This window comes from Garra rufa, chromosome 8 (genome assembly GCF_049309525.1).
Source record: "Garra rufa chromosome 8, GarRuf1.0, whole genome shotgun sequence".
In the NCBI taxonomy this organism is placed as follows: domain Eukaryota; kingdom Metazoa; phylum Chordata; class Actinopteri; order Cypriniformes; family Cyprinidae; genus Garra; species Garra rufa.
The window spans coordinates 515802-587890 of NC_133368.1; the positions used below are offsets into that span (position 1 = coordinate 515802).

The 72089-nt window shown below is 40.4% G+C and overlaps 4 protein-coding genes across 5 annotated transcripts; all 4 read left to right on the top strand.

The window, feature by feature from the left end:
- The first annotated feature begins 16417 nt into the window (after positions 1-16417).
- Positions 16418-19084, top strand: LOC141340377 (H-2 class II histocompatibility antigen, A-U alpha chain-like). The gene is made up of 4 exons (XM_073845325.1): positions 16418-16496; positions 17706-17951; positions 18213-18497; positions 18577-19084. The coding sequence occupies exons 1-4, from the start codon at positions 16439-16441 to the stop codon at positions 18777-18779; spliced, it is 792 nt and encodes a 263-aa protein (XP_073701426.1). The 5' UTR covers positions 16418-16438; the 3' UTR covers positions 18780-19084.
- Positions 19085-25414: 6330 nt separating this feature from the next.
- LOC141340381 (H-2 class II histocompatibility antigen, E-S beta chain-like) lies at positions 25415-43664 on the top strand. 2 transcript variants are annotated; one of them, XM_073845328.1, is made up of 6 exons: positions 25415-25494; positions 26957-27232; positions 27386-27667; positions 27778-27900; positions 28007-28034; positions 42391-43664. In XM_073845328.1, exons 1-4 carry the CDS (start codon positions 25431-25433, stop codon positions 27894-27896), a joined length of 741 nt encoding a protein of 246 aa, XP_073701429.1. In that variant the 5' UTR covers positions 25415-25430; the 3' UTR covers positions 27897-27900; positions 28007-28034; positions 42391-43664. The 2 variants fall into 2 exon arrangements, with proteins under 2 accessions (XP_073701429.1, XP_073701430.1); XM_073845329.1 differs by lacking the exon at positions 42391-43664 and adding an exon at positions 28156-29288.
- Positions 35256-37560, top strand: LOC141340378 (H-2 class II histocompatibility antigen, A-U alpha chain-like). The gene is made up of 4 exons (XM_073845326.1): positions 35256-35313; positions 36230-36475; positions 36696-36980; positions 37060-37560. The coding sequence occupies exons 1-4, from the start codon at positions 35256-35258 to the stop codon at positions 37260-37262; spliced, it is 792 nt and encodes a 263-aa protein (XP_073701427.1). The 3' UTR covers positions 37263-37560.
- LOC141340379 (H-2 class II histocompatibility antigen, E-S beta chain-like) lies at positions 40878-43664 on the top strand. The gene is made up of 6 exons (XM_073845327.1): positions 40878-40956; positions 41234-41509; positions 41617-41898; positions 42009-42131; positions 42238-42265; positions 42391-43664. Exons 1-4 carry the CDS (start codon positions 40893-40895, stop codon positions 42125-42127), a joined length of 741 nt encoding a protein of 246 aa, XP_073701428.1. The 5' UTR covers positions 40878-40892; the 3' UTR covers positions 42128-42131; positions 42238-42265; positions 42391-43664.
- Positions 43665-72089: the final 28425 nt, after the last annotated feature.

A 72089-nucleotide genomic window follows, 5' to 3' on the forward strand; every position in this document is an offset into this window, starting at 1 on the left:
TATAACAGTGTCCAGCTAGTCAGCAGCACACTTGAGTGTATAGACCATCTACGATGTGATGCAGAGTTTGAAAACCTGTGGACTCGGAGTGAATGTGAATCCCGGGTAAGCACTCACGACACACCAACATCCGAAAGAAGAAGAGTCATGAACAAAACCATGGAGGAGTTTGTGGTTAAAAGCACAGTAGGTCGCCGAGAAGCAAAAAAAAAAAAGAATGCAAACGAATGTTCTATTGTACTTTGGATGTTGTGCTGGGGGAGCTGCGTTCACGATTCAACGAAAGAAATAGCCAACTGATAAAGGCTTTGTGTGCCTCGGATGCAGACAGCCCTTTTTTCCTGGATGTCAACCAAATCAAGCCACTGTTGCAATTAACAAAAACCGAAGCCTCCGAATCAGAGTGGATCGTTGTGCGTAATTTCTTCCTGAAAGAAAAATAAAATAAAGCCAGTGACAAAAGGTGTATCCCTTTTGTTTTATATTTTTAGTGTTAAGATGATTTTGAACAACTGATTTGGACATTTGCAGTTTAGGTTTGATCTAATTTATTGTTCAGAAACAATGAAATGTTGGGTACATCTGTCACAGTTTCTGGCTGCACTCAAATTGCATACTTCCATACTATTTAGTAGGCAAAAAGCAGTAGGTGAAAGAAAAGTATGCATGAAATCTCAAAATCCACAAAAGAGTACGCAAGATTTACCTGAACGGAGCACTATTTCTCGCAAGATTTAGGCATACTTATACTTAAGTATCGTTCAAATATGCTCACTTACTTGGGGGTAATGGGTACGTGAGAAGAGTAGTATGTCCGAAACCCACATTATTCATAAAAGAGTAGCCGAGGGATACTTTTCTATCCCATAATGCTACGGGAGAGGATACGTGAACCAAGAAGAAGAGAGGATTGTGTATAGTTTGCCGCGAACGGCCGAAATAAAAAGAAGTGAATACGTCATAATCAAACATGGCGGAGAAGACTCAGGATGTTTTCAAATGTGAGTAATAACAAAAAACAGGGTTTCTTGTGTTAAAATTGTAATTTTGTAAAAACGTGCATCATGTTGTAAGAATGGTTGATGGTCTACAAAGTGGATTGCTGCATTCACTCGCCATTGTAAATGTAATTATTCCCACTTCTAAAATCATGATTCCAAGCTCATTAATGTGCAGTTGTAACTAGGAAATTTACGTATGTTAATTCAAATGGCTTGTGACTTTAGCACTTTATGGGCCGGTTTCACAGACAGGTTTTAGGTTAAACCAGGATTAGGCCAACCGGGGGTATATGTTCTAAATCGTATACACAGTTAAAAACATTTAAATGTTTATCTAATATCTGACAGAAACAACTCTGACAAATTCGCTTGAGAACATCACAACATAAAACAGACCTCAGTGATGTGTGTGTGCTATTACCTATGTAGTAGAATTCACTGTTGTCAACACTGCTAATATAAATATTTCTGTTATCAATAAGCTATCAAATGTATGATTGTACTGTTAATAAATTGAGTAGCAAATGTTATTGGATAAAACACCTCAGCAACTGCCTGAACATTTAAATGTGCAAGTGGTTCGCTGGCTTGTAATCATAGGAGAACCATTTTAGTGCAATATAGCACCTCAACCAACCCAAAAAAAACACAGAAAGACTTTTTTCCTGTGTGTAGTGTTGAAAACATAAGTCACAGAACTTGTAACAATCTTGTTTGTATGTTAAAGGAACAGATGCACACAGACGTGCTTATTCAGTGGAGAGTGGCAAATGAGGCCCTCTTCACCGGAAAACGAAATGCAGCCATCAAAGGCTCTGAGTGAGTATACTGCAGAAACCAATAAAAACAGCATATGACATGAGTTAACTAATGTAATTTTTAAACACACACAAAACAGCACTTTCTGATTCTTGATTTGTGTGCAGAGCTTTTGTCATGGAGCAGGGGCTGCAAGACAGGGTGACAGTGGCCTAAGATCGTGTTGTTTTTTTAATTCAAAACATTGTGCTGTTAAAATGACTGCTTTTGTTTGTGCATTTTTGTAGGATCTCAAATGTCCGGCAACAGGTGTGAGCACTGAGGATGGTTCCCACAGCAGCATCTTGGAAATGGTACAGTGCCATGGATGAGGCAATTGGGGGCAGACCCTCCATCACTCCACCTGCCCTTATTGCCTTATCTGGCCTGGATGTTGCTGTGGCCTCTACATCCTCAGTGAGTCCGGAAACTTCAAGAAAGTGAACCTGCAAATCTTTGGAGGATGTAATCAAGGAGATGGAGGAGAGGGAATCTGCAAGAGAGCAGGAAGCAGTGGAAAGGGAGGAGAAGAGATGGAGAGAAAAGGAGGAGAAGGAGGAGAGACGAGAAAAAGACAGACAAGAGCGGGAGGAGAGACGGCACGCCGAGGACCGAGAAAAAGAAGAAAGGTGGCGCCGGGAAGCAAGATTGCTTAACCTGCTTGAGTTAATTGCGAAAAAATAAGTCAAATAAATGTGTATATATGTATTTAAACATTTGGATTTTTGTAAACAACAAAATTTTATTTTAAATGAGAATGTAACTGCACACACACACAACCACTTTAAGTTTGGCAGTAACTACACATAGTAACAGTGATTTAAGTTCACCCAAACATGCACTATAAACTCAGTCATTATATATAACTTCATGGTGTTCGATGCCTCTAGTTTTATTTCTGAACATACAGTGGGTAAAAGAAGTTCTATCATTTATTAGAAAGCAATCCTAACCTTGTTAGTGCAAATTAATATTAGCTGTTTCTGTCCCAACACCTACAGTACCAGGATGAGGAAGATGAAACAAGGGTGGACATTTCAGCAAGACCGTGATTCCAAACACAGTCAAATAAACTCTTAACTTTTTTTTTAGGAAAAGTAAATTAAGCTGCTAGAATGCTGCCCTCCAAAGGCAAAGTGCAGTAACTACGCCAACACTGAAACTGAGAAAATGCCTTTAAAGTTATTACGCCAGCTAGTCAAACATGTTGACACTCATTTCTCTGGGGCAAAACTGAACCAGGAGACTTTGCCACAAGACAAAACAGTTGTCTCAAAGTCCATTTTAAGCCTTAACTCAATTTTGACCAAATGTATAGTTACTGCACTTTGTCTTTGGAGGGCAGAATGGCCCAGCCAATCTCCTGACTTGAATCTAATAGAAAACAAAAACTAAAGATCAAAAGGCCCATAGAACCTTCAAGATTTGAAGACTCTTGTGGAAGGATGGGCCAAAATCCCACCTGAGCAATGCATGCAACTAGTTTCTCCATACAGGAGGCCTCCTGAAGTCGTCATTCCCAACACAGGCTTCAGTATTCAGTAGTTCAACACTTTTACCTCATGTCATTCCATTTTATTACACAACTTAATTTCTGAAATTATTTGTTTTATTTCTATGTATGGATTGCTTGGGTTGTTAATGACATATGGAGAAAAGCACCTTTACAGATATATTTACTGGGAAAAATAAAACTAAAACGTATTTTACCCATGAAAGGTGATTTTGGACTCGTATATTCTGCTGGTTTCTGATCATACAATATTGGCCAATAAAGCCTGACTTTTAGAAGCCGCAAAGGCATCAACAAATAGTGTAATGAACAAGAACAGAGAGATCAAATAACATGAAAGTGAGTAAATAATGACTGATTTTATGTTTAAGTGAACTAACCTCTCATATAAAAATTGTATACGCTGTATATACATTTATATACCCCTGTAGTAGTAGCCTACCCTGAAAAAAATCAACTAAGATAACAGAGACACTTTCAAAAAACATTATTTTTTAATCTTTCACAGGTAGTCTTGCTCATGGAGAGCAGGCACACAAATTACTGGAGCGGACACAGCAGGAGCCAGATTGATCCACACATGTTCTCCCCCTTTTGGTTCAAGGTTGTGGGGTTCAGGGAGGCCGTCATCATGGTCTTCCTCCACTGGGTCAACGATGCACAGCGCAGCATGCAACCACCTCAGGCACGAAGACAGGACTCACCTCCAAGGCCTTAAAAGAAAAGGGAGCGCCAGCGTGCTTTCATCATGCAAAAGGCACGCTCTACTATTCTTCGTGCCCGGGAGTGCTTGCTGTTAAAACGAGCCTGCACAGGATTCTGCATAGGCTCTCAGTAAGGGGTGATGAGGCAGATCGGTGAACTCAGGCAAGGATAGCCACCATCCAGAGGATGCACTTCCCTGGTGGTGGGTACAGGCTGCCGGCATACACAGGGCTGTTCCTCAACACCCTAGAATCGTGCACAGACCCCGGATATCCCACAAAGACATCAAGGAATTTCCTGTGGTATTCAGTGAGGGCCTGGAGTTGGATTGAATGAAACGGTTTCCTGTTGTAATAACAGTGGGAGTTATTTGCTGGAGGTTTCAATCGGATATGACACCCGTCTATTGCACCAACTGCTCGACTGAAAGCTGGTGACCCAGCCAGGTGTGCAAATCCTGCTCCTACTGCTCCCAGGTCATCACCGGTTGGAAAGAAAAATCACCCTCCTCAAAATTCCTATGACTGCCTTGCTCACTTTGTGCACAATCCCATGCACAGAGGATATGGGCATATCAAAGGCCTGTGACACGACCCTGTAGGACTCAGCATGTGCAAGCCAGTGGAAGAACAAAAGGACCTCAATGTCCTTGTCCCATCCATGCTCAGATTCCAATCTGACTGCTGCAATGAGGGACCTGATGGATGGTAAAGACAGGTGAAGGTGGGCACGGTGGGTCCAAATAAAACCGCAGAATCGGTACAGCTGTGTTGACCCAGCAGTAGGATGTGGGGTTCACCGTCTGTAAATGTTTAAGTTTATTAGAACATTAAATTCAACATTTAATTCAAATAAAGCTTTGTTTCATGTGGTGTTGACTTGTATATGTATATGTAAATGTGATTCATTAATTCTGTTTTATTCTGTTTCTTAATGTTAGTAAATAAAGCAATTGTGTCATTACTTCATGCTTTAGTTCATTCCTTGATTGAAAATTAATGCTTTTGTCACAGGGAGTCAGACTGAGACGTGCGGATCCATTTGCAGCATTTATTGAGAATCGTCAACATGCAGGAATAATCACCAGAAAACAGGAACAACGTAGGTAATCCGGGAAACAGTTCAATAGACAGGCAATGGTCGCAATGGCAGGTAGCAGGAATCGTCAACGGGGTACACAGTCCAGAGTCATACACAGAGAATCCAACACAGAGATAAACGCTTAGAATTACGACCATAGGAACAATAAGACTTCGCCAGGAAGTGTGTGTGTGTTTGTGGCTTAAATGCATGTGGGTAAATGTGAAACAGGTGTGTGCAGCAATCAGTTCAGTGGGAAACGAGGAGCAGCTGTGTGCAGTGATTGGTGCAGTGGCTTATGGGGATTGCAGTCCAGAATGTGTGTGCAAGAGTTCATGATGAGATAGACCAGATACGTGACAGCTTTCATATCAGTTTTATGTGTTTTCATACATGTCATATGAAAACAATGAAATTAGGCTTTTTAAAATGAGATTATACAAATTTCAGTAAGAAAATATGTAGTACAATTAAGCATGGGTCTGCATCTGTTATTATCATTGTGTTGGGTTAGCAATGCATATCATTCTGCACATCATAATTAATCCTAATTTTTAAGCAGTGACACTTACTTTTTTGGAGTATAAAATGAACAATCGTTTCCTAAGGCGAGATCTGCCCGACGTCTCCTTTGAAATTCCATTGCAAGCACTGAAAACTCTGAGAAAAACCAGACTATGCAGGGTAATCAATTTACTTTTGTGATCAGGTGGTAGTGCACACCTGTCACCTTAAGTGATTATTGAACTTGTTATAACGTCAGAGGTGACGTTAATATCAACATTATGGGACCACAATCTGACCACCCATGGATTCAGCGAATGCACCGACACTTCAGGATATTTTATCCTCCAACAACGCTCGTATGGTTCGTCAGGATGAACAGATGTTAGCTACGGGACGAGCCGTGCAAGCCCTGGTAGCGCAGGTGTCCGAGCTCACTAACCAACTGCAACAGCTGAGATACCCGCTGAGCCACCCCCGCCATCGCCCCGCTCCGCTTTAGTAAACATCGGAACTCAACACGAGCAGCATAAACCTACTCCGGAAGTTAACGCTGGTGAGCCAAACTAAATACTCTATGTTCTTTTCTCTGCAGCCAATCTCCTTTGCTACACAGTGGCAGTGGTATTGACTTTGCTGTCTGGATGCGAGCGGGGAACTCTAGGCTCAGTGGGGAACAGCAGTGTGGGAAAATCAACATCCTTGCTGTGCCTCGTTCCAACTACTCTGAGGAGATGAGACAGGTTTTTCGATCGGCCATAGTAGTTCGCGAGGCAGCCAGCATGTTGGCCGATCTATGGCAGGGGAACCGAACAGTTTCGGACTACTCCATCGAATTCCGGACTTTGGCTGCTAAGTGTAAATGGAACGAGGTAGCGCAGTGTCAAGGCGTTTTATGCTCAGTCTGTTCCGTTTTTGGGGTACATCGTCTAGTCAGAGAGAGTGCGCATGGATCCCAATAAGGTTAAGGTTGTGGTGGATTGGCCAACCCCTGATTCCTGCAAGGCCCTGCAGGATTTGTATTTTATATTACATATTCCAAATTTCATTTTCCAACAGGACTTGGCACCTGCACACAGTGCCAAAGCTACCAGTACCTGGTTTAAGGACCATGGTATCCATGTTCTTAATTGGCCAGCAAACTCGCCATAGAAAATCTATGGGGTATTGTGAAGAGGAAGATGCGATATGCCAGACCCAACAATGCAGAAGAGCTGAAGGCCACTATCAGAGCAACCTGGGCTCTCATAACACCTGAGCAGTGCCACAGACTGATCCACTCCATGCCACGCCGCATTGCTGCAGTAATTCAGGATAAAGGAGCCCCAACTAAGTATTGAGTGCTGGACATGCTCATACTTTTCAGTTGGCCAAGATTTCTAAAAATCCTTTCTTTGTATTGGTCTTAAGTAATATTCTAATTTTCTGAGATACTGAATTGGGTTTTCATTAGTTGTCAGTTATAATCATCAAAATTAAAAGAAACAAACACTTAAAATATATCAGTCTGTGTGGAATGATTGTATACATTATACAAGTTTCACTTCTCAATGGAATTAGTGAAATAAATCAACTTTTTGAAGATATTCTAATTAAATGACCAGCACCTGTATAATGGCTGTGTCAAGTGGAATTGCCACTTTTAATTATTAATTTTAACTTATATTGTTTCCCCCCTTCTTTGTAGGAGTCCTGTAAAACAGTTTAGTGTCATTTTAAGCCCCTCTGTTCAAAACAATGGAAGAGATGATGTAATTGTCAACCGTTACAGCAAAGTTTCTATTATTAAAAAACTGACCTTTGCCTTTGACGATGGTCTGAAGGCCAGTAGACACCAGAGCACTGATGGACATTAGCACAGATGTCAGGGAATATCAGAGGGTTAGTGTTTTGTTTTCATGCTAACAGGTTTAAAGTTTGCAGATGTTACTGCAAAAGTAGGGATATGAGGTTTATCCCTAAAATTAGTGAGATCTGTGTTATTGATGAATGAGCATTTAAATTTTATTTTATTTGTCACAGGTGACTGTCCAGGTCAAAGTGATGAGCCATTTGTTTGAGAAGGTGTCTGTGACTCGCAGCCATCAGAGAGTAAAAAGGAAAACCTTTTACACTGTTGACAAGACCTCCAACATGGCCTTAACATTGTGGGATGATGGCCATCTTGAAACTGGAAAGTGGTATCAGCTTTGCAATGTTTCTTGAGGCAGTTTAATGGAAAGCCATGCCTGTCTACGACTTTGCAGACAGAGATTGAAGTGTTGGACGATTGTGGTAGTTGTGTTGAGGTCATTCAGGATGATATTGTAATTGCACAAGGTGAAATTATTAACACTGAACTAAAGGTCAATTATTTGTGTCCAAAATTCCGTTCCATGGACAAGGTAAACCGTGAGACCTTAATGAATCGCTGCAGCCAATCTGATGCTTTCTGTAAAACGGCCAAAATAAATGCAGTGTTACATGGCCACATAACAATTGAAGTTAACTCTGTACATCCAAAAATTATGATGGATGATGGCCTTTTCCGTGAGCTTTTAGGTATGTCACCAAATTTCAATGAAGACACTGACGTTCTTGCATCCCGAATTTTATCCAGGGATTGCCTCAGAGTTCAAATGATGGACAAAATCGTTCTAAAGGCTGAGTTTGTTGAAGCCACTGTACCTAGTGGTGCAGAAGTGTCTGGTTGTAGCAGTGCAACCATGGCAGAAGAATCCATGGCTGAATATGAAGGGGTTGCCTTCCTTTTTTTCAGGGGAAGAGGAGGAAGCATTTTAAGTGATCTATTTTTGACTTGGTGCAATGTGATGTGTGTGTGCTTAAGGGGGCTTTTTAGTTTTTGCACGTTTTGTGCTTTTTTTTCTTTCTTTTTTGCCCTCCTAACCACACATTTGTGTTTAAGGAATTTATATGACCAGATTTTGGACAAAATTGGGAACAATTTCCAGAAGTAGTAGGGTTTTTCATTTTCTCTATTATGGCGGACAAACACACTGTTTGAAAATGACAAATGAGACATCGTCAGAATTGGCATAACCCAGGGAATAAAATGCCTGGGAATCAAGGCGTCAGTCCGAAGACACAGAGGATGAATAGTGTTCCAGTTATGTTGCCAAAATGACTTGCATAGAGCCTACATTAAAAGGTCAGATAGTTTTATTTTTTACACCGAGAGTCACCAAGAGTCACCACTACCTCTGGTGATACACTGTGCACATCAGCGTGCAAAGTATTACTTTGTATTATACTATGAGTCTGGAGATCCTTCTACTGTTCCTTTCTACTTCTACTTCTACGTTCCTTTCTACTGTTTCAACTGAATTGTATTAATATTGATAGTGTTTGGATGCTTTCAATGAATTCTGCATTAGCAAAACTAAAAATAATAGTAGTCCATTGAAGTAGTTCATATGAAATTCCAAAACTTGAAGTGAATAATGAATCAGAAACAACAACCAGTCAAGATGCCCTCAAAATTAAGGGGATACAAAAACCCTCTGGACAAAACAACAAATAATACAACATGACGTTCAGCAAACAAAATACATTTTCCACTATAAACCTCTGATAACATTACAGAAACAATAAAACAACTCACACTGAGATGTAGAAAACAAAAGTTTGTCAAACAGGGGTTTGAGAAAGCATGGAGAGAGCAAACACTCCCAGCTCACCATTATTCTTACTTTCTTTCTTTCTTTTGTTGACGGCTGTCATGATCTGGGCTGTGGGGCTTCCCTCAGCCACCTGAGGTCGCTGTTTTCCCTTCCCTGCACTACACTTTCCTAAGTATTCACTCATGTCTTGTCATTAGCACTGATTACACTCACTCCTGCTCACAATTATCTTGTCTATAAGAACTCTCATTTCCCACTACTCTTTCTGGCTGCATTGTCTTTTGTCCTCTGTGTATTTTGTATTCTAGATTCCGGCTCTTTACCTTGTTCTTGTTTTGTTCAGTTTATGTTTCAGTTTATGTTTAGTTTGCCGTGTTGGCCTTTTTGTTAATGTTTATTTGTGTTTTGTTTAATTAAAACTATTTTCCCTGCATCTGGACCCAGACCTCCTCTCTCACACGTGACAAGGGCGGATTGCAACCAGCTTAAAGGTGCATACCGCCACCTACTGTACAGAAGTGTGTAACATCATGTCTTTGTGCCTTAAATTCTACTTATTAATCCGGTATTTTTAAGTAATGTAAATAATGCCACTCCAGTGTTCCTTATCCCTTCTCTCTATCCTTCTGTTCCCAGTATCTCCATCAAATCCCACTCCCTTCCTGCCTCCTGAACCCTATCCTGGAGCACCCGCCTTTCCAACTTGTGCAATGCACAGTGCAAAATAACATGTTCTGTGTTTTCTGTACCATTATCCTTACTCACACCTCCCACTCCTCTTATTCTCTCATCTAGAGAAACGTCACTAATAAGAATGCTACGGAACATGTTACCTGTTTCTGATGCAGAAAAGTGAGTTCATGCATTCATGACGTCTAGACTGGACTATTGTAATGCACTACTAGGTGGTTGTCCTGCTTCTTCAATAAATAAGCTACAGGTAGTCCAAAATGCAGCTGCTAGAGTCCTTACCAGATCAAGAAAATATGATCATATTACCCCAATTTTACAGTCTCTGCACTGGCTACCTATTAGGTTCCGTATCACTTACAAAATATTACTTCTTACCTATAAGGCCCTTAATTGTTTAGCTCCTGCATACCTAACTAGTCTCCTACTACGCTACAATCCCTCACGCTCCCTAAGGTCGCAAAACTCTGGACTTTTGGTAGTACCTAGGATAGCAAAGTCCACTAAAGGAGGGAGAGCCTTTTCTCATTTGGCTCCCAAACTCTGGAATAGCCTTCCTGATAACGTTCGGGGTTCAGACACACTCTCTATGTTTAAATCTAGATTAAAGACTCATCTCTTTAGCCAAGCATTCACATAATGTATCTCATAACGTTGTAATTTCAGTTACATCTGATCAAATGCACATTAATATTCTTCAGCTTGGGCTAAACCATCATTTTTGTTTGGTCGGAAGTTGGAACAGCAGCTACGCTAATTATTTCTTTGTTTCTCTGTAGGGTTTACACAAGATTCAGCCCGGATTCAGATGAAGAGATGATGCCAACCCCTCAGAGGACCGCAGATGATGCCAGCCTTGAAACAACATACAGCACTACATAATTTTTCTACAAGTTGATTACAGCACATAACCATTGCAATTAGTGTTCATCATCTGTTTGATTACACAGTTACTGATTTTAATATTTATATCATATGTACATCGACTCAACATACAGTATTCACCACTAATAAGCTACTAAATATATTGTAGTAGCCTAAAACTTTTGTACAGCTGCTCTGCAACAATTTGTATTGTGAAAAGCGCTATACAAATAAACTTGAATTGAATTGAATTGAAGAATCTCACTTGTGCCCTCTCATGATGGGGAGTAAAACTACAACTTTAAACAAAAAATAAGTAACAACTTACTGGATCTGTTACATCTTTACTGGTGCAGCGCCATTAAATAATAAATTATCTGCTAATGGGGTAAGAAAAATAATCTAGTTGTCTGCTTGAAATAAGATAATTTTTCTTACCCCATTGGCAAATTATTTTGCTAGTTTTAAGCAAAAACTCACCTAATTCTGACTTGTTTTTACTAAAAACAAGACAATTTTTACTCGTCTAGAAAATCCTTCCTGATTCAAGAATTTTGAGCTATTTTGGCTGGAAACAAGACAAAAAATCTGAGTAAGAAATAGCAGTTTTTGCAGTGTAGGGATAATCAACTTGGGAGGAAATTTTGTCTTCTGAAAGTACATTTTTATAGTACAATTAACTTTTATCATAAAAGTCACGAAATTAAAAACTAAACTAAAATTAACTTATTCTGGTACATACATTTGAACCTAATTCTAACTTAGTTTGAAGTAATAAACTGAAGTAAATATTGATAGACTATTTTGATTTGAACATTTACATAATGTTTATTTACTGCTCCTTTATAAATGTGTAATTTTTTTAAGTGAATAAAAGTGTCACTTGGTATTTTTGAAGGAAAACAAGGCCAAGTTTTTTTGTTGTTGCCTAAAATCAGTCAGCCTTAGAACAGAACCGGTTTAACGCGTGTGGAAAACTCATTGCTTGGTCACTGATTCATGGAGGCCCTTTATATTTGTTGATGTGTGGACTGGAAGCGCAGTTGGATAGGTTTGAGTTTCATGATTTGCCAGATAATGAAGTGCAGTTAAAGTTGCAACAGGTCCCATATTATTACCAATATGTTTAACCTAATGAATAATTAAACAGCAATCTAATATTGTCTAAAACTGGTCTTTTTAGATCCAGCAGTGGGAACGTGTGGGAGACCTAATTTCACTGAAAGCCTCTCTTGGTACCCTGGATCTATGCTGTCCTTCCTGAGGTGCCCAGAGTTTACAGTCTAGTCATGAAACACTTCATTTATCTTAGGTAAAAGAACATCTCAGGTTACGTATGTAACCATGCTTCCTTGAAAAGGGGAACGAGACACTTCGTCCTATAGAAGACATTAGGGAATCATTTTTTTTATTCAGAAAAATCACAATTAATGTTTTTATCACAATTCTTTTTTTTATGTATTAAAGTTAAGCCAAAAGCAGTAGTTTTATTAACATTGAAGGGATAGTTCCCCCCAATAAATGAAAATTCTATAATAATTTTCTCACCGTAACAGTTGCTGGTACCCAATGACTTCCATAGTAGCGGAACAAATTTGTTGAAGTCAATGAGGACCAGCTACTGTTTGGTTACCCACATTCTTCAGAAATGATGACAGAATTATTGGGTGAACAATGCTTTTAAGGACAAGCGGAAGCATGTTTATTTTTATCTGACTTTTGTGCATATCCGATTGAAATAAATAGTAATAATTTCCCTTTTTCACGTTTTTGAACAGGATTGAACAATATGCATACCTTGCTCTGCTCAGACCTTTTGCGCACTGAAGCAAGAGCAGCGCGCCAATGACGTCACAACGGCAACATGCGCGGAACTCATCAAGAAATAAAATACTTTTTTTCCCTTTTCTTTTCTCACGTATATGTATACATTAATTACCAACAGAAAAACATAGATTGAGTGAATTAATAATAAAAAACTTAGAGAAAACACACACTAATAAAAGGCTTCTCCGTATTTTACATTAATATACAATATCACCTCTTTTCTTAGTCTTCTGTCAACACATTTCCAACTCCACCATATTTAAAAACAATTTGAAATGTCCCTAAACTCCATCGACATAATAGTTACCATTTCTTCCAGCCAGCATGCTATATATGGTGCACATATACTTTTACAATTTAAAGAAATTAGCCGTTTCGCTTGAAGAATACATATATATTTATAAACATATATTCTGTCTTTCTTAACATGACCTCCTGGGTATAAATAAAAAATTGCCTGTGATCTTTGAGTTCTGAGAGCGGTGGAGAAACGGCAGCACAGAATAAATCCACATATTCCAGCTTCCTAAATTCCTGCTTTTGCCTTATGAGGCATAATATAATCCAGTGTTCATGTAGCCACTACTCTGCACAATGCCTTTTTTTCTTGTTCGATAAGCCGTTTCACTCAGAATGTCGCAATGTAACAGACCTTCATTTGCAACTTTCATTTCATGCCAACATTAAGGGTGACAGCCATTTCTCACACAAACCAGTTTAATAAAAATCCTTATCTTAGGCAAGGAAAAGAAAGACACTAATAGTGTGAGTGATGTGTTAAACTTCTGTTCATCCTCCTCCCTCCCATCATCTTCATCTTTAAAAAAAAAAAAAAACAGGTCGAGATCTGCATTCTCCAGTGCCAAAGTATGACATAAAACCAAGAGCATTTCATTTTGTGAATTATTCGTGATGAAGATGACTTCACCATATGTTTTGAATCATTTGTAGTGCATTAACAAACTGTTAACTTATTTTTAAATTCAACAGCCTGCAGTGGCCTGACTGGAGTTGTGGCTGAGATTTAAATTATTGACCCAGAATTTTAGCATTCAAATCCTCAGTTCCAATTTTTTTTTATTTTACTCAGATACCTTGACAAAAGCCTTAGTTAACTCAGCAAAGAGTGGGGAAAAGTATTTGGGGTATTTTGTGCATTTTATTCAGTTTCCTTTATTAAAATAAACAAAGACAATTGTTCAAACATAAGAAACAAAAAGTAGATTAATTATGTTGTTAATGTTTCAGAAATAGATTGTTCCTGTTTATGTAAAATTAATAAAAAAGATTAATAAAAATGTTTTTGTCAGGATTACGTGCTGGACTGACGAGATGAGATAACAAACAAACGGTATATTTAATATAATCTTCAGATTGGAACATCTAGCAACAATATAAAGACCGACAGGGAACTTCTTCTTCTTCTTCTTTTAAGTTTTATGGCGGATTGCATTCATGACACATCAGGTGCATACCGCCACCTACTGTATCGGAGTATGTAGCATGAATTATATCTTTCCACTTTATACAGACAAAAAAAAAAAATATTTAATCCGTGACCAAATATTATTTCCTATATCCTATAATATACCCCTGTATCCTTCAGATATTCCAAAACAGCATCCTGTACATCTTTAACCCTTTCTCCTGTTGTTCCCAAAATACCCTCAAGGTTCCAGTTTCTTCCTGTCTGATTAATCTTTTGCTTTAATCTAATCCTCTCTTCCCTATACTTCCCACAGTGCAACAGTATATGTTCTACATCTTCTGTAATTTTACATTCCATACATTCATTTGATTTACTTTTACCTAACAAAAACAAATGTTTTATTTAACCCAGTGTGGTCAAATCTCATCCTGGTTAAAACTGACTCCTCCCTTCTATTCCTTCCATTCACACCCTGTGCATTGATAGATTTCTGTATACTATAATATTTCCTTCCACTCTTATCTGTGTCCCACCTCTCTTGCCATTTCTTCTTCATTTCTTTTTTAATTATTGTCTTAACTTCTCCTTTACCAAAAGGAATATTTATAGTATCGCTCATCTTGGTTGATTTCTTTGCTATTTTGTCTGCCTTCTCATTTCCTTTTACATTTACATGAGCAGGTACCCAGCAGAATCTCACATCTATCTGTAGGCTCCATAATCTAAATACATTTTGATGGATCTCTAGCATCAAGTCTTCTCTGCTAGACTTCATATTTTGAATACTATATATAGCTGCTATAGAATCCACACAAAATACCACTCTATCTGGTTTTACTTCCTCCACCCACTGCAACCCTACAATAATCGCCATCATCTCTGCCGTATAAACTGATAATTGATCGGGTAGTCTTTTCCCAATACTTACATTCAGTGTTGGTATATGTATTCCTATGCCTACTCTATTTTCTTCATCTTTGGATCCATCTGTATAAATATCTAGATAACTGTAAAATGTATTTTTAATGTATTGACTTGCCATATATCCTTTCTCACTCTCTTCCCATTTATTCTTTAGTTCCATTATATTTAAATCTACATTAGTTTTAGGAAACAACCAAATAGGGATATTACTAATAGGAGTAGGATTGTTAAACCAAATACTGTCTAGTCTATATTCATCTGATTTAGCCTTTATTGCCCATCCAAAGCCGTTACCTTGAAAAGAGTTATACTCCCAACATTCTTTAATAACACTATTGGTGGGATTTTTATCACCACAACCACGTAAACGACACCAGTATGTAAGCATGAGTTTGTCTCTTCTTAAATCTAAGGGCATTTCTCCTAACTCTACCTGGATTGCCTTAGTTGGTGTTGATCTCATCGTACCAGAACAAATCCTCAAAGCTTTATTAATAACTCTATCCATTTTCATTAAATGTGTTTTAGCTGCTGCTCCATAAACAAAACATCCATAATCTATTGTTGATCTCATTAGAGCCCTATACACATACATTAATGATTGTTTATCTGCTCCCCAATTTTTTCCAGCTAACGCTCTCATTAAGTTTATAACTTTCCTACATTTTCCGACAGGGAACTGAAGACAGAGACTGACTTATAAAGGCTAAATGATGATTAAACACAGCTGATGGGGATAACAGGATGATGAGGGAAAAACCAATGATGACTGAATGACAGGGGAAGACAATGGGAGAAACCAACTAGAAAGTCCAGGGGTGTGACAGTTTCATTGTCAGTTCCTGTTACTTAATGCATTAACTAACGTTATCAAATGAAACCTTATTGCCCTCTTGCTGAATAGATGGTATTTGCAAGTTGTTGTTTAGGAGATCACGTGAGGTGCAAACAAAATAAATCAAATTTCCTGAGTAGCTGTAATGTGCTAAACATAAAGACCTGATCTACTTTTGTGTATTCTGCAAACACTTGTTGCATCCATAGCTATTAACCATTAAATGGTATGAATAATAAGTATCCATCCTGACACTCATATTTAAGTTAGGCATAAACAATAATGCTTTACACCTGTAAAAACACACATTTGCATCAAACAAACAAACAAACAAACAAAAATCACAGAGACTGTTACAACTAAAGTTATGTTATTGCAATTACGGTGTGTTTATAACTACAGGTATTTTGAATGGAAGTACAACATAAGAACATGAAGGTACAACATAGTCATGTGTCATATAAGGCTGCCTAGTAAAAATGGGGAACAACAGGACAGTAGCCTATTGTTTTTTGATTTCCCCGTCCCTCTTAGATACAGCAGTGTCACAGTGAGGGCCAGACTCTGAGTGGAGGATGTGTTTATGAAACTAAAACTAAGCTCCTTATTTAAAGTTTGTTCCTGTTTGTTCCTCTGTCATCGACAAACATGGAGCTGTATCTGGTCGTTCTTATCCTCAGTGTCTTTCTCTCAGCTAACGCTCAATGTAAGTTCATGCTTCAAATATTAAACTATTACCCTTACAAAAATTAACCATGGTTTTATTATAGTAAAAGTGTAGCAAGTGTATAGCAATAGTTTTACTACAGATGCATTGGTTAAACTATGGTTAATCTAGCGAGATCATTAGTTAATTTGCTGTTACCATTGCATTTAGTAGTCATGGTTTTATCCGTACTGAAACCATGGTTAATATTTCCAACACAGAGTTTTAACGTGAAAAGCCTAAACAAGGATGTATCATACAGGGTGCTAATTCCTTCAGTTAAGCCATAATACACTACCATTCAAACGTATGGCATCAATACAATTTTCTATGCTTTTGCGTCAAGGCTGCATTTATTGATGTGAATATATTGTAAAATGTAATTGACTGTAGTGAGCAAAGCTGAATTTTCAGCATCATTACTCCAGTCTTCAGTGTCACATGATCCTTCAGAAATCATTCTAATATACTTTATTCTTCGAAGCGGAAATAAGTCTATGAGTGAGAATAACAGGAACAATAACAACTTGCAAGCAGTAAAGGGTAGCAATGCAAACCAGTGTGTTCGTAATTAAGATAATACATTAAAATAACAGAGTAAGAGACACCAGTTTGATAAATCAAACAGCAAAACAAGCTTTTTTGTACAGATAAAAAAGCTGGATGTGATGAGACTGGAAGCTACACCCATAAAATGTACAAATGGCCGTGCAAGGTGGATATGCTGATTTATTATTAATGTTGGAAACAGTTGTGCTGCTTACTATTTTAATAGAATCTGTCATACTTTTTTTCAGGATTTCTGATGAATAAAATGTTCAAAAGCATATATTCAAAATAGAAATTTTTTGAATGGTGGTGTATATAGTTACAAAATATTTTTTAATCCTCCTCTTGATAATACTTTATTTTAATGTGTCTTTATTACACATGTCTTACATGTACTTATAATTATAATAACAATCAATTTTGCATAATTACACGCAAGTAACCTTAAGCCAAACCCTAATCCTTACCCTAACCATATAGTAAGTACATGTAGTTATTTAGCACGTTTATTTAGAATATCTTCACATTTAGAACCTACTAGTGCTTTAAATAATTGACAAAAAAAGGTTTTGTGTTACACATTAGTTATATCTGATATGCAGTTAGTTTGTCTGGGACTGTGTGTTTCTAACTTATCTTTTGATGTTTCTTCCATTTTAGTAGAGCACAATGATTTCTCAATTACTGGATGTTCTGATACAGAAAAAGAGTCTATGTATGGATCTGACGGAGAGGAGGTGTGGTATGCTGATTTTGATCGAAAGACAGGAGTAGTTGCATTACCTGATTTCGCAGATCCTATGAGCTTTCCAGGATATTATGAAGGAAGTATTGTGAATCAAGAAGTGTGCAAACAAAACCTGGCCGTACTCATTAAAGCGTACGAGAGCCCACCAGAGGAAATGGGTATGACATGAAATTGCACTGATAATCTTTTTTCAAGTAGAATGAAATTGCATTGAAGTTGAAGTTGTACAGTAATACATTTCTTTAAAAGAAATTAAATGAGCTGTATGTTATGCATTCAGTGTTTTCTTTATTTTGGTTAACCTTGAGTTTTGGCTTGCAGTTTATTAAGTGTGCATGTATAGTGTTAGTGCTCTTTATCTGAATGAATGAGGTCAGATTTACTACTGCAGAGTTCAACACATTTATCTGTGTTCACAGAACCCCCAGAGACGTTCATCTATCCAAGAAACAATGTTCAGCTGACTGTTGAAAACACCCTCATCTGTCACATAACTGGCTTCTTTCCTCCTGCTGTCAATGTCTCATGGGCTAAGAACAATGTGATTGAGACAGAAGGAGTGAGTCTGAGTCAGTACCGACCGAGGAGCGATGGATCCTTCCATGTGTTCTCCTCTCTGAAGATCACTCCTGAAGATGGAGACGTTTACAGCTGCACAGTCAACCACAGAGCCCTCCAGGGCCAACCGCAGACTAAAATATGGAGTAAGACACATGTTCAATGAGAATTAGATGTTTGTTCTATGAGCTGTTCTAACACTCTACACCTTAATCTCATCTCCAGGTGTCCCGGAGGCGTCTGTGGTTCTGCCCAGTGTGGGTCCGGCGGTCTTCTGTGGAGTGGGATTGACTCTGGGGCTGCTGGGAGTCACTACTGGACTCTTCTTCCTCATTAAAGCAACTACAACTGACAGACCAGACATGGCCAAAAACATCAAACATTTAATGCAGTGGACCCAATCAAAGACAGCTTCTCCAAGATTCTGAAGACAATTATAAAGTACATCTGTGTGTGGTTTTACATTGCTGGTGTTGAAGATTGATAGATACATAAATGCAAATCTGGTTTAACCTTGGAAGTAGAAACTTGGAAATGCTTGCTATGTTGGACTAATCATACTTGTCTCTAAAGGGGCTTTTTGCTTAAACATCACATTTGCAGTTCATCAAAAGACACATTTGTTACCTTCTTGCTAAATGTAGTTGATTTTGTCATGGACTGAACTGTTTATTTTTTTGTGCTTAAAATTATTCCAATAAAAATGATCACTTTGTGACATACCAAATAACAATTATAATGTCTTGCCAAAGACAGAACTGCTTGGAGTTTTAATTGATGGTCAATAGAGATTGATAAAACTGCCTACAGCTTTGCTTTATTCAACATCAGGAAGATCAGGCCCTTTCTTTTGGAACTCATTGTTCAATCTCTTGTTCAGAGGGACGAGGGAGCCCCGTGGAGCTGGTGGGCCGACCGGAGACAGTGTTTGTGTACTCTATCACAGATGAAGTGAATAAAATACATAGATGTTTCAGAAACGCTTTCACGAGCAACAGAAAAACTTTTTAAATACTCCTTAATACAGCGCCATCTGTTCAAAAATAAAGTTCAACAAAATCATATACTATTTAAATACTAATAAAGTGGGGTATATGTATATATTTATATATATATATATGCTTTTATCCGTGTTTTTAGAATAAAAGTGGGTCACTATAACATTGTGACTACAGTAAAAATGCCTTTACTGTTCTAAAAACACAGATTTGTTTAGTCTCCAGATTTGATTCTCATTGAAAATATTTGGTTGAACTTAAAGAAAGCTGTGGTAAAGTTAAAACCAAAGATTAGTAGTGATCTGCAAGCTTTTTGAGGTGAGGAATGGGCCAAGATTACAGTAAAGAGGTGACAGACGCTTTTAAGCATTTCCAAGCTGCATTTATTGGTGGTTTTAAAGAATAAAAGATTCTGCACCCAATTTTACATTTAGGGGTTAGATCATTTTGAACATGAACATTTAGAGCCAATTTGATTTTCTTTCATTATTCATTAACTTATGTTCTCAGAATTACTAAAATGTGTATTAATAAACTTCCTCCAATAGTGTACTGATCCCTTTGTTGAATTGCTTTCACAAAATTGTGTTCTCTGCAGCAAAATGTCTTGTAGGTCAAGGGGGTTCAACAATTTCGAACTGTATATTATGTGGAAGAAAAATGTATTTAACTAATCTTATGTGCCTATGGAACATTGTGTAAGTGTCTACAATATCTAAACCTGTTGTGAAGATGACCTGAGAGATGGTTTGGGGGGCCTAAAGAAAAAGATGTATAGGTCCCTGCTGAAAACAAAACTAGGTTGGTTTTAGCTGGTCATAGCTATTCAACAGGCTTCTTTTAGAGGAGTTTTGGCCACAATGTGTGTGTGCGGTAAAACAGGAAAAAATACGGCTATAATTTCAAAGTTAAGGCTTATACTAGACTCTACACTTAAAAGTGCTCTTTTATTTCCTTCTTGGGCAACCAACCAATCACAGTCTTCAAAAGGCTGTGTCATCGCTAGCAACGGGGTCAACCCCGCCTCCACACTAAAATAAAAGTTTTTGTAATTTCTTCGCTCAGAGTTGCTCTTAGATTGGTCCTGAATCACTCTTAAGCTAAGACTCTTATGTAGGAATTTTTAAGCTAAATTAGGATCTTTCTGAGAGGATTCTTAGAAGACTAGGGCCCATATTCTTAAAGCTTCTGTCACAGATGTGTCTATGTAACGCGCGGAGACGAGAATTAAATAAAAGTTCTTTAATAAAATCCACAAAGATTTATCCAAACAGGTATGAAGGGGAACACACATCCAACATAACATCAAGACATTTAAGACCAGACAAGAAGGAAGGTAGAAGCAGGAACTTAAATACACAGGATAATTAAACTCAGGTGCAGGGAATAATCAATTCACTAAACAAGGAAAGGAACATGACCAAATAAGGAAACTGGAACCAGACAGAAACAAAGACAGGGGAAACACAAGGCAAAATCAGTCCATAATCAATCTACAGTCAAGCCCAAAATTATTCATACCCCTGGCAAATTCTGACTTAAAGTTACTTTTATTTAACCATCAAGTTTTTTTTTTTGTTTTTTTTTTGACCGGAAATGACAGAGGCTTCTCCCAAAAGATAATAAGACGACATACAAGAGGCATCATTGTGGAAAAAATATTTCTCAGCTTTTATTTACATTTGAACAAAAAGTGGCATGTCCAAAATGATCAATACCCTTCTCAATAATCGATAGAAAAGCCTTTATTGGCTATTACAGCAATCAAACGCTTCCTACACTGCAAAAAATGCTTTTCTAGCTTAGATTTTTTTTCTTGTTTCCAGCCAAAATATCTAAAAATTCTTAAATAAAGAAGCATTTTCTAGACGAGTAAAAATTATTGTCTTGTATTCCAAAAAAAAAAGTCAAAATTAAGTGCATTTTTGCTTAAAACAAGCAAAATAATCTGCCAATGGGGTAAGCAAAATAATCTTGTTTTGTCTGTCTGAAATAAGATTTTTTTTTGGCTTACCCCATTGGCAGATTATTTAGCTTTCTGCATGTCTCCACTGGTATTTTTGCCCATTCATCTTTAGCGATGAGCTACAACTCTTTCAGGTTGGAGGGTCTCCTTGCCATCAGCCTGATCTTTAGCTCCCTCCACAGATTCTCCATTGGATTTAAGTCAGGACTCTGGCTGGGCCACTGCTAAACATTAATGTTTTTGTCTGTTAACCATTTCTTCACCACTTTTGCTGTGTGTTTTGGGTCGTTGTGCTGAAATGTCCACTGATACCCAAGGCCAAGTTTCTCTGCAGACTGCCTGAGGTTGTTGTTGAGAATTTGGATGTATTGCTCATTTTTCATGGAGCTGTTTACTGTGATTAGGTTCCCTGGGGTCCGTTCTTCGTACCTCGCTAACTAAGTATATTGCAACGTATATTGCGGGATAGACAGGATCCTTTAGCGCAGCACGACAGTGTGCTCATAGAGAGATATCGTTTTTCCCGTGAGGGTATTATTTATTTAGCCAACTTGTTGGATCCCTATGTTAAGAGTTCCACTCGCCGTAGTCGGGCATTGACAACTGCACAAACTGTGTGCATTGCCTTGCGTTTCTTTGCGAGTGGCACGTTTCTGTACGCTGTTGGAGACACAGAGAACATAGGAAAAAGTGCCGTCTGCCGTTCCATTCGAAAGTATCCCTGGCACTCAAGCATTTTCTGGGTGTGTTTGTGGTTTTTCCAAGCCACTTAAGACCACAGGTTGTCAAACAGGGCTTTTTTTTCTATTGCAGGTACATTTAATTTGATAATGTATGTCATGCAATCATGAACTATGTCTGTAACTATAGCTCGATTGTCCCCAGGCTTCCCTAACGTGATTGTTACCATAGACTGCACACACATTGCCATCAAGGCCCCCCCAGGCCCCAATGAAGGGGATTTTGTCAATCGAAAGGGGGTTCACAGTATAAATGTGCAGGTGATCAATACTAATATTTTAGATGCTAATATATAATGAAAAGGAGTGTGTGCACATATAATGAAATCTCTTAGATGGTGTGTGACTCTATGTGCCATATCACAAATGTGGAAGCTAAATGGCCCGGATCAGTGCATGACTCAAGAATTTTCAGAGAGACAGGGTTATGCACATTATTTGAACGTGGTAAGAAAAAGAGACTTATTTTGATTATATTTCATACTTATTTTGGGCCTAACATAACAGCATTTCTCCATTACACAGGGGCCTATGATGGGATTCTCCTTGGAGACAGGGGTTATGCATGCAGGCAGTACTTCATGACATCGTTCCCTGACCCCAACCCTGGGCCACAAACCCGCTACAATGCAGCTCTAGCCAGGACAAGGGCATGCATTGAAATGACCTTTGGGCAACTAAAGGGAAGATTTCAGTGTCTGAAAAGTCTGAGGGTTGCTCCTGACAGGGCATGTGACATTATTGTTGCATGTGCCGTACTGCACAACATTGCCACCATCAGAAAGGAGAGGACTCCTGTGGTGGAGGTGCAGCCTGATGATGACCTCCAGCCAGTGCACTTGGATAAACCTAGTGGCAGAGCTGCACAGGACAGAATTGTGCAACACAATTTCGAATATTAAAAACATGACAAACATTGTTTTCATTGAAATTTATTTGAGCATCTTTTTATTTTGTCATTTTTATCCCAAAAAAAAAAGCCAGTCATCATTTGCCTGAATTTTTTTTTATATATATCACGCAAGGTCATCAATAGTGCTCTGTATGAAAGTGTATTTTTACTTACTCTGAAGTTCCTTTTTAAGCAACTCATTAGCTCATTTACCAGTTATGAAGGTGCTGCTGCTTCTGCACCCCGGCTGCTGGTCTAAAGAAGAGCTGCCCCCAGGGATGCCCTCAAAAATGGGTCTGGTGGCATTCATAATTAATTACGAGTTTAATTTGTCAACAACTTTCTGCCAGCCCTCTCTCCTTGCTTTTGCAGCCTTTGCAGTGTTCCCTTGCGTTTTAATTAAACACTGAAACTCCTGAAATCCCTCAATCAAAAGTTCTTGCTCTGCTGCAGAAAAATACTGTGCGCGCTCCTTCGCCGACCATTTTCGCCGACCAATCAAAGAGTTGCCAATCAATGTTTCTACTATCGATACATAGCCCCTTTTAAGCCACCCAGTGATCTTAAATTACTCCATCCAGCTATACTGATCATAAACAACAGGTGCGTTCGGAGAACCGGTATAGCAAGCTCATAGTTAGCGCGATGATTTGATCTTGGATCTGTCATTTGATCCTGGATGTAGTAAGCTTTGTACAAAGAACGGACCCCTGGTCCACCGGCTGAAAAACTCTCCCAAAACATTAGGTTCCTAGCACCATGCTTGACAGTGGGGATGGTGTTCTTAGGGTTGAAGGCTTCTCCTTTTTTACGCCAAATGAATGCTACATCATTGTGGCCAAACAATTAAATTTTGTTTCATCTGACAATAAAACAGAAGACCAGAAGTCTTCTTCTTTGTCCAGATGAGCATTTGCAAAGGCCAAGCGGGCTTTTTTGTGCCTTATCTGGAGAAGTGGTGTCCTCCTTGGTCTGCGTCTGTGGAACCCTGTGGTGTTCAGTGTCTGTTGGACTGTCTGCCTTGAGATGTTGCCACCAGCAGAGCCCAGATTCATCAGGATGGTCTTGGTGGTGATGCTTTTTTTTACCTCTCTCACTATCCTCCTGGCCAGCACAGGTGTCACTTTTGGCTTTCAACCACGTCTTCTGAGATTTCTCACAGTGCAGAACCTCTTGTGTGTTTTAATAATACTTTGCACTGTAGCCACTGGAACTTCAAAACATTTAGATATGGTCTTATAGCCCTTTCCTGACTTGTGAGCAGTCACAATGCGCAGCTGCAGGTCCTCAGTGAGCTCTTTTGTCTTAGCCATGACTGTCCACAAACCAACAGCAGAGAGCTTCTGTTTTTCAGCTGTTGAGTTGATTAAAACAGCTGTTCCCAATGAATCAGGGTCATTAGGATGCTTTAGAACAGCTTGGACTATTTGGAATGGTATAGAACTTTGGATTCTCCCATAGACTGTGACAGTTTGCAAAGGGTGTGAATAATTTTGGACATGCCACTTTTTGTTCAAATGTAAATAAAAGCTGAGAAATATTTTTTCCCCAATGATGCCTCTTGTACATCTTGCATATATTTTGGGAGAAGCCTGTGACATTTCTGGCCAAAAAAAAATTGATGGTTGAATAAAAGTAACTTTAAGTCAGAATTTGCCAGGAGTATGAGTAATTTTGGGCTTGACTGTACATATGAAATATTGGTCGCAAATATTGGTCATCTAAATAATAATAAAAGTATAACGTGTCTACTAATAACTATATATGACTAAGCTGTTTTTTTATCAACACAAATAATTAAAAAACAATGCATTGTGATTTTTTACATTGATGCATATCTGTGATTCTTACCATGCCAAATAGGTATGGTTTGGCTGTTTTAAATATTTAGGAAAATAATTCATACATTACAAAGTTGTTTAGGGTGGGGCTAAATTAAACACAATCTGTGGTGACTTCACAATCGTGTTGCATTGTGGAGGGGCCTGAAGTTTCCATATGAAGCCGACTCAAAATCTGTCCATATACACTTCACAAAATGGCAGCTGGGATTCACCTGAGAGGACGTGCTTTGGGAAGTTCTAAAAGGGAAGTGGAATGCAGGCTGGGTAGTAACAGAAACTCAGTTACAGAAACTAGTTACCAGAGTGGTTTTCAGACAACTATATGTCCCAGGACCATTTCCTGGTGACATTTAAATGATTTAATAAGAATAGTTATTATGAAGTGTTACTATGGATTAAAAAAAAATAAGAAAAGTGTTTGTGTCCTCCAGAATTGGAGCGATTGTTGGAACATTGCAGATTTTTTAATCAGTTTGATCTAACAATTGTTTACATTTTTTTCAAGCATGATTTGAAAATGAAAGCAGGATGTGGCTCAGCAACATGTGACCCACAGTGTCTGATTGGACTGTGTGTGTTGAAGAGGTGAAGGTCTAAAACATCTCCTGCTCTCATTAGTGACAGTCAGATCGAGTGAACATGTCCCTGCCAAAGCTCTGGAGTTTCCATCACATTCTCATGCTGTCTGCTTTCACCAGCGCAGGTGAGAGAAATGTCCTACACTAAGAGACACTGAAACATTATTGTAACACTAGCATTATTATTGTTGTAATAGTAGTTTATTGGTGTTTTTGGTATTTAACAGTGTTGGTGACATTTAACAGCAACATTTACTTAAACACTATTAGTTATAATGGTTCTCTGTGAGTGGACCCTCCAATATAGTAAAGCAAAGGTACAGATATTGTAATAATATGAACATTAGTGTTTCCCCTACATTTACATTTTTTTTTGGGGGGGGGGGGGGGGGGTTATAGCCAATAGCCAACGGTACTTTTGTTTTTTTTGTATTTTAGCCTACTTTCTGTGTAATAACAAAAACATTTATTCCAGGGAAAACTCGCAATTTCAACATTTGGAACAATAGATACAATCTTTTTCTTTTTTCCCCCCCGAAATTCTTGTTTTAAATTTTTTCTGATAGTCAATTGAAGGCATTAAACATTTATTTATTTTTAATCAAATGAAAATTAAACCCTTTTATTTTTTGGCAAACAAACTGAGGTTTACTGTTCAAATTAATAGCTACATGGAAAAAAAATCAATTTTTTTTTAATCAATTCATTGTTATATGTAAATTTGCCAGAAATAACGTACAGTAAATACAAGACTAATATAGTTCTGTTACATGTTAAACCAGACAATCCGAGCTATAGAGTAGATTCCGTTTTTAATAAATGGACAGATCCTTCCTTGTTTTCACCAAGGAGAAATTGTAAACGCGCAACCGTGTAGAACCAGAAATGACATGCCCTCATGCCTAAATATGATAAATAACATATTTAGTTTGTTTAAATAAGAACAAGGTGTAGACCTGTTCTATAGGAAAGGTATCCTTAGGCCATGTCCACACTAAGAAGTTTTCATTTGAAAACACATCTTTTTCTCAACGTTTTGCCCTTCCGTCCACACTGCTGAAAACACCAGCATATGCTGGTTAGGTGTGTTTTGGTGCTGGGATGCTGGTTTTAGCTGGTTTATGCTGGTCCTTTGCTGGTTTATGCTGGTCATGTTGCTGGTCAAGGACCAGCAAAAGACCAGCATAAACCAGCTAAAACCAGAATCCCAGCACCAAAACACACCTAACCAGCATATGCAGTTTTTTTCAGCAGTTTGAGACGGCGTTTTTGTCAAGGAAAATGGAGCTTTTTGAAAACGCTCTCCAAAGTGGATAAATTTGAAAACGCCGTTTTGTTGTGGTGTGGACTGTGAAAACGGAGGCTTTACATATTAATGTAGACGTAGCCTTAAATGTCTTTTATTATCATCTGGCGCTATACTGAAAATAAAATTAACTTGACCTTCAAGGGGGGCGGGGGTGGGCCAACCCCTAATATAATGATAGGGGAAATACTGAACATGACAAGATGTTTTAGAAAGGAAATCCCAATAATAACAACTGGCTGATGTGTTCAAGTGCTTGTTTTTGTTTTATTGTTTTTCAGCTAATGGATATTATTACTACCGCTGGTCACAATGCATCTACAGCTCCAGTGATCTCAGTGACATGGTGTTCTTGGATGGCTATTACTTCAATAAAAATCTATACTTGCAGTTCAACAGCACTGTGGGGAAGTTTGTAGGGTTTACTAAAGTTGGAGTGAGAGATGCAGAGAACTTCAACAAAGATCAAGCATTCCTACAGTACTTAAGGGCTGAAGTTGATACATTCTGCAAACATAATGCTTTACAATACGATACAACTATCCATGACAAAGCAGGTACTGTATGTGACTCCAGTCTCACACAGAACTATTGTTTTAAACATGTTTGTTATTTGTAAAGGAAAATAATTGTCTAAGACATTTTTTTAAAATTGTGTTGCATGTAATCAGAATAGATGTAATTTTGAATGTGTTTCTTTCCTGGTTCAGTGGCCCCAAAGGTGAAGCTGAGTTTAGTGAGGAAGGGTGACAGCAGACATCCATCGCTGCTGATGTGCAGTGCGTATGACTTCTACCCTGAGAAAATCACAGTGTCCTGGCTGAGGAATGGTAAAGTAGTGACATCTGACGTGACCTCGACTGAGAAGATGCCCAATGGAGACTGGTACTACCAGATTCACACTGAGCTGGAATACATTCCCAAAGCTGGAGAGAAGATCTCCTGTATGGTGGATCACGCCGGCTTCCAGAAACCCATGATCTATGACTGGAGTAAGAGACATGCCAATACAACAGCCAATAATAGGAAACACAATCTCAATCTGCTGAACAAAAACACTGAGTAAACACTGTGATGATAAAGTGATGTGTGTTCCTCACAGATCCTCCTCTGCCTGAGTTTGAGTGGAATACGCCGCTGTTATTCACTGTTGGAGTCGCTGGACTGATGCTGGGAATCATCACAGCAGCTGCTGGACTCATTTACTACAAGTCAACATAAACAGGTCTGAGACATGAGAGCCAACCATTGACATACATCTATTCCAGTTACAGAACAATACACTATAAATGTGGTGTGTTATAAATTAATTACTCTTTTTATTTTAATAGATGAGGTCACAGTACTGCATTAATGATGGTAAGTTTACATTCATTCTGATAACCGTACATTTTACTCAGCATTTCTGTGTGATCAAACATTAAGATGAATTACTGAATAATCAACCTCATTAACATGATTAATAATCACTGAATTGCAGGTCCTCATCCTGACCGAAAGAGGCTTCACCATGGGGAAACACTCTTCATGACGCAACTAACACACAGTGTGTTTCAAAATAAACCATCGGGATGAAAATGGAAGCACAGCATGATATCTGATGTGTTTCTGACTGATATTTCAGTGTCTTTAGGCAGTATTAGTAATGATGGGAATGACTGAAGGAATTACACACATACACTCTTCTTTCTCCCGTTTGTCCTCTTTCTCTCGGATTATGTCTTCTTATAAATGCACTTTGCACTACGCCAGTATCCTCCATCAATCATCTACACCAGGGGTCCCCAAACAAAGGCCCGTGGCCAGGGGCGGAGTGGGGCACTAAAATCCACCGGGAAAATTCTGACCGCACCGACCCTCTACCAGGTTTATTTGACATAACTTAGCCCAATTGCCAGTCAAGAACAACTTAAAATAGCGCACTGACCATATTCTAAATATCAAAACTTATATACTTCATTTCCATATCTAAAATACACATTTTACAGTTGTGCACATTGATCATAAGCACAGCTCAAAGGCTTCCTACCAGTAGCCTTCACAAAACCTAATATCCAGCACTGTTTTATCATAGGTAGAACGCAAAATATTTAAATACAGGCATTTTATTGAAATTTAATTTCTGCAATATTTAAAACCTTTAAATAACTGGGGAAAATCAACCCATGGCAACAGTTTAAAAGTAGACCAATTCTGTGGGGAAAAACGCGGTCTTGGCAAACCTGCATCCAACACGAGCTGCTGGAGTTAATGTCATTGCACACATGAGTAGGCTACGAAATTTTCGTCCGAGATTTTTGCACGTAAAAAAAAAAATTAGGGGTTATATTTTGCATCCATAATAAGCATTTTGATAAGGATGGCGAATATAAGAAAATTTAAAAAAACGCATACGAAAATCGGACTCAATGTACAATGACCTTTAATTTGACTGATCACGGCTCGAAAGTAAAGAGAGATGACAAAAATAGACTGGAGGATTTGCTGCAATCTTGTACTCATTGACAAATATCTATTATAAGATGCGCTGCTCCCTTTACACAGAGTGCGCGTTATCGCAAAATCGAAAGTAAAAGTAAACAGCGCCAGCACTCATTTAAAAGTGATTTCTATACCCTGCATATTGAAAGTGCGAAAATTATATACAATATTAGAATGCGGGTGCGCCGATAAGAAAAATAAATGGATATATTATATCCATATTTTTTTCTTATCTGCGCACCCGCATTCTAATATTGTATATGATTTTCGCACTTATTTTTATTTTTGTGATTGGCTATGTAGTGTGGGGCTCGGGTCGGGTGGGCCAAGCTTCTGATAGGGTTGCCATGGAGCCGGGCCTGTTAGGAACTATAGAACTAAGAGCATTCTAGAAAGAGCTTTGTGATTAGATGGAAATTTCAAACACATGCAACTAATATAAATATTGGTTGGACGTTTAGGGGAGAGTATGTGGGAGTATTTGGCCGCTATTCGCAGAAAATTTAGTAACGTCAATGATTCTAATAAGCTCAGGCCGGTAGCATTCGCCTCGCGCCCGCTCAATTTGTGATCCGCTGTGTTAATCCTTCGGCCGGCCGACCGGGAAAAGTCCCTGTTGTGCGGATTACCACTCCGTCACTGAGTCTTACAAATAGTTACAAATACAGAGGTGTGTTTCAGTCTATGAGCCACATGCTTCGTATTATGTCCAACTTAGAAGAATAATGGTCACATATGATGTAAAGCACAACACCTGGCATTGCCCTTGTGCCAGATCAAGAAGATCCTGCCTCCATAAATACATAGCAAAATGGCACCTTTTCCAGACTGAGCATCAGCTTTTTCGGACAGTCCAAAGCACAGAACGTACCAGTCCAGTACATGAAACTGTAGACGAAGAAGGCCTACTGTACCCCCCAACAAAAGAGCTTGAATCTATGATTCAGTACATCATGAACAACAAGACCATCCCTGTAGTAATCTATGATTTTGCACGTGGACTGGCCTCACACACCAATCTTCGTTATCCGGGGACGTTAACCTTCACGCCACACAAAAGGCGTCTAGCTGACCCAGCAGACGACAACATAAAGATGGCAAAGGAGGGAAAGCTTAAGATCTCCTTCTTGAAGTCCCAGACAGCCATGGCCATCCAATTACAGGTTTAGCAGAGCACTATGTCCTCAGTGACAAATTTCACGAGGACAACTCAAAGGACAAACGTGATGTTCTCCGCAAGATTGGTCTTATACCGCAGCTTGCTGGTAAAGTGAATAGCCAGGTTGCAGAGCGGTTCTTTAGCAAATTAAAGAAAAATAACTACTTTCTAAATATGACCCTGCCATCAACCCATGTCTTCCTCATGAGAAATATCATACACCATTACAACAGTCAGAAGACTAGAGGCCTTCAGAAAGGCCTTTGGAACAGAAGTTGTGATGAATATCAACCACCAGGCTGTTCTTGGTAATGTTTGTATTACAGTCATACCACATTAGAATTGGTAAGAAATATTGCTTGTACAGATGTTGTAATGTACCAATACTTTGTGTTCATCCAATTAAAGCTATATCAGAGATTTCAGAAACCTCCACTGGTGTCTCAAATGATGGCCAAGTGACCAGTAAGTAACGCAGATGGTCAAGCCGCTTCGTGGCACTTAAATAAGTGAGCCCTTTCCTCCTTTTGTCTTTTGCAGCTTAGATACATCCTGGACACGGGGCGGCTGGCTGATGAGGTTATTGTGAAGGAGGGAACAACATGCCTCACAAGATTAGATTTTTGGACTTTAGGTTTGAGAAGGGAAATGTAGTCTGATGTAAGTAGTAAGTAGGGGGTCATGGTTTAGCTCATAAGAACAATTGATGCTTATCACATCACATTTTATACCGCTTTAACAACTTTGTGGTTTGGAGGGATTGTTCTTTTATGCTGGTTTTAGAGAGGGTTGTTTTTAGCCCAGTGTCACGAGGCAAAGGTAATGCAAACATTAAATGTATTTTCCTAACACTTTCTGTACTCCCTAGCCACAACCATTGCTTATGTATCCCTATAGGTCCTGAAGCCACTCTTAAGACAGATCCTCCTACTAGATTCCCTTTATAGTTATCATGAGTCTGGTTTTGGAGATGACCATCTTTAGGTTCACAGCTAAGAGATAATTGCCACGTTCCTATGGCATATAATGTAGACATGCTGTTGCATTGTTCAACCTAAGTCAACCAACATATTGACTTTTAATTAGTTAGTGGTTGTCATATTAACAGTTTGCTCTTCCTACTAAAGGGCATAATGTGAATAAGACAACTTGTTTAATAAGTAAGTGGCTCTGTATGTTAATTTGTGTCATTTAACCCTAATCTTAGGAGTATTGCACATCGTCAATAATGAAGGCACTGTATAAGCCACTCTGCTATTATTTCTGAGCTTACTGTTTTGAGTAAGCTGATCTTAATTTTCTGCTAAAGAAATCAAACTTTTAAACAAATATGACTGAAGCTGTTGTGATCTGATTCCCTCAGTACTATGTGCAAGCTAGGTAAATGGCTTGAAGCGAAGTAGCAGAATCCACAGGAACTGGCATTACAAAATTTTTCTGCTTCAACTCTGACATATTACCAAAAATATAGTATCATATAACTTGCATTCTGTGCCAACTACACTGACTTCCCGTTGCCTACCACATTCAGTTTAAAAACTCCTTCTGCTGGTTTGTTTGATCATAATAATCATTAATTAAGATTTCAGATATTGTTTAGGATTTTCTAAATTAGTTTGAGACAGCCAAATCTTGGCCAAAATCACACAGTGTGCACCAAGCTTAGAGACACAACTAATAACTATTAAATAAATAACTATTTTCCCCTTTGTTTATTGGTAATTATTTGCCATTATGTTATTTGTCATTTCTGTATTATCGGTGATGTCTTGATATCTTGCCTTATAAAATGTCCTTAGGTCCTTGGAAGGAATTATAAGGAAAGCATTATTATCATGATTATTTAGTAATAGTAGTAGTAATTGTGTAGAAAGTATTTAATGCAAATGGTTGAGTAGTTAGGTAGGAGTGGAGTTAATTCTGATTTTATTCTATGTTGCTCTTTCTTAGGTGGCAAGTCCAAAAATGCAAGCCCTGGGGAAACAAAAGAAAGAAACAAATTTTTTTTTGATGCATTAATGAGTATGTATATTATAACAGTCTCCAGTTTAACCAAACTAAATAAACTACTATACACTTATAAAAAGGTAACCAATTACACTAAAATGGTTAATTCAACAAGACAGAAATCAGAGTTACTTATTGAATGCAAAACAGATAATTTATATTTAGAAAAAGAATCTTAACCACACATCTTAAATCACATCAGCTTTTCCTAGAAATACATACAGTAAATCAAAACCAACATACACACAAAACCTAGGTTAGAATCCAAAGCAAATTGTCCATTGATGAGGAATGAGACGTGAGAAAGTGATTAGAAGCTTATCTGGTGTCCCATCCATGTGTCCCATAGTTGAACCTAGTTGTCCATCTTAATGAATATTCATGATATTAAAGTTGCAAGCAACTGGAAAACCTTTCCAAGAATGACGGATACAAGGCAAAAATGTAGATCTTTGTGGACAAACGGGAATTACAAACTCCCTCCACAGTCTACATATAAGGCACCAGATTTCTCCAGACACTAAAAAGTCCTTTTGGAGTTGAGCACAAAACATACGTTTCTCAACAAGGACTCCGAAGTTTGACCCGTGGCTACAAAATCTTTTTTCTTTTAGTTGAGCCCAAACACAAGTTTGCCGAAAACCAAGTTTGACCACATTGTTAAGGCCATGTTCCAGCCATTGTTTTTTTTTTTTCTTCTTCTCTACCCTGGCATAACTTATAGAGCCAATATTGCACTCTAGTCCCCCTTTTGGTAACGAAGAGAACAACACCTAACCTTTCACAGGTCTATAACAGGCTGGTGACTGTTATTATATTACTTGTTTAACTGGGCTAATTTTTTAAGACCATCTGAATTGATCAGTTTCATCTTGTATCAGTGTGATTCTAAATCAGGGGTGAGATGAGCCGGATGATGAGCTCATGCTCAGGACAGATGGACATTGCTGTGTATCAAAGGTAAAAAATTATATAAATACTGTTCAGTTTCTCATAAAAACCGGTCGTTTCGTGTCTTAGGACATCAATGTATCGTCACGAGCCGCAGGGTGTAATTTGGATTTGTCTGTGCATGTTTTTGTTTACTTTCAAAGGTCTGGTGCCCATCCACTGCCATTATATGACTGACAGACTGCACCAGTTTAAAATAATTTAAATATTAAAAATAATAATTTGTGTTCTGCTGAAGACCATCTTAAATATTACACAGTGCACCTTTAAAGCTGTCTATTAAAGATTTGATATGATGTTAAAACATTTCTGACTTAACCCCATAACAGACTCTGATACTTTCTTATAATACAGTTGAAGTCAAAAGTTTACATACATCTTGCATTTTGTATGATCCCTCTTATTTTGGTAAAATAATTAACATTTTCCAGATTCTGCATGTTATTGTTAATTTATTAGTACTGACCTGAATAAGATATTATCCAACAATGACTGTATGATTTTGAGATGCATCTTTTGACACTGAGGACAACTGAGGGACTCATATGCAACTATTACAGAAGGTTCAAACACTCACTGATGCTCCAGAAGGAAACATAAATTATGTAAATTGTTGCGTGCGAATGCTTTGCCTGGGTAAATTACACACCTCTTCTTTGTTGAAGGTCTATTCTTGACTGTGTGATGGAAATGTTATTCAGTTCAGTTCCATGAATTTTTATTATCATTTTTTCTGAATTACAGTAATGTCACCTTGTTAAAACTGAGCTAACTTTAGTTTGACTCTGTACTGCAACAGCAGTGACCCACTGAAGGTGGTGACTGGGAACTGACACCTTTTTCATCCCACTTGAATTAAACTAACAGCTTTCTTCTCTTTCTTTTTGTTCATAGGTGCTTCTTGGGCATCAACCCAGAGACGGCACAAAATCTAAGAGGCAGAGAGGTCACATGAACCAGCAAGTCTGCACTCTGATCAGAAAGCTCATCGACTTCGAATGGATGTCAATCTAATGTAAGCTGTGTTCCAACTTCAGAACGGACTAACAAAACAGTGTATCTGTGTTAAAGGAACACTCTGACTTTTTGGGACTTTATCTTATTCACCGTAGTTAGATCTCTGGGGGATACGGTGAATAAGATAAAGTCCCAAAAAGTCGGCATGTTCCTTTAAGCTAGATGTAGTTATGCAGTAAGAAGTTTACCCAAAATTGAAAAATCTGTCATTAATTACACCCCCTCATGATGTTCCAAACACAAGAATTTTGTTCTACACAAATTAAGAATATTTTAAGAAATCCGAGAGCTTTCTGATCCCACCTATAGACTGCAATGTTATAACCATTTTCAAGTCCGAGAAAGCTAGTAAAACCATCGTTAAAATAGTCCATGTGACTACAGTGTTCAACCTCAATGTTATGATGCGACGAGAATACTTTTTGTGCGCAATGCAATCACATGCATGATCGAGAACACATCACGTGACCAGCATCGGATACTGGCACAGAAAGGAAAAAAATTGTTGAATATAGTCTATTCTATTTTGTTTTGTTTTGTTTCTGCGCAGTAAAAGTATTCTCGTTACAGCTGTCATTTCACAATAATTTACTGTAAAAATGATACAGTAACTCACTGTGAAAGTCATGCAACTGGTAACCTGCAATTTATTGTAAATTTACAGTCAAATAATTAACAGTGTAGGCTAAAGACAAATGTTTCAAAAGTACAATGTAAGAACATGAAGGTTCAACCCAAGTACACTGTATGAAGTGCTTAATGTGTCATGGAAGTATAAAGTTGTTAAGGCCGCTTATACAGAAGTGGGACAGCTGAAACAGGAAAAGTTTCTAGATACATAAATTGTCACAGTAAGGGTTAAATTCTGAGTGGAGGATGTGAAGCTGAAACTAATCCCACAGCGAGGTACTTTTGCCTGCTCTCGTTCACATCGACTAAATTTTGTTTCTCTGTCTTCAACAAACATGGAGCTATATCTAGCCATTCTTACCCTCACTGTTTGTCTTACAACTGATGCTCAATGTAAGTTCATACTTTATATATTAAAATAATCACACACAGTTTGTAATATGAAAATCCTGTACAAGGACGTATGATTTCATGAAGTACACTAATTCCATAAGCTAGCCATATACACTACTGTTCAAAAGTTTGCTATCAGTACGATTTTAAGTCCTTTATGCCCATTAAGGCTGCATTTATTTGATTAAACATACAGTATATTTGAATATATTTTAAAATGTAATTTCTGTGATCAAAGCTGAATTTTATTATTTATTTCTCTAGTCTCATGTTCAGAAATCATTTTAAAATGCTGATTTATTATAAATATAATATTTTCATGGAACATGTGATGGCATTGTCGGGATTTTTGATAAATGTTAGAAAGCATTTATTCAAAATAGAAAAGACTTACATTGTTAGAAAATATTTCTGTCACTTTTTGTTAATCCAATGCATTCTTGCTCATTAACAAGGTATTCATTCATTTCAAAACAGAACAAAAAAAAACTCCAAACTTTTGAATGGCAGTGTATATGATTAATAAAAGATTTCTAAATGCTCTTCTTTTCAATTTGTTATTCATCAAAGAATCCTGAAAAAAATACTACAGGTTCCACAAAAGTATTAAGTAGCACAACTGTATTTCTTTTATATTACACTGTTACATATATTACCCATATTGCACTGACAGCATTGCTGATTGTCCACACTGTTGTAGATTTACTTTGATCACCATGTTAAGTTTGATCAGTAAAAAGGCTGAAGACTAGTTAACTACCGATGCTGGATTCTAAGTGGTCATTTAGAACATCTTCACATTTACAAATTACTGGGAATCTTAAAAAATAATAATAATAACATTAGTTCTGATATGCAGTTTGTTCGTCTGCGACTCTGTATTTCTAATTTATCTTTGATGTTTCTTCCATTTCAGTAGAGCACAATGATTTCTTAATTAGTGGATGTTCTGAAACAGAAAAAGAATATATGACTGGATCCGATGGAGAGGAGGCATATCACACTGACTTTGATCAAAAGCAGGGAGTAGTTACATTACCTGATTTCGCAGATCCTATATGCTTTCCGGGATTTTACGAAATAAGTGTTGAAGAAATAGAAATATGCAAACAAAACCTGGCCGTACTCATTAAAGCTTACAAGAGCCCACCAGAGGAAATGGGTATGACATGAAATTGCACTGATAATATTTTCTTAAGTACAGTTTTGCATGAGTTACATCAATCTGTTTGGAAGCAGACATTAAACAAGCTACATTATACATTCAGTGTTATGAATATTTGGGTTAAGCATGAGTTTGTTAGTTTTCCTATGCATGCATTTTATTTGAATGTGGTCAGCTTTACTACTGCAGAGTTCAACACATTTATCTGTGTTCACAGAACCCCCAGAGACGTTCATCTATCCAAGAAACGATGTTCAGCTGACTGTTGAAAACACCCTCATCTGTCACATAACTGGCTTCTTTCCTCCAGCTGTCAATGTCTCATGGGCTAAGAACAATGTGATTGAGACAGAAGGAGTGAGTCTGAGTCAGTACCGACCGAGGAGCGATGGATCCTTCCATGTGTTCTCCTCTCTGAAGATCACTCCTGAAGATGGAGACGTTTACAGCTGCACAGTCAACCACAGAGCCCTCCAGGGCCAACCACAGACTAAAATATGGAGTAAGACACATGTTCAATGAGAATTAGATGTTTGTTCTATGAGCTGTTCTAACACTCTACACCTTACTCTAATCTCCAGGTGTCCCGGAGGCGTCTGTTGTTCTGCCCAGTGTGGGTCCGGCGGTCTTCTGTGGAGTGGGATTGACTCTGGGGCTGCTGGGAGTCACTACTGGACTCTTCTTCCTCATTAAAGCAACTACAACTGACAGACCAGACATCGCCAAAAACATCAAACATTTAATGCAGTGGACCCAATCAAAGACAGCTTCTCCAAGATTCTGAAGACAATTATAAAGTACATCTGTGTGTGGTTTTACATTTATTTTGTCTACCAAAAACACCAGCAATGTAAAATCTGGTTTAACCAACTTGGAATTGCTTGCTATGTAGCACTTATCAAGCTTATATCTATACATGACATTTGCAGTTCATCAAAAATAAAATAATAAACAGTTCATCTAAAAAAATAATCATCTTCATGTTTAGTTACTTAATAATTAAAATAAGACACTTTTGATACCTTCATACTAAATGTAGTGGATTTTGTCATGGACAAAAATGTACATTTTTTGTGATAAAAATTATGCCAATAAAAATTAAACATGTTTGAGAAATCATGAAACTGACTATTATAAAGTGGGGGAAAAATTACCAATTTTGAAGTTTTGTGACATACATTGCAAAAAATTGTTTTAAATGTCTATGGCAGTGTATTGCTTTGGATATTCAACTTTCTCTGGAAAAAGCTGCTAAAAAAAGCATGGAGGGACTGAGGAGCCATGGACATACAGAAGGGTCACTTTCAGCAGTGATTTGTCATTTAAGTTTCTTGTAAAATAGACATGTTAAAAGACTGCATCTTGTGTAGAAATGAATAAAAAGGTTATGATAAAGAAGCTTTGACGGGGGGATGGTGGTTGAGGTCTGATGGAGGTTCAGCACATTTTCATTCGATAGCAAGGATGGCACTTTTGGTCACAGTCCACCCTCTCCCAGCTGCAGATGTGCCCCTGAATTTTACACATGGTACACTGCCAGATGGATGTAAAAGATGTCATGGGTTGTGTGTTCTGTTGTCTTTTAAATTTGGACCTTGAGTCTGTAATTAAAGTTTGATTGATATAACTTTCGTTAATAATTCATTAACAAACAAATTATGTGTAACAGATCATTAGTCAATATATATTCAAACAGCTACACGAGTAAGCAATGTGCTTGTAAATGTTCAGTAAGTTCATTAGTTAATATTAAATAATGTTTAATTTAATTAAAGTGCTGTCAAACAGTAAAAGATTTTTTACATTTACAATTTTTTTTTAAATGTCAGTAATTTTAAGCACATTATTTTAGAATGTAACTCCAACTCACCTGCCTAGAAGTTCCTAGTGTGTCTAGTAAGAGCTTGATTAGCTGCTTCAGGTGTGTTTAATTGGGGTTAGAGCTGAACTCTGCTGGACAGCAGCCCTCCAGGACCGAGTTTAGACACCCCTGGTATACAGTAGGTGATGCATCACTTTTATTTTATTTTCCTCAACTTTTAAGCTAAATCATGAACTATCTGACATTCAGATTCTCAAATACATGCACGGGAATGTATTTTGTCATTTAAACACCTTTATAATGATCTTGTTACTTTTGCACTGGGTTTATTTTTATATGCATTTCCCTCAATAACCCTTCCCTCCATCTCCTTGACTCAGATGTATGTCACTGATTACGTTGCAAAAGTGTCCACTACTAGTTGAACCATTGCAATTCGCTGAAAAGGTGAATGTCCTAGGTTCTTGATCAGCTGGCATCCAATATAGACTTTTATTACTTATTAACATTTTCCCCCTATGAATTAGTTTGATGCAGCATCATGTATATAGGGATGTGCATCTCCACAACTGAGGCCGATGCGATACACATCTAGATGCATACTGCCCTCCAAAGGCAAAGTGCAGTAACTACGCCAACACTGAAACTGAGACAGCAGCTAGTCAAAGCGTTTCCCGTTTATTCTATTTTTTTTCTGTGTTCTTGTATTCCCTGTCTGGTTCTGATCTCCTGCCTGTCTTTTTGGATTACCCTTTTGCCTAACCCCCTGGATTATATTCACTGCTGTTATTGACCCTTGCCTGTCTGGATTACTCTTTGTTTTGCCCTCGTTGTTTCTGTTTGCTGTTGATCGACCTCCTGCCTGTTTTTGACAATGTCTTTGCCTATCGTTAATAAAAGCCTGCATAAGGATTCGCCTGCTTCATGTTCATTTGTTACAGCATGGCATATTTTACAAATTGCTTGAGGTTTATTAAAACTTCCATCTCTCTTATAAAACCGAAGGTGTTTCCTAACATTGAATTTGTAATTATTTAGTGGAAGATGCAGCTCTACTCTGCCATGTTAATCTATATTCTGTGACTCTCAGGACAGGCCTCAGTCGCTGTAGTGTTCAGATATGTCATATTCACGTAGCAGCTGTGCTGATGAGAGAACATGCTTTAGAAATTCTTTAGAGAGGAGAAATCGACATTTAAAGTATCGTGTGCAAGTCATTGGTCACTCTCTAAATAATACAATTATAGCATAAAAAAAGTAGGCTGTCACGGATTGGCCAGGTTCTTCCACCACAATCACTCAGCGATCACAATCACCTGAAAACTAACCAGTCTCACCTGCACCTAATCAACCACGCTGCTACATAAACACACCACACGCCACTCATTGTCTGGGCTCGTTTATACGAAGCGGACTCATAGTGCTTCTCTCAGCGAATGCTACTATCTGGACCTTACCTGTTGCTACTTACCTTTATCCCGTCTTGTTTCCAACTCTGTCCAGATCCAGTCTTCAGCGGTGTGCGTGCCGTAAGCCTGTCAGTCCTGACAACGGTGTGTGTGTGTGTGTGTGTGTGTGCCATAAGTCCTCCGCCACATAGAGTGTGGCATTCTGGAAATCTCCTCCCGTCGTTCCTGCAAGGAAAAGCTTCATTATTCACCCACGGATTTCATTCACGGACTATTCATCTCTGAACTCTATTACTTACCCATATCTTCATCCAGACCCACGTATCACACTCTGCTGTTCAAATAAACCACATTACCGTTACTCACCCTGTTGTCCATCTGCTTCTCTAACATATGCATGGTGATACAAATGCCAACTTGTATCTGATGCATTGCATTGTTAACTTTTATGCCAATCCAGTGATGCGAATCTGTGAATATTACCATCCCTAATAGGTATATTTGGGCTGTTTTAAATATTTAAGACAATAATTCATGTATTTGCTTGAGGTGGGAGTGAATTAAACACAATCTGCGGCGACATCATAATCATGTTGCATTGTGGTCTATGGAGCAGCCTGCAGTGTGCTTATGAAACCGACCCTTTCTGTCAAAATCAAGGAGTCGAGGGTCTGTCCATACAAATGTCCCTTGTTCACTCTTTAAAATGGCAGCTGGGATTCACCTGAGAGGAAGTATTTAGAGAAGTTCATGAGTTTGTGTCTAAAAGGGAAGTGAAATGCGGGCTGGGTAGTAACAGAAACTCAGTTACAGGAACAAGTTACCAGAGCGGTTTTCAGACAACTATATGACCCTGGACCATTTTAATGATTTAGTAGTAATAGTTATTATGAAGTGTTACTATGGATTTAAAAATAAAGTAAAAGTGTTTGCATCCTCCAGAATTGGAGACGTTGTTGGAAGCTTTTAGATTTTTTTTTTAGTACGTGATGGTGTTCAATCAGTTTGATCTAACCAGTGTTTATATTTTTTCATGCATGATTTGAAAATGAAAGCAGGATATGGCTCAGCAACATATGACACATATGCAAACAGTGTCTGATTGGACTGTCTGTGTTTAAGTGAAGGTCTAAAACAACTGAGTATCTTCTGCTCTCATTATTGTCAGTCAGATCGAGTGAACATGTCCCTGCCAAAGCTCTGGAGTTTACATCACATTCTCATGCTGTCTGCTTTCACCAGCGCAGGTGAGAGAAATGCCCTACACTAAGAGCTAGTGAATAAATTAGCATTATAATAGTAGTGGATATTTTGGTGTTTTTGGTATTTCAGTGTTGGTGATATTTAACAGCAACATTTTCTTACACGCTGCCATTTATGATGGTTCTCTGCTAGTGGACCCTCCAATATAGTAAAGATATTTTAATAACATTAACATGACATGATGTTTTAGAAATGAAATCCCATTAGAACCGTTTAATGTCTGATGTGTTCAAATGCTTGTTTTGTTTTATTGTTTTTCAGCTAATGGATATTACAACAACCGCTGGTCACAATGCATCTACAGCTCCCGTGATTTCAGTGACATGGTGTTCTTGGTTGACTATTACTTCAATAAATATCTGTATGTACAGTTCAACAGCACTGTGGGGAAGTTTGTGGGGTTTACTGAGTTTGGAGTGACAACTGCAGAGAACTGGAACAAAGATCAAGCATACCTACAGCAATTAAAGGCTGAAGTTGATACATTCTGCAGACATAATGCTGAACTTAACAAAGCCGCTATCCATGACAAAGCAGGTATCTGACTCCAGAAACAGAACTATTGTTTTAAACATTTTTCTTACTTTGAAAGGGAAATAATTGTCTAAGACGTTTTTTAAAAATGTGTTTCTTTCCTGGTTCAGTGGCCCCAAAGGTGAAGCTGAGTTTAGTGAAGAAGGGTGACAGCAGACATCCATCGCTGCTGATGTGCAGTGCGTATGACTTCTACCCTGAGAAAATCACAGTGTCCTGGCTGAGGAATGGTAAAGTAGTGACATCTGACGTGACCTCCACTGAGAAGATGCCCAATGGAGACTGGTACTACCAGATTCACACTGAGCTGGAATACATTCCCAAAGCTGGAGAGAATATCTCCTGTATGGTGGATCACGCCGGCTTCCAGAAACCCATGATCTATGACTGGAGTAAGAGACATGCCAATACAGCAGCCAATAATAGGAAACACAATCTCAATCTGCTGAACAAAAACACTGAGTAAACACTGTGATGATAAAGTGATGTGTGTTCCTCACAGATCCTCCTCTGCCTGAGTTTGAGTGGAATACGCCGCTGTTATTCACTGTTGGAGTCGCTGGACTGATGCTGGGAATCATCACAGCAGCTGCTGGACTCATTTACTACAAGTCAACATAAACAGGTCTGAGACATGAGAGCCAACCATTGACATACATCTATTCCAGTTACAGAACAATACGCTATAAATGTGGTGTGTTATAAATTAATTACTCTTTTTATTTTAATAGATGACGTCACAGTACTGCATTAATGATGGTAAGTTTACATTCCATTCTGATAACGGTACATTTTACTCAGCATTTTTGACTGATCTTAACATTGATGAATTACTGAATAATCAACCTCATTAACAAGAATAATAATCACACTCTGAATTGCAGGTCCTCATCCTGACTGAAAGAGGCTTCATTATGGAGAAACACACAGACAATTCAGACAATTTGATTAGAAGTGTCACTACATTTCTACAGACCCAGATTCCACAAAAGGGCCCAGCATGGCCAGGCCCCTTCATAAATTTGTCATCAATCCCAAGGATGGAGATTGTCAAATTTGGGGCAAATAACCAAGATCAATGGTTCGAGAGATGCACAGCATGATCACCACATGAAAATCCATGATAGAAATCATGAGCTGAAGACTTCCTGCCTTCGCCTCACCCAGGACAGAGACTGAGATTCCTTCCATAACCTTCTGACCTTCTGGATCAGAGAACATACTATCATTCCCAATATGACAAAGATAACTGCCTTTTCATGTATATGTGACCCAGGACCACAAAACCAGTCATAAGTGTAAGAAATTGAGATTCTCACGTCATGTAGCTGAGTAAATAAGCTTTCCATTGATGTATGGTTTGTTAGGATTGGACAATGTTTGTCTGAGATACAACTATTTGAAAACCTAGAATCTGAGGGTGCAAAAAAATCTAAATATTGAGAAAATCGCCTTAAAAGTTGTCCAAATGAAGTTCTTAGCAATGCATATTACTAATCAAACATCAAGTTTTTATATATTTATGGTAGAAAATGTACAAAATATCTTCATGGAACATGATCTGCACTTAAAATGCTAATGATTTTTGGCATAAAAGAAAAATTGTTAATTTTGACCCATACAATGTATTGCTGGCTATTGCAACAAATATACCCGTGCTACTTAAGACTGGTTTTGTGCTCCAGGGTCACATATATGCTCATAAATGATGGCAAAAGGACTTCAATGCATAACTTCTTGAAATGTTTCTATAATTTAAATCTTTGTCAAATGTATTAGAATCTTGTTATAGAAATCATGTCTGAATTGTACTTTGCAAGAGCGGGACATTTAGACCAGAAGATATCACGTTGATTTTAGCAACACCCCGAGCTCAGACAGTGTTTTAATTGGCCAAGACGCCATTTGGGATGTGTCCAAGTGCACAGTTTAAATACTCAGGACTCCATCAAATATCACTCATGCTTCTTCTTGCCTTCTTGCCAGCGCATTTTGACACTGACACACCAGCTGCTCTTCTAAAACCATGAGGAGATCGACACACTTCTGTCTTTTTCTTTAATATGTTTTATTTTAGTATCTTGTGTTTTGTGCTTACAAGTTAATGCCTTAAAATGCCGATCTTGTTACTGTGATAATAAATGGTGTTTTCACTATATTCTGGATAGTAATATCCATTGCAGAGTTGATGTTATACGGCTCATTCCAGGAACAGATGCCGAACAACAATTCTGTTGAAATTCCGTATAAAATCTGAATTCACAAGTTTGTTGACCCAGACTTATAGAGGACATATAGGATACATTCACTTTACTGTGAATCACTGTCAGTATTTTGTTGATATAGAATCATGAAGTCAACTGTTTAACCATAACAGTTAAAAAGAGCATTTCAGTTTTTTAAGGAACACATCTGAACAAAGGGGAACCAGAACTGTGGCTTTGTTAAAAGAGCATTTTGCAGTTGTTTATCGGAGTGTCTATTTGCAAAAATGTTTTATTGACACCTAGATTTACAGTACTACAATACTGAAGTGAAATTATCTGCAATTGTTTTCCAGCAAATAGCATCTAACTACTATTTACACTAATTACAAAGAAAATACTGCTATTTTATATTGTGAAAATATGGGGGGGAATATATGACTAGCTCCTTACCCTAAACCTACCCATCAGAACTAAGTGCCTCACCACCCCTTACCCTAAACCTAACCTTTACCCAATTATAACCTGATCCCTAAACCATAATAAATAATAAAATAAATGTTATTAAAAATAATAATAACAAGAGCAAAAAGAACTACTAAATGAATAAAAAAGGAATAAAGTATATAAGATGCATAAAATGCAAGTGATTAAGTTGGATGTTGTGTCAGAGTTACATTATCTTATGGAAAGACACCTTATGCCTCAAACAAAATTAATTAGCTCAACTGCAATCAGCTATATTGTATCTAAGGTAAATAAGAAAAAGCATACTGATGATATAAAACAGTGCCAGGATCTCTGGAAGAGGTTTGGAAGTGATATTTACATTGCCTGTGGTTGAGTGAGCAGTCCGGTGGCGGTGACTTCTTCCACTGGTTGTGTACAGTGTAGGGGTGAGCGGGGCACAACCTAACGCGGGGTTAATTGTAACACACGTGGTTCAAATATTTCCACACATGCTAGCATAACCAAATTTACGCTATTTACTAGTTGCCCTAGCAGCACTATGCAGAGAAAAAAGAGCGCCAAAATTCTAAAGCATTTTGAAGACATCGCTGGATATTTATTTTACCATAGTAAAAGTACATTTCTGGCTGAAGTAAACTTGTCATTTCAGTTTTTAGTATTCATTTAAAATTAGACAAAACTGCTATTATTTTAATCTTCAATTTGTTATTTATCAGTTTAGATAGTTTATTAATGCTTGGCAAACCAGCAGAAGACGCTAACCTGTTTTAATACCAATATCTAAAATTAAATTAAAAATATTTATCAGAAAATTGGGAATGTTAGACAATAAATAACAGGAATATAACAGCTTCATAGTAAACTGTTTTTGCAGTATTGTCTTATATTAATGTCCGTTAAAGCATAGACCATAAACAAAAATAATAAAATAAAAATTAATAAATACAAACAGCCACTGTCTCAAAAATTATTTAATTATTCAGTTATGACAGACACAGCAATGCATCATGTTCTATAAGATCATCATGATTGTGTGTTCCAGGGGATTAAAACGTACAATGTATATTTCAGACCTAGTGAAGTAATAGTAACTAATAATATTATTAGTAAATGTGTAACTTACTCAATAAAGTAGGCTAAAACTACCTCATGGTTGGATTCCACAACTGATAACATAAAACATTTATAATACAATACTACATTTACTGTAGGTGTCATAAAATTTACTGATTACTTTATTTACTGATGAAATGTTCTATTGCGCTCATAAATTTGGCTGTGAGATTCACCAATTTTGAGTGCATATGTGATGGATTCTGATCCGTAAAAAGAATCTAACCATGTAGATGAGTGACTATTTGCACTTCTCAGTGTCACATACCATTCTTTTATTTCACTTTGATTTCTCTTTTTATTGTCATTATGTCTGCTTCTGTGCTGTTGTCCAGTTGGCATTTTCACCCCCAAATGGCGGCCATGCTATGGAAGCGACACCTAGTGGGTATTACCAAAAAAGCATCAGAGTTTCACCTCTTGGTTTCTGTGTTCTGTAATGGCTGAGAGAGAAGAGAATATTGACCCCCAGTATTCTGACTGTTGAACAGGAACTATTGACGCCGAATGGCGCCGCCGGTGTGCATATACTCATATAAAACTATGTGTTCGAATTTTAATGACGTGGCCCAACGCGGCGCTGCGCTTCTTGTCCGGTGTGCGACCCCCTTAAGTCTTGATTAATAAGAACATCTAGCAAAATGTGACTTGTTCAGTTCAGTTTGGGTGCTTTTGATATTGATTGAAATACTTTAACACTTACTTGCTGTGGGCATTGGGAATATATCCGTTGACCGCTGAGACCCTGCATCTCCAGTACCTGTATTAGAAAACAAGTCTATTTATATTAACTCCAATGTCTCTGAGTTCTAAAATAGGATCATTATTATATTTGCTAAAAATCTGTACTATTTTTTAAAAAATAGTGGTACACTAATACAACTAAATATGTTATGAATAGCAAAGCATTTTGTATATATGGCCTTTGGACAACTCACTATGCCTTGTACCGATGCCTTGTTCCGGTGCCTGGAAATGATGCATTCATCCCTGTATCTGTTTCTGTCGTCCCTGGAACCAATGCTGTGCCTGGACCAGACACTGTCATTCCTGTATCTGATGCTATCATTCCTGGAGCCAGTGCTGTGCCTGTACCTGACGCTGTCATCCCTGGGCCTGACACAGTCGTTCCTGGAGCCAGTGCTGTGCCTGGACCTGTCGCTATCATCACTGGGCCTGACACAGTCGTTCCTGGAGCCAGTGCTGTGCCTGTACCTGACGCTGTCATCCCTGGGCCTGACACAGTCGTTCCTGGAGCCAGTGCTGTGCCTGGACCTGTCGTTATCATCCCTGACACAGTCGTTCCTGGAGCCAGTGCTGTGCCTGGACCTGTTGCTATCATCCCTGGGCCTGACACTGTCGTTCCTGGAGCCAGTGATGTGCCTGGACCTGTCGCTATCATCCCTGACACAGTCGTTCCTGGAGCCAGTGCTGTGCCTGGACCTGTCGCTACAATCCCTGGGCCTGACACTGTCGTTCCTGGAGCCAGTGCTGTGCCTGGACCTGTCGCTATCATCCCTGACACAGTCGTTCCTGGAGCCAGTGCTGTGCCTGGACCTGTCGCTATCATCCCTGGGCCTGACACTGTCGTTCCTGGAGCCAGTGCTGTGCCTGGACCTGTAGCTATCATCCCTGGGCCTGACACTGTCGTTCCTGGAGCCAGTGCTGTGCCTGGACGTGTTGCTATCATCCCTAACATAGTCGTTCCTGGAGCCAGTGCTGTGCCTGGACCTGTCGCTATCATCCCTAACATAGTCGTTCCTGGAGCCAGTGCTGTGCCTGTATCTGACGCTGTCATCCCTGGGCCTGACACTGTTGTTCCTGGAGCCAGTGCTGTGCCTGGACCTGTCGCTATCATCCCTGACACAGTCGTACCTGGAGCCAGTGCTGTGCCTGGACCTGTCGCTATCATCCCTGACACAGTCGTACCTGGAGCCAGTGCTGTGCCTGTATCTGACGCTGTCATCCCTGGGCCTGACACAGTCATTCCTGGAGCCAGTGCTGTGCCTGGACCTGTCGCTATCATCCCTGACACAGTCGTTCCTGGAGCCAGTGCTGTGCCTGGACCTGTAGCTATCATCCCTGGGCCTGACACTGTCGTTCCTGGAGCCAGTGCTGTGCCTGGACGTGTTGCTATCATCCCTAACATAGTCGTTCCTGGAGCCAGTGCTGTGCCTGGACCTGTCGCTATCATCCCTAACATAGTCGTTCCTGGAGCCAGTGCTGTGCCTGTATCTGACGCTGTCATCCCTGGGCCTGACACTGTTGTTCCTGGAGCCAGTGCTGTGCCTGGACCTGTCTCTATCATCCCTGACACAGTCGTACCTGGAGCCAGTGCTGTGCCTGGACCTGTCGCTATCATCCCTGACACAGTCGTACCTGGAGCCAGTGCTGTGCCTGTATCTGACGCTGTCATCCCTGGGCCTGACACAGTCATTCCTGGAGCCAGTGCTGTGCCTGGACCTGTCGCTATCATCCCTGACACAGTCGTTCCTGGAGCCAGTGCTGTGCCTGGACCTGTCGCTATCATCCCTGGGCCTGACACAGTCATTCCTGGAGCCAGTGCTGTGCCTGGACCTGTCGCTATCATCACTGACACAGTCGTTCCTGGAGCCAGTGCTGTGCCTGGACCTGTCGCTATCATCCCTGACACAGTCGTTCCTGGAGCCAGTGCTGTGCCTGGACCTGTCGCTATCATCCCTGACACAGTCGTTCCTGGAGCCAGTGCTGTGCCTGGACCTGTCGCTATCATCCCTGGGCTTGACACTGTCGTTCCTGGAACCAGTGCTGTGCCTGGATCTGTCGCTATCATCCCTCGGCCTGACACAGTCTTTCCTGGAGCCAGTGCTGTGCCTGGACCTGTCGCTATCATCCCTGGGCCTCACACTGTCGTTCCTGGAGCCAGTGCTGTGCCTGGACCTGTCGCTATCATCCCTGACACAGTCGTTCCTGGAGCCAGTGCTGTGCCTGGACCTGTCGCTATCATCCCTGACACAGTCGTTCCTGGAGCCAGTGCTGTGCCTGGACCTGTCGCTATCATCCCTGACACAGTCGTTCCTGGAGCCAGTGCTGTGCCTGGACCTGTCGCTATCATCCCTGGGCCTGACACAGTCGTTCCTGGAGCCAGTGCTGTGCCTGGACCTGTCGCTATCATCCCTGGGCCTGACACAGTCGTTCCTGGAGCCAGTGCTGTGCCTGGACCTGTCGCTATCATCCATGGGCCTGACACTGTTGTTCCTGGAGCCAGTGCTGTGCCTGGACCTGTCGCTATCATCCCTGACACTGTCGTTCCTGGATCTAGTGCTGTGCCTGGACCTGTCGCTATCATCCCTGACACAGTCGTTCCTGGAGCCAGTGCTGTGCCTGGACCTGTCACTATCATCCCTGGGCCTGACACTGTCATTCCTGTAGCCAGTGATGTGCCTGGACCTGTCGCTATCATCCCTGACACAGTCATTCCTGGAGCCAGTGCTGTGCCTGGACCTGTCACTATCATCCCTGGGCCTGACATTGTCGTTCCTGGAGCCAGTGCTGTGCCTGGACCTGTCGCTATCATCCCTGACACAGTCGTTCCTGTAGCCAGTGCTGTGCCTGGACCTGTCACTATCATCCCTGGGCCTGACATTGTCGTTCCTGGATCTAGTGCTGTGCCTGGACCTGTCGCTATCATCCCTGGGCCTGACACTGTCATTCCTGTAGCCAGTGATGTGCCTGGACCTGTCGCTATCATCCCTGACACAGTCATTCCTGGAGCCAGTGCTGTGCCTGGACCTGTCACTATCATCCCTGGGCCTGACATTGTCGTTCCTGGAGCCAGTGCTGTGCCTGGACCTGTCGCTATCATCCCTGACACAGTCGTTCCTGTAGCCAGTGCTGTGCCTGGACCTGTCACTATCATCCCTGGGCCTGACATTGTCGTTCCTGGATCTAGTGCTGTGCCTGGACCTGTCGCTATCATCCCTGGGCCTGACACTGTCATTCCTGTAGCCAGTGATGTGCCTGGACCTGTCGCTATCATCCCTGACACAGTCATTCCTGGAGCCAGTGCTATGCCTGGACCTGTCACTATCATCCCTGGGCCTGACATTGTCGTTCCTGGAGCCAGTGCTGTGCCTGGACCTGTCGCTATCATCCCTGACACAGTCGTTCCTGTAGCCAGTGCTGTGCCTGGACCTGTCGCTATCATCCCTGGGCCTGACACAGTCACAGCCAGTGCTGTGCCTGTACCTGTAGCTATCATCCCTGACACAGTCTTTCCTGGAGCCAGTGCTGTGCCTGGACCTGTCGCTATCATCCATGGGCCTGACACTGTCGTTCCTGGAGCCAGTGCTGTGCCTGGACCTGTCGCTATCATCCCTGGGCCTGACACTGTTGTTCCTGGAGCCAGTGCTGTGCCTGGACCTGTCGCTATCATCCCTGACACTGTCGTTCCTGGAGCCAGTGCTGTGCCTGGACCTGTCGCTATCATCTCTGACACAGTCGTTCCTGGAGCCAGTGCTGTGCCTGGACCTGTCGCTATCATCCCTGGGCCTGACACTGTCATTCCTGGAGCCAGTGCTGTGCCTGGACCTGTCGCTATCATCCCTGATACAGTCGTTCCTGGAGCCAGTGCTGTGCCTGGACCTGTCACTATCATCCCTGGGCCTGACACTGTCGTTCCTGGAGCCAGTGCTGTGCCTGGACCTGTCGTTATCATCCCTGGGCCTGACACAGTCTTTCCTGGAGCCAGTGCTGTGCCTGGACCTGTCGCTATCATCCATGGGCCTGACACTGTTGTTCCTGGAGCCAGTGCTGTGCCTGGACCTGTCGCTATCATCCCTGGGCCTGACACTATCATTCCTGGAGCTGTCATTGGATCTGTTATTTTATTAATATTCATTTTTGTTATTTAAACATGTTGTCTGTTTGTTTCTATATTTGTTTACTATTTGTCTGTTCACATTATGCAGAGTTTAGCTCCAACCTTGATCGAACTCACCTGCCTAAAGATCACTAATTAACTTAATTAACTTGTTCACCTAATTAACTTGTTCAGGTGTGTTTTATTAGGGTTGGAGCTGAATTCTGAAGGAAAATGGATCATGAGGCCAGAGTTGAGAACTCCTGTTTTATATTTATTTTGGTACCATTTTGTATCCTACCATCTATATTTTGTCTTACTTCCTTAATCTGTAATACCTGAATTTCACCCCCGGGAGTAGTGTGTAAAGGAGCAAGCAAGACGGGCAGATCCATGTGCAAGTTTTTATTCTTAGACAGAGATATGGTCATTCAACAGGCAGGGTCGAACACTGGCAAACAGCTACATGCTGCTACAATGCTTCTAATTGGCCATTGAGTTCACACGCTCAAACTCGTGACTTTTGGCCAAGTATGGTGTGCCGTACTTGGAATTTGTGCTCTGCATCTCACCCATCCAAGCGTGCACACCGCAGTGAGTAGTAAACACCCAGACAAACACACCATGAACACACACACAGAGGGAAGCAACTGGGGACTCAAGGGCACCGAATGAGGGTGGAAAAGAGCACTGGTCAGTGAAATGAATCAACTTCCCAAAGTACTGGTACTTTTCATAACACTACCCGGGGGTATTGATAGTTGTCTATCTTATCTCATCTTGAGTACCTGGATCTAACTGTGTGCCCTGACCTCTTGCTGTGCTTGGAACCATTACTGTGCCCTGATGTGACACTGTACCTGAAGCTCTCACTGAATTTAGGACTTCTAGCTTTCCTATGTTTTTCATGTTGAGAGTCTGAAAAACACAAAGAATGTTCTTATACTTAGCATGATTGTTTCTTAAAATGTGGCTGATTTAATATGATGAGTAAATACTCACTGGATGTGGACACTTCTCTCCCCTGAGACCCACCAGCAAACTCAACTGAACAAGGACTGAACAAGGCTGAAATTTCCAAAACATAGAATTAAACATGAAACTGCATTCATGTTATGTATATAACATGAATGTATATACACAAGACCAACTCTTACTGCTCCGGCCTAGTCACTCACTTGCCCCTCAGATCCCGAGAGAAATGCAGGCGAATACAGGGACGGAGAACATTCGTCGGGCACGGATGCGAAAGAGGGGGAAACGTGGCGGTGTTCGGCAGAGATTACGGCGAAGGGCGGAAAGACCACCACTACCATCGATGCTTCTTTGCAACACCCGCTCCTTGAGAAGCAAAATGGAGGAGCTCAGAGTTAATTCCAGAGTTCGACATGAGTATCGGGATTCATGCCTGCTTGTGTTCACTGAGACGTGGTTACGAGAGGACACATCCGACTCGCTCGTTGCCCTGGAAGGCTTTTCTCTGGTGTGCTCTGTTAGGAATAACAACTCAGGCAAGAGCAAAGGAGGTGGTATTTGTGTTTACGTTAACCGAAAGTGGTGCTCGCCGTTCTCCGTGAGAGAACTGGCCTGTAACTCAGACATTGAACTGGTATGTTTAAGCCTTAGACCTTTTTATCTTCCACGTGAATTTGGGAACATTTTATTATGTACCGTTTACATTCCCCCCAGTGGCAGTGCTGCAAATGCAGCTAAATTTTTAGCAGACTGTGTTCACAGACAATTTGTCATGATCGGGGCTGTGGGGTTTCCCTCAGCCACCTGAGGTCGCTTTCCTGCACTGCACTCCTTGATTGTCACTTGTCTTTGTCATTAGCACTAATCACCCATATCTGTTCACTATCAGGACTATAAGTACCCTTCACTGCTCATTCTGCTTGATGTCTGCATTGTCTCGTGTCATGTTTGTACTTTTGTGTTCCTGTCTCCCTAGCATTTTGATCGTGTTCTTGGTTTAGTTTATTTAGTTTTCAGTTTATGTCATATTGTGCCGTGTTGGCCTTTTTGGTTTTGTTTTGCTATTATTGTTATTAAATTCTTTACTTACCCTGCATTTGGACCCAGATCTCCTTACTCCAACGTGACAGAATGCAGACATCGCTGATGGGTCCAGCGGGGAGGAATTTTTTTGAAGAGGCGGCGGACGCACGTTTGGGGGCAGCGACCATCCGCTCTGTTCCTGACACTGCCGGGATGTCATTCGAGGCGGCATCGGCCGCTAGATTCAAGTTTATCTACGCCTGCCTGGCGGCGGTGGACGCCCGCAGTGCCGAGACTGCGAGGAGGCGCCCCGGCTTTGCGGAGGGGGTGGAAGCGCTCTTTCGCGGGGAGGTGGCGACAACCACTATCTCCGTGCCTGAGGCAACGACGTCCGCTATCTCCGTGCCTGAGGCGGCGACGTCCGCTATCTCCGTGCCTGAGGCGGCAACGTCCGCTATCTCCGTGTCTGAGGCGGCAACGTCCACTATCTCCGTGCCTGAGGCGGCGACGTCCGCTATCTCCCTGCCCGAGGCGGCGACGTCCGCTATCTCCGTGCCCGAGGCGGCGACGTCCGCTATCTCCGTGCCCGAGGCGGCAACGTCCGCTATCTCCGTGCCTGAGGCGTCAACGTCCGCTATCTCTGTGCCTGAGGCGGCGACGTCCGCTATCTCCGTGCCCGAGGCGGCAACGTCCGCTATCTCCGTGCCTGAGGCGGCGACGTCCGCTATCTCCGTGCCCGAGGCGGCAACGTCCGCTATCTCCCTGTCTGAGGCGGCAACGTCCGCTATCTCTGTGCCCGAGGCGGCAACGTCCGCTATCTCCGTGCCCGAGGCGGCAACGTCCGCTATCTCCGTGCCCGAGGCGTCAACGTCCGCTATCTCCCTGCCTGACGCGGCGACGTCCGCTATCTCCGTGCCTGAGGCGGCGACGTCCGCTATCTCCGTGCCTGAGGCGGCGACGTCCGCTATCTCCCTGCCTGAGGCGGCGACGTCCGCTATCTCCGTGCCTGAGGCGGCGACGTCCGCTATCTCCGTGCCTGAGGCGGCGACGTCCGCTATCTCCCTGCCTGACGCAACGACGTCCGCTATCTCCTTGACTGAGGCGACGACGTCCGCTAACTCCCTGCCTGACGCGGCGACGTCCGCTATCTCCTTGCCTGAGGCGACGACGTCGGCTGAGGCTCCGCTGGCGGCAAGGCATGCTTGCGGGACCCCGCTGCACGGTCCTGGCCCGCCATCCCTCCCCCTGACTTGCCTTCCTCCGTACCTCCTCCCTCCAGACTTTGGGAACGTCTGGAAGCCGTTCCGTAGGGAGGGGGTACTGTCATGATCGGGGCTGTGGGGTTTCCCTCAGCCACCTGAGGTCGCTTTCCTGCACTGCACTCCTTGATTGTCACTTGTCTTTGTCATTAGCACTAATCACCCACATCTGTTCACTATCAGGACTATAAGTACCCTTCACTGCTCATTCTGCTTGATGTCTGCATTGTCTCGTGTCATGTTTGTACTTTTGTGTTCCTGTCTCCCTAGCATTTTGATCGTGTTCTTGGTTTAGTTTATTTAGTTTTCAGTTTATGTCATATTGTGCCGTGTTGGCCTTTTTGGTTTTGTTTTGCTATTATTGTTATTAAATTCTTTACTTACCCTGCATTTGGACCCAGACCCCTTTACTCACGTGACACAATTAAGACGTACCCCTGAAGCACCTTGTTTTATTTCAGCCTGCCCCCACTGACTCCACCACTGCTTACACCTGCAGCAAGTGCCAGCGGTGCTGTCGCTCCCGTATCGGACTCTACAGCCATAGCAGAGTCTGCAACCAAACCACAGACTGACCTGGGTGCAGATTCCAAACCATTGTCTCTCGAGACAGAAGGATGCCAACCCTGTGCACCTGAAGCTGTGTTGTCTGGATTCCATCAATATGTGGACTGTAATACTAGAGGAAAAAATATTCTGGACAAATGCTATGGGAATGTTAGGAATGCTTATACAGCTAAGGTTAAACCGCCATTGGGTTCATCTGACCATAATGCTGTCCATTTAATTCCTACGTACAAGTCCCTTCTTAAGAGCAGTAAACCACAAACTAAAACTGTGTATGTCTGGAATATTAAGAGTACTGAAACCTTAAAAGGCTGCTTCTCTTGTACTGACTGGAGCCTCTTTCAGAATATGGACCTGGAGGAGGCTGCAGAGACTATAACGGACTACATTCACTTCTGTAAAGAGAATGTGTTGAAACAGAAATCAATAACGATATATCCAAATAATAAGTCTTATGTTTCTAAGGAAATGAAAGAGTGCATAGTACGGAAGAAAATGGCATTTAGGAGAGGGGATCTTGTAGCTATGAAGGATGCACAGAAGGAATTGAATTATAAATTAAGGGCTGCTAGAAGGAAGGAGAGGGAGAAGTTTGAAATGCATTGTTCAACTATGAATACCAAAAAATTATGGGACTCTATGAAATGTATGACAAATATGGCCTCAATCAAAAGATCTATTAATGTGATAGATGAGGGGGCAAAGGCAAATGAGTTGAATGATTTTTTCTGTAGGTTTGAAGTAAGAGACTTCTCACAGGAGCAGGAAACTTCATTAAATGCATTATCTGTATCAGACTCTTTAACATTACCATAGATCAGCATGTGGTACAGAGACTGTTTTCACGTGTCTGTCCCAGTAAGGCTTCCGGGCCAGACGGTATCTCGGGGCGGTTATTGAAATCTTGTAGCGAAGAGCTAGCAGAAGCCTGGTGCCCCATCTATCAGAAGTCTTTGGATAATCATACAGTTCCTTCAATTTGGAAGAGTTCTATTGTCATCCCAGTCCCAAAAAAGGTTAGTTGTAAGGAGAATAATGATTATAGACCCGTGGCACTTACTTCAATAGTAATGAAGTGTTTCAAGAAAATTATAATTAACTTTGTAAAAACGGAGGTTAGCAGTTTCTTAGACCCATTTCAATTTGCCTATAGAAGCAACAGAAGTACAGATGATGCTGTTATAGCTATAACACATTACATAAATAGGCATCTAGAGGATCCCAGCTCATATGCCCGTCTTTTATTTGTAGATTTTAGTTCAGCTTTTCAATAAGAAAAGGAAGCTATACCTATGCTTTGTTTAAATGTGTTGCAACTTGTTTGAACAACTGAATATACAAGTCAATTGCATTGAATAATACATTGTTTATTTTTATTGGGTTTAAACATGAATATGTCTATGAACGATTGTATTACTGTACTGTGATAAAAGAGGGTCACATTGCTGAAAAAGCACCTTTGGATTTAAAATCAAAATAACGGATAAATGTTGTGTTTGCAGTAAACAGCTGTGGATCAGAAACTGTGTGAAAGCAAAATAAGTCTGTGCTGCTTCTGCACCGCATACGTAAGGCACTGCAGATGGAATATGTGTGAAACAGTTAGATGTGTTAGACAATAAGCAGGAGGCTCATAACTGCTTTGTGACTGATGTACGAAAAAAAAACAAGATATTGCGAATAATCATGTGATAGCATTGCTCCTAATGGACCTCTTCAGAAATTCCAACTGTGTCAACAACTGTGTGAACTTATGGGCTTGACATGGTGAGATCTGATATCTTCATATAGGCCATGTAGCACCACAGATTTGTTAAATAATATTAAACCATTCTACAACACATGGCTTAACGTGGCTCTTGTGAAATCGGTCATGTTATACATTTTTGTTATGGCTTTAAGGCGAGACACTACAGGTGAATAGGGTAAAATTTTTAACTAGCAGATATCACCATGAAACTTTCCCAGTTGATTACCTACATTAAGATGAGAAAAAAATGTATTACAAAGTTTTTGTAATTTTATGTTTAAATATGCAAATTAGGCATTATCTAAGTAAATATGCGCTAATTTGCCTATATTTTAAAAAACGAAATCTCAGAATTGGATAAAGCCAGGTTCAAAATTCTTTTTTCATTGTGTTCACATATTAGATGGGAAAAAATTTACAGAGGGATTTATGGATATCCACTTTTGTTATCCTGTAAATTAGAATAGACTGTCAATAGCCTTAAAAAATGTATTTTCGCCATGTTTTTTGGAATAAAATGTTATATAAATCAGGCTAGGAATAATATATTTACAAATCCCTCTGTAATAGTCTTCATAATATAACTAGGTACAAGACTGGAAAGTTTGGTGTATATAGGTGCTACTGAAGTGGAGATTTCGGACTTGGAGTATGAGAGAAAAGTCATTTTGAGAAAATGGGCTTTAAAAATTTATATTGTAAAAATTCCACACATTTTTATATGAAAACATTGCTAACAAGCAAAACAACTGGCCAAGTAATTATTTATAACAATGTAAACTGAATAAAACAACATTGCCAAATAAGACCTTCAACTAACCACAGAGAACCACAAATACATGAACAAGCAGCCACTGTTGTGTAGAGTGCACTTTATTTATAGATTGGCTTATATCTAAACCACCCTGGTTCCCCATCGACAGCTTACGTTCAGATGCGCTTCCCGAGGGCATTTCACCATGTAATCCATTACTAATTTTCATTTTCCCCCTTGCAAGTGACAACTGCTGTACTCTTTTCGATGATAGACGCGAAGTTATTTTCATTCATTCACTCAAAAGATACCGCGGAAAGCTAAACCAAACAAGGAAGCGTCAAAGCATACCACGTGACGATTCTGAACGAATCACGTTGTCAGAAATTATCTTCAGCCAATGAGATTGCGCATTTAGAGTTAAATCTCCTCTTTTACTTTCACGATTGGTTGCTGATAAAAAGGAAATAACCATATTTGGATCCGACAGCATTGAACAGAAGAGAGAGAGCTTTCCAGCAGTGTACGTGATGACTGGGTACAGGCAGAGATCGCGGAGCAGCATGTTGATTTAGAACGCCAACTTTTGTTGAATTTATGAGAAATCTACAGACGCAAACAGACAAAGTGCAGTAAAATAAAGACCTAAATGTGTATTTCGGACTTTTTTTCACCACAAGTCTAAAAGAAGACATGTTATTGAAGACAAATATCCAAAAATCTCAAAATTGACCAATAAAAAAAAAAACGATGTTTTTGCCTGCCGTGTCTCGCCTTAAAACGCTTGTTAAAAACTCCTTTCCTTTATCTGTCTGTAACTTCTGAGATGAAATTAATTCATAGCTTCTCTAAAAGTTATTAAAAAAAACTTTTCTTAACATTATACGTTATTGATAAAAGTTCTGAACACGTTATCATAAAAACATTATTTTTTGCATTCTTAGTGAGTCATACTTTGTCAGTTTGTGCATCCAGTGACACAATGAATGAAACATTCCAATGGATAAAAGTTGAATTTAATTTCAATCATAATCTGATTAGATTTTTGTGATTCTTTGATGGAGATAATGCAAACCAGATATAGAAACAGGGTAACATTTTTGTAATATAACCTTACAAAGCACGCCATAGATTATTTCCAATAAAACAAAAAGAAATATGCACATTCCCCATCTCTGTGTGTTAAACGGGTGTTAAACTATTAAAAAGAAATCATTGATGACATTGATCACATTTGTGTATTTAGTGATCCTTAACTGTGGCACATCACAGCCCTGTGGGAAAAACCATGTTTGACATCTCATTTCAGATCTGCATTTTTATTATAGCTCTGTGTGTCTAATCATTAGAAGGCATTGCTCATGCTCTTATGTTGTTTGAAGAAACTCTGAGGAAACATATTTTCCTTCTTAAATATTTGCAAAAAACAAATAAGGGTGATGGCAAACAGGTCGATTGCCCAAGGCCATGCTCACACTTTGTGTTTGAAGATCATGTCTGATATGCAATAAATACTGGAGCAGCACTGAGGGACTAGTTAGTCTAAACTCACGTTTGGAGCCAGTTTCATCAGGGTTTGCTCATAACCGTTGCTGTTGATTACTCTAAAGCCTACAGGCAAAAGAAGAAAGAACTCAATATTAATATACCTGGAACAACAAGGTAAGAACTTTAGAACTCTACTCAGGAAGTGTAAGATATACAAGAAATGTGTCTTTAACATAAACACAGGACTGGAACTGCGTATATCTGAAAACATGCACAGCTGGGTTAATATTACTAAGATATGAGCAAGTAAAACCAAATGAAGAGTTGAGTGATATTTATATTATGAGGTATCATGTCTAAACTGCTTTAGTAAGTCAGATGTGAGCAGAAGGTGTTCTGATGTGTGTGTTGTTCAGCAGGTCATGGAGATTCATCAGGTTACAGTGATTCTGCTGCTGCTCTTGAGCGTGTCGTCCTACACTCATGGTCAACCAAAGAGTCCTCATCAAAAATTCCTCTCTCGACAAGGGGGTCTCAATGTGAAAAAGGAGACGTCTATCGAGGAAATCAGAAACAGCAACATTGTCTCTGACAGTGGTGACTGCAAACTTGTCAACAAAAAATGCAATGCAAAGACGTCAGGCTGAATAGAGCCTCACCGATCTTTACCATGTTTTGCTGATCAGTTGTTCACTTCTCCTTTTCTGTCTCCGTTTTCAATCATGATGCCAAAAATTAAGAAATATAATAATAAATACTTGACTTCAGTTAATGTGCAGTCAGTGGTTTTTAACCAGTTTGTAGCCAATGCTGTAAACATGACCAACATTGTTTAAGAGCAAAGTCTTTAATGAAGCACAGCTGTGAACATGAACACAACAAAATAGTGTGCTTATCTTACAATCTCTAATTATAAACAACATACAAGTTCACTTTAAAGGAAAATTTACCCTTGTCTTTATGAGAGTCTGATATGATAAGCATATATTCATTTACCTTAAATGAGCATCATGTAAAAAAAAACGTAGGTTATTTCTTTAGGTTCATGGTGTATTCTTCACTTCTTTACGCATGTCTCTGTGTGCAATTGTAATGGAATTTAAATCACTCTGTTAACACTTTTTGAGCATTTAAAAAACTTTTTAATGGGAGTAGCAAAAACAGATGTAGATATTTTTCTGTATGTCTGTAACCCTCAATAAAACATCTCTACTACCCTTAAACTCATCTGCTTGCAAAAAGCTTCATTCGTACTACTACTCTGCCATTTTTACTTTACTGGAAACTGTTTCTTCTCAAGTTGTGAACTCTAAACTTGTGTAGAAAGTTTCATCAGTATCTTCTGTTGTTTGTTCATTACCGTGTTCTTGATTATTGTAAAGCCTTCAGGCAAAAGATATTAAATACTCATTTACCCAGAACAACAAGGTAAGAACTTCAGAATTCAATGTCTATTTCCACACAAATACAGAAAACATCAGGGAACTGAGATTACAATAGTAACCAAGATGTTCACTTTGACAAAAGGTGAGAGAATGTTTCTTTTATTTTTCTGAAAGCTGAATTACTGAAGAAAAAACAAGAACTACAACAGCCACAGCCTTAGATAAAATCAACTGACTTCAAAGAAGATAGTAAATCACTCAAGATCTCAGCAGAGGATTAAACAACTCCACAAACAGCAGCACCAGCTTCACATTACTGACCAGATTGACCAGATTTCTGTCCGGTCTTATTGAGAATTAACAGAGGTTCAGATGTTGATGTTTTATTGGTCAATAAACAGAGGTACTCAAAAATTTTACTCAAATAAAAGTACAAGTATCTGGCCAAAAACAAGTAAAAAAGTACAACTTTAAATTATACTCAAGTATTGGAAAAGTAAAAGTATGTTTTTTCCCCTGACAGACAGAAGTATGGTTTAAAGGGAGAGAATGAAACAAAATGCAATGGCACTGTCACGTTGAAGCGATGAGATCAGGGTCCAAAAATGCAGGGGAAGTTTAAATTAATAAAACAAACAAACAAAAGGCCAAAACGGCACACACAACAGGATACAAAAGCAAAACAGGAGCAAGAACACAGACTACAGGATACCAACCAAACAGAAAACAATGCAACTAGGACGAGTGGTGGGAAAGGGGAAACTAATATAGTGCTAGGTGATGGGAGACAGCTGTGTGATCAGAGAATGACAGGTGTGTGTGATGAGGCATGGAGTGTGGAGGTAAAAGACAGCGACCTCCGGTGGAGGAGGGAAAACCCGCAGCCCAGAGTCATGACAGGCACAGGTTAAACACGTATATCTAGTGCAATAACAACAATTAAAATGAAGCACATCGGAAAAAAATACAAGAAAAGGAACTAAAAGGAAACTCCATCCTTTCCACCCTCATGTCATCAGGTGCGGTCTGGGGGGATTAATCCTTCTCGCACCTTTAAGGAACCTCACGATCAGTTGGTGCTTACCAAAGGGGACAGCCTGCGCTCCAACCTCTCCTGCAGGCTGTGGAAGGCCGGAGAGAGGTCTGACGCGTCCCGTCCAGGAGCCAGACGTGTAGGTTCCATAGGTCGGGGCACGGGTGCCAAATTGTGCCCATCCCCTGAGAAAGAAGGTCCTTCCTCAAGGGGCTCTTCCAGGGAGGGCCTTCCCCTAGGGAAATAAGATCTGGAAACCAGGCCAATATGGCGCAACCAGCAGAACCTGCTCCTCATCCTCCCTCATCTTGCACAGGGTCTGTGATAGATCTGTTTGCCTCCCCCGAATTCTCCCATTGCCAGCTGCAGGGACGCACTGGCACACAGCTGGCCTCCGGGGTCCAAGTACGCCTTTCCCCCAGTGAGCCTCCTTGCACAGGGTCTCTTTGTCGTCCCCCAAAGAGCGATCTCCTCCACCTCTGGGTTGCCCGCATCGTGGGCCTCGGCAGGAGACGGAGCTGGTTTTCTGGAGGCCGCAGGGGGGCCCTCGGCGACGAGCAGGCAGAAGTTGAGGGCCCGGCGTGATGGAAGTGTCGCGGTGGGGCAGGATGTGTTTAATTGCCTCCGTCTGCTTCTAGAGTGCCGAGAACTGCTGGGCAAAGTCCTCGACAGTGTCACTGAATAGGCCGCCATGGGAGATGGGAGCATCGAGATAGCGTGCATTGTGGTGGACATCCCGGAGGGCGAAGTCGGTGGTGGCCCCTTGGTCAGGACCACCCTTGTGCCGCTGTTTCAACGCACATAATGTTTAGGATATTTAATCTTTTTGAAATTTAAATTACACAATCACTATAAACCCCTTATAATAATATTAAGATACGCAGATGTATATTGAAACAGCAGTAGCCTAATAATTGGTTAAACCTTTCAAACTTAATTAGATTTTTTGTTCACGTCAAACACTTGTATGTAGCCTACATAAAGTTCACTCTATTCTTCCTGTTTACCAGCCACTCACTTTCATGTCCTTTAAGAAATGGATAAACACACATGTTGTAAATCGGACAGGCTCTACTAAATGGTAGTGCACTTATAACCTATAAACTAAGGGTGTACTCACACTAGGCATGGTTGCCGTAAACCGGGCTCGAGTACGATTGTCCCCCCTCCCCACTCCCCCTCTGGCCTGCACTCACATAGGGTTTCAGCATTCGTGCTGGAGCACGCTTACGTCATTATGTTGCGATGGTTTCAGGATAAACAGGAAGAGCAACGCTCTCGCTGAACACGAAATAGTTTACTTTGTGGACTTTGTTAATTATTTTAAATCGTTTGGTCAGCGGTGGTCCACAGCCCTCTCACTGCCTATTGTTAAACATGTCTATCGCCTTTGTGGCACGAAAATTTTCACGCAATCGTGCTGCTCATATGAGGAGGTTTTCAATTACCAGCTGAAGTGCAGCAATGACTTTGCAGCTTTGATTACGGACTACAAAAACGTTGATTACCTCGCAAAAGCGTGACATCACGCGTCCTGTTCCGTGCTCCAGCACGGTTAGCGCTCACACTGCATGCGAACCGCGCCCGAGTCCAACTGAACCGTGCTCTGGCACACCTCTTCCAAGCGGGCCAGGGACGGCTAATCACACTAGTCAAACGAACCGCGCTTTGGTGGTCAAACGCACACGGGCACGGTTCAAACTGCCTAGTGTGAGTACACCCTAAGCCATCAACTGTGATGACTATGAACAATATAACTGAACGTAAAGCAAGTTATTAAATGTTTTACTCAATTTATTTATTACAGTCACTGAATCATTAACAAATGAAACAGTGGGCTTAAAATAAATTATTCATTCAATTTTCACAAGCAATGTTTAATTCCTCAATGAAACACCACTAATTGTTATAGAAATATTGATTTTAAATTTACTGTAGTCTTTAATACAGAGACACTAATTTGGGCAAACAGCACTAGTTACTTGTTTAGGACTTGAAACTCGACTTGGACTTGTCTGTCTTGACTCGGGACTTGACGTGAGACTTGAATGCAAAGACTCGAGACTTACTTGTGACTTGCAAAACAATGACTTGGTCCCACCTCATAAATAAAACAAACACATAAAACCATCGTAGAGACATGATAGTCTGTTTGTCTGTCTGTCTACAAGTGCGTAAATGTTCTTGACTACCTTGTTCTCCTTTCCAACCAGGTGCCAAACAACAAGACAAAATACAGCAAAATAAAACAATAACAGTAACTATCCTGCTGAAAAAAACTGATTAACCAGCCTGGTTTTAGCTGGTCAGCAGGCTGGTTTTAGAGGGGTTTTGGCCACTTTCCAATGCCTAAATTTACTTAAAAGTGTCCCTGCTGAAAAAATACAGCATATGCTGGTTAGGTATGTTTTGATGCTGGTTTTAGCTGGTTTATGCTGGTCCTTTGCTGGTTTATGATGGTCCTTGACCAGCAAAGTACCAGCATTAACCAGCTATGGACCAGCATATGCTGTTTTTTTCAGCAGGGGTCCTTAATCCTTTAATTTAACTCCGAAAACCGTCTCCATATTCCATATCCTCAATCTCCTTGCATGAGTGGGCACCGTACACTTTTGTTAAGCCGCATTTCAAAGTAAAAGTCGGTTAAATAACATAAAGAGTGCAAAGAAATCTAAATTATAATAAATACAGAAAATAGAGAATTAAATATTATCATAAAATTGTATCAATTCCTGTAATTAATTCAAACAACTGAGGGTTATTTACACCTGGAAACTGCAGTCTCTGCTACATCAGCCAAGTGGCACTATTATGAAAAACTAGAGGAAACCTCAGAGGAAACAGCCCTGGAATGTCAAGACAATCACATAATAAAAAAGCAATTATAAGTGTTCATATATGTAAGGCTTTAACATATTTACATAGTGGTTAGCCTATACCTCTGGCTGTTTGTATTGTCACGCTCATATCATTGCAGTCTGACTGCACATTAACTTTGTCTGTTTGAAATTTCATTAAAAACATACAACTATTTATTTTTCCTTGTTTCCTCACAATTGATTTTATTACCCTTAGTTTAAGTAAACCAGCTGCACCTATACCTCGCCTAAACTCATGTCCCTGAAACACCCCTGACAAATATTGACTTATTATTGGTTACCTGTCACATTTTAAAGTAGACTACACAAATATTTGTTTCTATATTAATATATAGATTCGCACAACACCTATTCAATGACAACTTTTAAAAAATGGTTTCCAAAACCAAAAAGTGCTATAGTTTTAAACAAGAGTTTGTGTGAAGAAAAAAAATGACCACCACCATCTTCTTCTCAGCATAGACTAAAAGGTCAAGCATGAGCCTAATATTGATTATGTTTGATATTCGCTGGTTATGTTGTTTAACGATGAGCAAATACCACATGAATTAGCTTATTTCTGTGGGGCAGTCACAGCCTAATGGTTAGAGAGTCAGATGGGATGTTGCTTTAGTTGTCATATCAATGTTTTCAATTGCATCATTAAATTGTTTACTAGTTTACTTAATATGAAATGATAACATGTTGTTCTGCCCTGCTGAAAAAAAACAGCTTAAACCAGCCTAGGCTGGTTGGCTGGTCTTAGCTGGTTTAAGCTGGAAATGGCTGGTTTTAGCTGGTCTCCCAGCCTGGCCAGGCTGGTCAGGCTGGTTTTAGCTGGTGGTTTCCCAGCCTGACCAGCTAAGACCAGCCTGGCCAGGCTGGAAAAATGGCCAAAACCCCTCTAAAACCAGCCTGCCTCCCAGCTATGACCAGCTAAAACCAGGCTTGTTGACCAGCTAAAACCAGCCAACCAGCCTAGGCTGGTTTTAGCTGTTTTTTTCACCAGGGTGTTCTGTGTGATTTTTCAGTTATAATCAATTTTATTATTAAGGCATACAGTAAATCTCAGTATTGAAGGAGTGTGGCTTTCCATCAATTACGGTCTTCTGAATTTCCCCAGTGGCTGGTTCTTTACACACCTGTGCATTTAACAAACTACACAAACATCAGTGTGTATTTATCAGGTTAGTAATTAATTTAAAAGTCTATCAGGCTCAGAGCCAGACAAGACAAAACAGCAATTTTTTTATTTAGCGAATTTAGCAATGTTACGTCCAAGGTTTGCTTCTGTTGTTCCCTCCTCCCCTTTTCTTTTGTTATTCGCTCTCTGTTTTCCCTCTAAATTTAGGAGCTGTGATTGGTTGGCTGAATTGTTGGACTGGAACCAATCACGGACTGTCAGCTGTGACTGAAGCTCCTCTGGGGACAGGAAGAAGAGGGGCTTGGAGACTTTGAGTGTTTTGTTCGGCGGGTTTTAACACCCTTGTACGTTGCGGTCTTTGTATGTGGTTCACTTGTTTATTGGGTAACACTTTAGAATAATGGGCCGTTGTTAACAAGTAACTATGCAGGAGGTAATAGCTAGTTCTACATTACCACTTAACTTAATACTATTAACTAATATAAAAGCAAGATTAACTAAGCAGAAGGTAATTGCTAATTTTGGACAAAGGTAGTCCCTTATTAGGTATTTGACAATTACTAAAAAAAAAAAAAAAATGTCATTGAGAACTATTTGTGAACTGTGACCAATTTATAAAGAATAACTAATTAATTATCACAACAGTAACATTTATAAAAATGAATGGTTATGTTCATGCCAGCAATGATTGGATGCTCCTGATTGGATTATTTCACTATTATGAACTGCATTTAGTTCAATGGTTTTTTTTTTTTGTTTGTTTTTTTTATAATATTCTAGGGCAGGCTTTAGTGTGATAGTAAATATGTTCTTTTGCTTCCGTAATGAAGACATTAACTGCATTTATTTTGTTAAGCACAAAAACAACATTTTCCACATTACAATGTCTGTTAGAATATCACTATAGTGCTTCAAAGAAATGCATGGCTGTACAGTATGTCATATAAAATATGTTAAAAAAGTTGATTGTAAATTACTTGCAAAATCCATCTTAACCCCTCAATAATAACTCAAGTGTTACCTTGTCAGTCCGCATAACAGGTAACCAATAATAAGTCAATATTTTTCAGGGGTGTTTCAGGGACATGAGTTTAGGCGAGGTATAGGTGCAGCTGGTTTACTTAAACTAAGGGTAATAAAATCAATTGTGAGGAAACAAGGAAAAATAAATAGTTGTATGTTTTTAATGAAATTTCAAACAGACAAAGTTAATGTGCAGACTGCAATGATAGAAGCATGACAATACAAACAGCCAGAGGTATAGGCTAACTGTCAGGATTTTGTCTATGTCTTGTCCTGTTCTGTTCTGTTTCCCAAGTGTTTTTTCCCCTATGTTTCTAGCTAAGATGGTTTAGTCCTTGTCTCACCCTTTTGGTTTATGTTTAGTTAGTTCAGTCATGCCCATATTTGTATTTCCCCCTCGTTATCTTGTTATCTTTTTTGTGACCACGCCCCCGTTTCAGTATTTTTAAGAGTCTGTGTTTGCACTCCCCATTTGTCCGTCAATGCATATGTTACTTCCGTTTGTATTGTTCCTGCTGATCATTGATTGCTCCTGGTTTTTGTTTGTTTGTATTAGTTTCAGTGTTTTGTTTTAATAAATCTTTATTCGTTCATCTACTCTGGTTCTCCTCTCCATTTCTCCACTCCTCAACCAGCCTGATCGTGACACTAACCACTATGTAAATATGTTAAAGCCTCACATATATGAACACTTATAATTGCTTTTTTATTATGTGATTGTCTTGACACACCAGGGCTGGTTCCTCTGAGGAGGCAAGAACAGATGAGAAAATAATTATTACAAAAATAAGAGCATCACAAAAAAGTCAAAATGTTACACAATCACTCATTTTTCCAAAAGAAACACTGTTTCAAAGTTTCAGCCAACATGTTACAAAAAGAAGAGTTGGAATCTTTTTGAATTTAACAAGAAAATGATTTATGGGTAGTATCTGCATAAAGTTGAAGTTACTTTATTTACAAATAAATATTTGTTTGGTAACGTCCAGATGACCTTCCGTAATAAACTTTCCAACAGTCTCTTCCATTAAACAATACAGTTTTGAGGTAAAGAACAAATAGTTTTATTAACATTTGCAGCATCAAATAAATCAAAAGCAGATAAGCGCTGAATAAAGTTTGGTGAAGCCCAACTTAGTCCTGATACAATGTGTATTCTGTATATATATATATATATATATATCTACCCAGTGAACACCTGAAATCAACTGAAATAAAAGAACCACCAGCTTCACTCATTATTAACCAGACTGACTTTATTTCTGTCAGACATCTACAAAAAAGAGAATGAACAGTGATTTAGATGATAGTTTCATTTGACGTCACCATCATGGTGATTAGTGTTTGCTTTAGTTGGCTTTATTATTATTACTTGATATGTATCTTTGGGCTGCTGTAACTGTGTATGTAAGGCATATTTGTTTCGAAGAGACTGCAACCAGGTGATAAGTCAGGACTTCATTGCACAGATTAATTAGAGCATATGAAACTGTCTGCATTTTAATTTATTCATACTTTTTATGTACATTACAAATATCTGACTACTTATTTTCAGTGAAAGCATTATTGTGCATTCTCTTTTTAAATACAAATAAAAAGAAATATATCTGAAAATGTAATTGCAATATGGAGCAAAATGATCAATATTAAAGATATTTATTTTATAGTCTACATTAAAAGTAGAAAGAGCAAACTGTCTACATTCCCTTACAGATCAAAACACACACTCCACACAATGGGTAGCCAATCATTACAGTTTCATCCTTTGAGGTTTTGTGTGATTACACTGTAAAAAGGGATACACTACTCAATAAAACTGTGAACAGACTTTAAGCAATATCAGTAATTAAATTCAAAACATACTGTAAGAATTAATTAGAATGAATCAAATGAGATACAAATTAGCCATTCAAAATGAGTAAATTGTACAAAAAAGTAACATTTAAACAAGAATATTGGTTTCACTGGGGAAAAACAAAACAAACAAACAAAAAAGCTCTATGCACATGCCAGGCCAGTAGTTGGCGATCAAGAAACACCCTTCAAAAATGTAACAAACATGCACATGTCCTCATTTTTTTCACACATTCACATTTTGTTTACATAAGTCAGGTAACTTTATTGTCAACTCTGCCACATGTACAGGACATAAAGAGAATTGAAATTGCGTTACTCTCAGACTCTAGGTGTCAGAGTCATGTCTGTGTATTGTCCTGTTCTGTCATGTTTTCCAAGTGTTTTCCCCCCCATGTTTCTAGCTTATATGGTTTAGTCCTTGTCTCCCCCTTTTGGTTATGTTTAGTTAGTTCAGTCATGCCCATATTTGTATTTCCCCCTTGTTATCTTGTTAGTGACCACGCCCCCGTTTCAGTGTATTTAAGAGTCTGTGTGTGCACTCCCCATCTGTCCGTCAATGCTATCTGTTACTTCTGTTTGCTTGTTTTCATGTGCTTCTTATACTCCTGGTTTTTGTTTGTTTGTATTAGTTACAGTGTTTTATTTAATAAACTATTTACGTTTTCATTTACTCCGGTTCTCCTTATCATTCTCCACTCCTCAACCCCGCCTGGATCGTGACAGATTGACGGACCAAAACAAAGGATGAATCGGGCTGAGGCTTCCTTGAGGGGACTGCGGCAAGGCGGTCGAGAGTTGGAACGGTATGTGGAGGAATTTATCGAGCTCTCCCACCAGGTAGGCTGGCATGAAGCTGCCATCTGCGCTGTGTTTGTTTTGGGGCTGGACGATGAGACGATTCGCTGTGATCTCCCCGTTTGTAATTTTTCCTTGATCGAGCTAATCAATCTCATTCTCTATTTAAATGGATCTGATTTTGAAATAAAAGAAATTCCTAGTCCGAGTAAGTCTCATCTTCCGGCCCCCTACCAGGCACAGCGCAACTCGCCAGCCTGCCCTAAGCCGAGAACCTCCACATACCGTGTCAACGGCTCGAGCCGCCAGCCGACTCCCAAATCTCCAGTCGTCCTCCAAAGCTCCGCTGCTGTCCTCAGCCCGATGCGGCCGGCCTCCTCCCTGCGCTCTCATCTACCGGCCTCCGCCCAGCGCTCTAATCTGCCGGCTGCCACGCCAGCTCACAAGATGGCTGCCACGCCAGCTCACAAGATGGCTGCCATGCCGGAATCTGCACGCAAGATGGCTGCCACGCTGGAGTCGGCACGCAAGATGGCTGCCACGCATGAGTCTGCACGCAAGATGGCTGCCACGCATGAGTCTGCACGCAAGATGGCTGCCACGCATGAGTCTGCACGCAAAATGGCAGCCAAGACTGAGTTCCCGGCCAAGATGGCCGCCGTTGCTGAGTTCCCGGTCAAGATGGCCGTCGTTCCTGAACCCTCGGCCAAGATGGCCTCCAAACCTGAGTTCCCGGTCAAGATGGCCGCCGTTACTGAGTTCACGGCCAAGATGAACGCCGTTCCAGAACCCTCGGCCAAAATGACCATCCAACCTGAATTCCCGGCCAAGATGGCCACCAAACCTGAGTCTGCACCTAAGATGGCGACCGCCAAGTCAAAGTCTCCGCTGGTTCCGCCCAGCCTTCCAGAGTCTCCGCTGGTTCCGCCCAGCCCTCCAGTGACTGCGCCGCCAGAGCGCCCTCCAGTGACTGCGCCGCCAGAGCGCCCTCCAGTGACTGCGCCGCCAGAGCGCCCTCCAGTGACTGCGCCGCCAGAGCGCCCTCCAGTGACCGCTCGCCCAGAGCCTGCTCTACCAGAGTCTCCGCTGGGGTCGTACAGTCCTCCAGAGCCCGCTCCTCAAGAGCGCCATCCAGAGCCCGCTCCTCAAGAGCGGCGTCCAGAGCCGACGATGTCTCCTGCGTGCCCTCCAGAGCCGGAGCTGTCTCCAGCGCGCCCTCCAGAGCCGGAGCTGTCTCCAGCGCGCCCTCCAGAGCCGGAGCTGTCTCCAGCGCGCCCTCCAGAGCCGGAGCTGTCTCCAGCGCGCCCTCCAGAGCCGGAGCTCTCTCATGCGCACCCTCCAGAGCCGGAGCTGTCTCCAGCGCGTCCTCCTGAGCCGGAGCTCTCTCCTGCGCGCCCTTCCGTGCTCTCCTGTGTGGACTATACCCTAGGTTCCCCCAAGAAAATTTTTTTTGGGGGGGGGGGGGGGGGGGGGCTACTCCCCTGATCGGCCATGGCCACCTGGACTGTTTACCCGGCCATGGCCACCTGGACTAGACCACTTCTATATCCTGTGTCCCCTGTGTCCTCCTAGCGGTCTCCAGGGCGCCCACCCTCCCTCCCCTTTGGATGTTATTAGGCGCGGGACGCGCCTTCGGGGGAGGGGGGGTTATGTCAGAGTCATGTCTGTGTATTGTCCTGTTCTGTCATGTTTTCTAAGTGTTTTTCCCCCCATGTTTCTAGCTTATATGGTTTAGTCCTTGTCTCCCCCTTTTGGTTATGTTTAGTTAGTTCAGTCATGCCCATATTTGTATTTCCCCCTTGTTATCTTGTTAGTGACCACGCCCCCGTTTCAGTGTATTTAAGAGTCTGTGTGTGCACTCCCCATCTGTCCGTCAATGCTATCTGTTACTTCTGTTTGCTTGTTTTCATGTGCTTCTTATACTCCCGGTTTTTGTTTGTTTGTATTAGTTACAGTGTTTTATTTAATGAACTATTTACGTTTTCATTTACTCCGGTTCTCCTTATCATTCTCCATTCCTCAACCCCGCCTGGATCGTGACACTAGGTGCATACATGTAACATTAAAACCAAAAAGGTGTTTCAGGCCCCCAAAACAGAGTTGTTGAAGACACCTGATGTTAACAGAATCACTGAAGGAGAAAATCATTTTTAGGTTACCATTGCAGTGGTCAGTGTTTTCTTTAGTTGGGCTCTGGACACTTGCCTTTAATATTAGATGCTGTTGGGTGCTGAAGTGAAGTTATAACAGTTAAACAAGCAAACAGAAAAGATGGTTGTGTGGTGCTGGTTTTGTTTTAACATTTTTATCATTTGACCTTGATATCAGCATCCTGTGTTTGTACAGGATCAAGGATGGAATTACTGCATCTCTAGGACCTTAGTTTTTCATAATAGTGCCACTTGGCTGATGTAGCAGAGACTGCAGTTTCCAGGTGTAAATAACCCTTAGTTATTTGAATTAATTACAGGAATTGATCCAATTTTATGATAATATTTTAATTCTCTGTATTTATTATAATTTAGATTTCTTTGCACTCTTTAAGTTATTTAACCGACTTTTACTTTGAAATGCGGCTTAACAAAAGTGTACGGTGCCCACTCATGCAAGGAGATCGCGAATATGGAGACGGTTTTCGGAGTTAAATTAAAGGATTAAGGACCCCTGCTGAAAAAAACAGCATATGCTGGTCCTTTGCTGGTTTATGCTGGTCCATAGCTGGTTAATGCTGGTACTTTGCTGGTCAAGGACCATCATAAACCAGCAAAAACCAGCATATGCTGTATTTTTTCAGCAGGGACACTTTTAAGTAAATTTAGGCATTGGAAAGTGGCCAAAACCCCTCTAAAACCAGCCTGCTGACCAGCTAAAACCAGGCTGGTTGACCTGTTTTTTTCAGCAGGATAGTTACTGTTATTGTTTTATTTTGCTGTATTTTGTCTTGTTGTTTAACTCCTGGTTGGAAAGGAGAACAAGGTAGTCAAGAACATTTACGCACTTGTAGACAGACAGACAAACAGACTATCATGTCTCTATGATGGTTTTATATTGTTCATAGTCATCACAGTTGATGGCTTAGTTTATAGGTTATAAGTGCACTACCATTTAGTAGAGCCTGTCCGATTTACAACATGTGTGTTTATCCATTTCTTAAAGGACATGAAAGTGAGTGGCTGGTAAACAGGAAGAATAGAGTGAACTTTATGTAGGCTACATACAAGTGTTTGACGTGAACAAAAAATCGAATTAAGTTTGAAAGGTTTAACCAATTATTAGGCTACTGCTGTTTCAATATACATCTGCGTATCTTAATATTATTATAAGGGGTTTATAGTGATTGTGTAATTTAAATTTCAAAAAGATTAAATATCCTAAACATTATGTGGATAAAAATCATACGTTTCAGTAACCAGCCTATATCAATCAGAACTCTGTTTAGCTTTTTAGAAGGTAGGCTATAAAGACTTGCCGAGTCACAGTCAAGTCTCGAGTGTCAAAGTCTAAGTCAAGTCACAAGTCTTCTTTGATAATGTCAAGCTTGTCTCCGCTTGGGGGAGATTCAGGTGACCGTGCAGAATGTTCCGTCGGCCCACAAAACCCTGCGGACTTCTGCACCACCGCGTGATCCCGTCGAGTTGCCAAAGCAGTTTGCTTCCCCGCTCGCCGGGCCGAGTGTCTCCTTTGGCGCTCCAAACGAGGATGAGATGTCTGTCACAGCATCAGAGGGAGAGTCAGAGGGAGAAGCGGACGTCTCGGCGGCTCAGCGGCCTTCCGCTGTCGCTGCCCCGTCTGAGGCAGACATCGAACTCTCGGCTATGCTCCTCCGAGCCGCCAGGGGGAACGGTCTGGAGGTGCCCCAAAACACCTCCGGCTGATCCTTCGAGGCTAGATGACTGGTTCCTGGGGCAGGCACCCACGGCACCGCTCCCCCCCGGTGCCTTTCTTCCCGGAGGTGCACGAGGAGCTGGTGAGGACATGACGGGTCCCCTATTCATCATCCCCAGCTCCTCTCCCCTCGCCACCCTTGATGGCGGGGCGGCCAAG

Coding starts and splice junctions, on each gene's coding strand:
- LOC141340377 (XM_073845325.1), top strand. CDS start 16,439: ATGGAGCTGTATCTGGTCGTTCTTATCCTCAGTGTCTTTCTCTCAGCT. Junction 16,497..17,705: donor TCTCTCAGCTAACGCTCAAT/GTAAGTTCATGC, acceptor CTTCCATTTTAG/TAGAGCACAATGATTTCTCA. Junction 18,498..18,576: donor ACCGCAGACTAAAATATGGA/GTAAGACACATG, acceptor TCTCATCTCCAG/GTGTCCCGGAGGCGTCTGTG.
- LOC141340381 (XM_073845328.1), top strand. CDS start 25,431: ATGTCCCTGCCAAAGCTCTGGAGTTTCCATCACATTCTCATGCTGTCT. Junction 25,495..26,956: donor GTCTGCTTTCACCAGCGCAG/GTGAGAGAAATG, acceptor ATTGTTTTTCAG/CTAATGGATATTATTACTAC. Junction 27,668..27,777: donor ACCCATGATCTATGACTGGA/GTAAGAGACATG, acceptor TGTTCCTCACAG/ATCCTCCTCTGCCTGAGTTT.
- LOC141340378 (XM_073845326.1), top strand. CDS start 35,256: ATGGAGCTATATCTAGCCATTCTTACCCTCACTGTTTGTCTTACAACT. Junction 35,314..36,229: donor TCTTACAACTGATGCTCAAT/GTAAGTTCATAC, acceptor CTTCCATTTCAG/TAGAGCACAATGATTTCTTA. Junction 36,476..36,695: donor GAGCCCACCAGAGGAAATGG/GTATGACATGAA, acceptor CTGTGTTCACAG/AACCCCCAGAGACGTTCATC.
- LOC141340379 (XM_073845327.1), top strand. CDS start 40,893: ATGTCCCTGCCAAAGCTCTGGAGTTTACATCACATTCTCATGCTGTCT. Junction 40,957..41,233: donor GTCTGCTTTCACCAGCGCAG/GTGAGAGAAATG, acceptor ATTGTTTTTCAG/CTAATGGATATTACAACAAC. Junction 41,510..41,616: donor CGCTATCCATGACAAAGCAG/GTATCTGACTCC, acceptor TTCCTGGTTCAG/TGGCCCCAAAGGTGAAGCTG.